Source organism: Martes martes, assembly GCF_963455335.1.
Source record: "Martes martes genome assembly, chromosome: 1".
NCBI classification, from domain to species: Eukaryota; Metazoa; Chordata; class Mammalia; order Carnivora; family Mustelidae; genus Martes; species Martes martes.
Window position 1 is genome coordinate 130,794,718 of NC_137888.1, and position 60,948 is coordinate 130,855,665.

At 48.0% G+C, this 60,948-nt stretch overlaps 1 protein-coding gene across 2 annotated transcripts; it reads right to left on the minus strand.

The window, feature by feature from the left end:
* Window positions 1-3,532: 3,532 nt before the first annotated feature.
* Window positions 3,533-60,108, minus strand: COLQ (collagen like tail subunit of asymmetric acetylcholinesterase; the record flags this gene model as incomplete). Of its 2 annotated transcripts, none has more annotated exons than XM_080810305.1 (17): window positions 3,533-5,149; window positions 7,062-7,164; window positions 8,523-8,643; window positions 9,066-9,185; window positions 10,270-10,409; window positions 15,894-15,999; window positions 20,887-20,967; window positions 23,913-23,948; window positions 24,125-24,169; window positions 24,810-24,836; window positions 25,327-25,389; window positions 26,997-27,059; window positions 28,888-28,914; window positions 29,247-29,291; window positions 32,868-32,969; window positions 34,128-34,240; window positions 60,003-60,108. In XM_080810305.1, 17 exons carry the CDS (start codon window positions 60,106-60,108, stop codon window positions 5,080-5,082), a joined length of 1,368 nt encoding a protein of 455 aa, XP_080666431.1. In that variant the 3' UTR covers window positions 3,533-5,079. The 2 variants fall into 2 exon arrangements, with proteins under 2 accessions (XP_080666431.1, XP_080666430.1); XM_080810304.1 differs by lacking the exon at window positions 60,003-60,108 and adding an exon at window positions 39,908-40,008.
* Between the last annotated feature and the right edge of the window lie 840 nt (window positions 60,109-60,948).

Below are 60,948 nucleotides of genomic sequence, written 5' to 3' on the forward strand. Positions count from 1 at the left end.
TGTCCAATGATGCTTAGAAAATTTGTTCTACCATCTTCCCAAGCTCTGCTTCCTAAGTACTAATAACCAAAGTTCCTCTAAAGACCTTACTTTGCTCACAAATTTGTCACTCATATAGCTTTGCAGGTGGATAAAGACTTCTGGGGCCAAAGCCCATCCCCACACTTCCCTGGTTATGTTAGGAGCTTGTGGGGGTGGCCTAGAGAAGCCTAGCCACAGGCTGGATTGACAGGGATCAGTTGAGCAGAGCCTGGGCCTCCATTACCAGTGAAAGGGTAAGAAACCAGTCCAGGCTGAGAGAGGAAAAGTCAGCCCTATTCTCTGTCACTCATCAGACTGCCAGAGCAGACACCGATAAAGCTGCAAAGTTAATAGGAAGCCATCCTCCCAAGGTCACCGCTGCAGCCTACAGTATCATAATCACTCATGCCTTTGAGTGACTGCTGCTTTCTTTTCAGTGACAGCCCCAGCTTTGCATTTTACTCCTGCCACCTGAACCAAAATCACTGTCAGCCTTTGTGACTAAAATCTTGGGCTGCCAGAATTTTGCAGTCTGCAATCCTATCAGTAAGAAAGAAACTTTCCACTCTTGCCTGGAAAACCTGAGCCGCATGAGTCACTCTGACACAGAGAAGCAGCTGCAGCTTCTACCCTAGATTCAGAAATCCTGATAGGGATTTTCAGGCCCAACAGTCCATGCTTTTCCTTAACTTTGCAGTTCAAGGGATCAGGACCTGACTCTACTTCCCAGTCTGGGCTTGATCTTGACCCCTTTATACACAGCCTGCTTTGCTTTGAGCCTGTTCCCATGATGCTTCTTTCATATTCTACCTACACTTCCACCCCTCCCCAAGTCCTCCCATAATCTTGTCTTTCTTGGTTTGATGAGATGCCCCTCATCAAACCATTGTTCCTCTAGTGTTTGGTCTCCCTGCTGCAAGACAGTAAACCTAATCTTGTTGGTCTACAAAACTTGTTGATTCATCCCCAGAGCTATTCATCAAATGGGCTAATGTGCTGCGGAGTTTGAGAACCTCTGCTCTTTTTCACTGATTCGTAGTAGAGGCTGTGGTCCAAACTGCTGTCGAAAGTGAGTTCTTGTAACCAGCCTCAAAGGGGGAAGAAGAAAACCCCAGCTCCCAAAGAGGTGAGTGATTTGGCCTGATTTGTCATCAAATAATAATGACAGATAAAACCCAGCCCTCCCTAAAGAGTTTCTAGGTGTCAGAAATTTTAACCATATTATCACTAAAATTCAACACAACCCTGAAACAACCCAGTATAAAGATAAGAAAAACAGACTCAGAAAAGTTAAGCAAATTATGCAGGATAATTAAACAGGAGTTGGTGACAGTCAGGCTTCAAACCCAGATAGGTGAACCCAATCCTCTCCTTTTGTCACAAAAGCAAACTACACCACCTCTTTCACAACATATGGCTCCCTAGGAAAGTCAGCTTCTTTTGAGTAGATCTCTTGGAATCAGCCAAGAGCTTTCTAGGTGTGAAGAGTCTTCCCAAACGTTTGCCCCAAAGGCTCAGCACATATTCCTGCCAAAAGGAAAAGCAAAAGCAGAGACAGCCACTGTGGTAGACACTGTGTGTACCCAGCACCCATTCACCCCTTACCTGCTCCCCATGATATAGTCCAATAGCCACCCCTTCCTTACACAGCAGATGTGCTTCTGGAGAATCGCCAGGGATGGGCAAGGAGTCATCTTTTGCCTCCATGGTTTCAGAAGCCCAGCTATAATCCAATTAGCAGGTGGCATTCTCCTGACAATAACAAATGATTGGGCATGTGACTCCAAATAGACAATGATGTTCGAGGTAAGACTTGGGGGGAGCTTCTGGAAAAAAAATTTGAGATGTTATCTCAAATAGAATAGAATAGATGTTATCTCTTCCTCTGGATATTATAGGGTACAGACAAAAGCCTGAAACTGCAATAGTCAGCTTGTGACTACCCAAGGATCAAACTAACAGGAGATAGGACAGCTCAAGAGAGAAATGGAGTGGGAACTGCCACTGGAATTCTTAAGTTATATAAGCCAATAAATTCCACCCTGTGGTTTATATTATATTTAAGTTGGATTTTCTACTGCCTACCAACAAAAGCATCTAAACTGACATACCCTTTTTTGGTGAACTGAGCTGCAGCTCTGAAGACCCTGAGATAGTCTCAGCCACTCCACGTGACAGCCTCAGGAGCCGGTGAGGATATCCATCACACTCCTAGGCATCCCCTGTCACCACTGGAGGACAGAGTTCCCACCCACAAGCTCTTAGGGCTGGTAGAAAATTCAGTCCTTATGTACAGTTTCTTCCAGGTAAGGAGATGGAGTCTGTGCGAAGTGACAAACCGATTCAGAGTCCTAGTGACAGGACTCCCAGTACAGTGCTCTTCCCTCCCCACTGTGGCACCTCACCTCTCCACAGAGCCAACAAATGCTCTCAGGAGACATTTGGCTACCTGTTCTGTGGCCACCTGGCCTGCTTACAGGTACCCCTGTAAGGGCAGCATGTGGTGTCATGAGTGCTGGGTGTTATATAAGACTGACGAATCACTGACCTCTACCTCTGAAACCAATAATACACTATATATAAATGAACTGAATTAAAGTTAAAAAAAAATCACAGTGCCACAGGGGGAGGATTACTATTATTACATATATACTTTGAAGATGTGGCTTTAAATCCTTTCATTTTCAGAGCCGTTCAGAAACCCCTTGCAATAGAGACAGGCCCACCTCTAATATTGTGGGATCTGGTTACAAGATACCACATATCGAAGTACTTACGTTAGAATCTAACAAACTATTACCAAATATGTCTCTCTGCTTGCTTGACAGTCACACTTTCATAAGACCTGGAAAGCTGGGTTTGATTCTGGAATATTTAGATTCCTCCAAGCTCCGTGGTGGCACAAGGAGAGCAAGGACCAGCCCACACAGAGCGGGGCTTCATGTGTGTCTGTGTGGAAACCCCAGCCCGCGTATCCAAGCCCCATCTATAACCCCTAAACACAGCTTGTCCCTGGCCACCCAGGTGTGTGCAGGTCACACTCAGACATGCGGAAGAGGGCTGCTCAGGCTCAGGACCACCTGGCTGGGAGCTGTGGTCTCCCGGGTACCTGGATCATGGTCTGGGAGAGGGGTGCACAAGCTCCAGTGGGCGGGTCACCTTGGCCTCATAGACTTCCTGCCCTGTGGGGAGGGTCATGGCCAGAGGAGGGCCAGATTGGTGCCCTTCAAGGCAAAGGACCCAGGACAGGGCCTCTTGTGGCCAGGTCCAACTAAGGGCAGTGTTGGAGCTCCATCCGGTTTTAAATGTGGTCCTAAAATAAGGCTGGAGTGGTGCTGGGTTATCAAGACCAGGCTTTGCAGCCTTAGGTAAGTCCCTCTGTAACTCTCAACATCTGTTTCCTCCCTTGTCCCTAAGGGGGTAGTATTGCTCCACATCCTGGAACCCTTTGCAAAGCCTGGGAGGCAGTGAATTCAGACCCCTCATTCCAAACAGAAGAGAGAGCCACACTGGGGAAACGAACTGCTTGTATTTCTTGATTTCCCATCCAGAGATCCCAGCATGAAGGTGTAGCTTTACATGGGGGCAACATCACCCAAGGTGTGTAGTAGAGGCTGAGGGAACCAGGTTGACCAGTGTGCCCACCTCTAAAGACGTCACCCTGGGGCTGATCCCATCTACTGCAGACCACTAGTGACAGCCTGTGGGGCCAGAAGCCCCTGCCTACTGAGTCCCCGGGACTCAGGCGCACTAAATAGCTTCGTACAAAAGCCCCGAGGTTTCCCTCCATCTAGTAACAAATAGACAAGTCCCATTTCAGGTCTGCTGTGGGGGAGACATCTTTCCAAAACAAAGCTAAGCCCCACTCAGGAAAGTTGGTCGTACAAGGCAGCTCACCAAAAGCCTGGTGAATGAGCCTGCAGAATCGTGGGGGGCTCAGGCACACAGACACGAGGGCAAGACTATGCACTACAGAGACACAAAGGGAAGGTCCCAGGATGCACACAGGAGTCAGCAGGCAGCCAGGAGCTGGAGCTCAGGACAGAAATGATCTCTGCCTGGGACAGGCACTCCGTCGTACGTAGGCTCTCCCATGGGGGAAACCCAGAGGCGTGCTTTCCTAAGGACTGGAAACACCAAAAGCCAGGTATAGACTTCAGCGGTCACCCTCTGGTAGTCAATCTCCTGAACAAGAAACGGACATAAGGGGCATTCACAGGACAGAGGTCAAGGGCGCAGAGAGCCACGAGGTCAATATGGCGCTGGGGATGGTGAAACCACAAGAGCTACCCCTTTGGGAGACACTGAGAAGCAGAAGGCCACTGCTCCACTATTGTTCATGTGCTGAGCACCCCAGCTGGGCCTCCACCCTCTCCCAGGGCCAGAGCACCGTTTTGGTGACTTTCTCAGGACTTTTTCACAGTTGGGTCTCTTCTTGGGGAAGCTGCATCCACACGAGGCTGTGCTGGGCTGTAGCCAGTTGAGGGGTTCCTCAGTAGGTCTGAGCCGGGAGCCATTCTGAGAAAACAGGCCAACCTCCCCACTTCGTGGCTCACAGGCCTGGAGACACCTGACGGCCGGCTGCCCTTGGTGAGAAGGCCCATGTTTCCAGAGGTCAGAGGAGCACAGAGGCCTGTATACCAGATGCCCCTAGTGGGATAAGAACAAATTCAAAAGGCCCGGCAGGTCTAGGCAGGGCTAACAGTTCTAAGCCAAGTCCATGGTCTGGGTCAGTAACATTCCAGAAGAGAAAGGGCACTGTAGGTTTGGCTATTGGTCAGGATGGTAGCAATGGGGAATAGTTCCCAGGTTGGGCACGTGGAAGGTTTTCCGGGACTTTGGATTAAGACAGGATGCAGTAGTCCTAAGTTCTTCCAGTTGGACTGAGTTACAAGCATGTCTTATCATCAAGAGTTTGTCCTTGTTTTTGTCGCACAAAGGTGGTGGAAACTGGACCGGGATGGCGTGAAGTCAGTTTGCCCAGGCGGGAGGAGCTGCTGCCGGTGATGTAGGACACAGCCCTCCTCCTCCTCCTCCTCCTCCTCCTCCTCCAGGCCCTCAGGTGAAGTAGCGGCAAGATGTGGAGTCGATGTAGCAGTACGGGGTGCACTGCAGGTCTCCATACGACCTGAGGGGGGCAGACAGGGGTCAGGGCGCACATGCGCCAGTGGGCAGGAGAGCTCCTGCCCAGCCCTCACGAGCATGCCAGGTTCTGAAAGGCCACCTCTGGTGACTTTTGGTCAAAGCTCATCAGACAGCAGCCACAGCTGCTACCTTTTCTAAGGGTTCCAGAGAGACTGTTCTCATTCTCGTTTAGGGTGAGAGGCTTGGGGCAGTCGAGTCCAAGCCTCGGGGGCTTTTGCCCTGGAGCCCAGCTGAGGGATCTGGGTGGAAAGAGTTGGCAACCTTGTTCTTAACACAGCATCTCTGAGAGAATCACTCCCTTCTCAAGACCTGGAAGGTTTCCAGTGCTGTCCATTAGATCATACTGTAGTGATGCAAATGTTCCATTTCTGTGCAGTTCAATACGGCAGCAACTAGCCATATGTGGCTATCGAGCTCTTAAAATAAGACTGGTGTGACTGAATAATTAGATTTTTAATTTTATTTAATTTTAATTAATTTAAATTTAAATAGCAACATGTGGCTGGGGGCCGCCATATTGGACAGTAGTTTATACTTCCGTTAGCCCAACTGCTAACCTTGAGACCGTGTGTTATACACTATACCATATTCACAAGCGTTCTCTGAGGCTTCTAGAAATTAGATGAGTAATCACAGCGAGCCAGTGGGTAAGCCCTGGGCTCTATACTATCCTGTACTCCATGTCCAAATGTCTATATTGAGTTGTCTCCATGAAGCCATCAACCAACCAGCTCAAACCTTCCAACGCTCTGGCAGGTAAGGAGTCCTTCATACTTTGGAGATGTATGTTAGGAGCCCTCCATACTTTGGAGATAGGGAAGTACATAAGATATAGAGGGGTCCTGGCCAAGCCTAAAGTGTTTGTTTGGGGTGACTATAGGTCTGTAGTTCTCCCAGCCTGGTTTGATATGTTAGTGTGTGTTTCGGGGGCGGACATTGAGGAGACCTCCTTGGAAGAGAGAGCAGAGAGAAGGTGACAGAACAACAGTCCTCGTGTCTGTTTCCCAGCTCTTGGCCTGGGTCCAAGGAACAGGGCTGAAAAGGAATGCTAAAGAGACTGGACTCCTGAGGGGGACTTAGGAGGTGTGAGGGGCCAGTGATCCACTCTGGAGCCAAGGGAGAAGCAGGAACTGAGGGAGGAACAGCCTTCCCATTTCCCCTAGAATGCTATACAATTCTGGTGTTGTAAGGATTAAGGGGAATGTGGTACCGTTTTTCATTTCTTAGGAGCAGTGGCCAATGACCCTCAGTTGACTTCGGAGACATAAACATGGAGGTCAAGACACTAGAATACTTGTTCCGAGCAATGCGAACACCCACTGGAGAGTCCCAGATATCACTAGAGAGGTCCTTGAAGGAGACTCTAAGTTCCTGGGGTTTTCCTGGAGAAGCCAAGAGCCAGCAAAATTAGATATTAATGCTGGTGTGATCTCATTTGCACCCGCAGCCTTGGGGGTCAGGGGTTGTCCCAGAGAATTCAGGTTATACAGATGCTTAGATTCTTGGGAATGGCCTGGTCTCTCCAGCCTCCACTAGGCTTCCTCCAGACCCACTCTCCAGAAGACTAATGTGGTCATGGTAGCCACTGGGGATGGGAGCTTTTTTCCTGGGGGCAACTGCTGAAATAGGGGGTCCCCAGGGGCCCAGGACAGAGCTGGTCACTGTCTCAGCTCAGCTGTGGTGGCACTCAGGCACACTGGGAAGACACGTGGTGGTTATATGTTTATGGCCTGTCTCCCCTAAGTGAGCAGGGACCATGTGTTAGCTGTCACCATACCTCAGTGTTTAGAAAGTACAAGGAACATAAGCACTAAAAAAATCTTTGTGAAGGAAAGAAGAGGAGGCAGGCAGAGAGGGAGACAGGGTGTCATAATAGCACGTGAGGCGATCCCTACCCAGGAAGATAGGTCTCGCACGTCAGGTAGCCAAAGTCAGAGCCGTCACAGTCCTCCACGCCCTTGTGCTGGTGACCATCTCCACAGTAGGCCCGGTGACAGCCTGAGGGACACAAGGAAGTAGCCCTGAGAGGGGCCAGGGTGGGATAGGCTTACCTCAACCTGTAAAGGACTATGTGGCTTGAAGGGTCCATGCAGAGTACATGCCCTCTTGAATGGACTTCCATAAAGCTTCAGATGCATCCACGTACTGCCCCTCACACCCCCAAATCCCACACCAGAGAATAAGGAGACCCAGGCTCCAGCCCACTCCAGTGACTCGTTAGTCAATGGACCAAGAACAGGCCACTGGGCTTCTCTGAGCCTCCATATCCCTACCTTAAGCCTGCGGTGAGGACACAACCTCCTTCAATAGGGTCTCTGTTCTCACGCAAGAGAAGCATCTTGGAGTCCAAGCCCCACTCCCATTTTACAGGGCTTTGAGACCCCATCAGTTCCTTCTTGCTGTGTGATCTATCGGACAGTATCTGCGCCAGGGGCAGAAGGGACTCCAGGCAAAGCCGGCATGCCGGGGAGGACCATCTCGGCGACCGTCACGGGAAGTACAGCTCCACTGAGAGGGCGCCAGCCACCTCTCCGCCCCACATCCATCCCTGTGCACACCATCCTCACTACGCCACCCCGTCAGCCTTCCCTGAGCAAGGAAGGAGACTTTGCATTTACACATCCCCAGCCCTGAGCGGGGGCCTGGCTCCGCATAGCAGGGGCTGGAAAATAATTCAATGGAGGGATGTTGAACCCTTACTCTACCTGGATGATCCAGTGCACATTAGCACACTGAATCTCTGAAAACTTGAGCAGTCATACCCATTTTTCGGTTGAGGAAAGTGACACCTGGAGCTGTGAACCACCTTCTATGCCCCCTGCCCACTGAGTAGCCTCCTGACTGAGCATCCCAACTCTGTTCTGTCTCGCTGTAAATCTGCTTTCTATCTCCCCTCCTGCTTTTGTTGCATGACTGGAAATAGAAGAAAAGCAAACCCTCCAGGGCTATGCCGCCCACCTGTCCTGGTAGCATCCTATCAGCCTGAAGGCAGCTGCCCTGAAAAGGGGCTTTGCCACTACAGCTCCATCTGGTAACACAGTCCCGATTCAAATTCTTGGCTTCTCCCCTGAGTCCTTCACTCTGCATCACCTTTATCTTTTGATAAACAACGTGGACTGGAATGTGGGTTTTGTCCAGAAGTAGGATTCAGGAAAAGGGGCAAGGTCCTTGACACTAACCCCCACTGACATGCTTGGGCAGTGGAAGTCCACATGTGGCCTGAATGGAGGGGATTGTCCCCACAGCAGCCCAGGTGTTCCCTCTCTGGCTCTAGAACTGTCCAGGGGCTCGCTCTCAGCCTCGCCCTACCCCGTGGCACTCTGCTCTTCAGAACCCCCCAGCTGGGCCCCACTCACTGATGCAGTCATCGTCCACATTGTTGTTCCCGTCATCACACTCCTCCCCAGGTTGTAGGACCCCGTCCCCACAGGAGCCGTGGTGGTCTACAGTGTAGTCCACAGGGTAGAAAGGGGTCACCTGGCCAAAGAAACACATGACAGTGACCAGGGATGGCATGGTGACAGCCGCAGGCAGGACAGGTCATTGGTACTGGGGCCAGAGGCTCTGGGTCTGTGGGGGCCTCCTCCTGGGGTGGGAAGAGGCACTCCTCTCCTGCTGCCCAGAGCTCTGCAGCTGACAGGAAAGTGGGACAGATCAAGGCAGCAGCCCAGCAGTTGGGGATCGAGACCATCTGGAACCCTGGCTCAGAGAGGAGGTTCCATGTGGGGAGCAGGGGCACAGAGAACTGCTCAGAGGCAGAGCAGGGGAGGTTGCCCAGTCCTTCCATGGGAACAGACTGCAGAAAGCTCTGTGCCAGGCCCAACTGTTGGCCATTCTTTCCTCTAATGCTGTGTGCCCTTCTGGGGTGGGCTGTGTCCAGATTGCCTGCCTCAGGGTACCTGGATGGGGAGCCAGCCAAGGCTGTCCTTGAAGTACAGAGATCTCTGGTCTTTGCGGAAGGCAATGGCGTTTTGGGTATTCAGCCTTTCAAGCTCCTCCTGGTTGTTGACTACAAAAATCTGCCAGAGAACACATTGGTGAGGATTCCAGAAAACACTTCTATAGGGGGCAGGGGGAAAGCTGGAGGAGGAAACAGAATCTCTATCCTTGGGCTGGTTAACAGTGGGAGGGGTTCTACATATTACACTCCTGAAATAGGGAGGAAGGTCTTGATTCCCACATCTTCTCAATCCAGTTCCAGCTCCCTGAGTTTGCAATAAGACTATCCATGATTTGGGGCACGTGGGTGGCTCAGTGGGTTAAGCATCTGTCTTCAGCTCGGGTCATGATCTCTGGGTGCTGGGATCAAGCCTCGCATCAGGCTCCCTGCTCAGTGGGGAACCTGCTTCTCTTTCTCTCCTTCTGACCCCCACCCCCCACTGTCCATTCTCTCTCTCTCAAATAAATAATATCTTTAAAAAAAAAAAAGGACTATCCATGACTTAAATTTTTAAACTTAAATACTTAAAATGCTTGTAAGACTTAAATAAAAAGGTGGTATCATCTAATTAACTAATTCAACATCTGGAAATGATTCTTAATGAATTGTTATACTCGAAGGTGTTCGTTACGGTTTTATTTACATTACTGAAAAGCTTGGGAGAGCCCTATAAGTACCCAAAAATAGGACGCTGGTTAAATAAATCACAGCACAGCTGCGTGTTGGATGCATGTTTATGCGTCCACTCAAATGATAAACTGATGTCCAGGGTTATCTCAAGATAACCCAAGGGAGGGTGGGCAGCAGTGAGTGGGTGTAAAGAGGAAACAGGAGTTGCCAGGAGTTGATAAATGTTGAGTTTGGGTGAAGGGTACATAGAGGTTTATTACACTATTTGTTCCGCTTTTGTATTTACTTGAAATTTTAAATAATTTTTTTGTTCCTAAAAAAAGACAAAGAAAATACTCCAAAATGTACCTACAACCAAATGGACAATTTGGTTTCCTACTTTTGATTTTCCTTTATTTCCCAATCTCCTATAATGAGTATCTGTCAGGTATAATGGGGAAATCATTCTTATTAAAAGCTCTTAAAAATCTCTGAGAGGATCAGGTGAGAGGTCCTGAAGGATAACCAGCCCAGATTTGTCCCAGGAGACTTACCACAGGAACGTGAGGCGAACTGGGCCCCAAAACAGATTCCCTGTAGGAAGGGTTATTCACATTTGTAGGGGTTCCACAAAGACAGCTTCCTGGAGGCCCGGGAAATCCTCGGTCCCCTTTGGGTCCCATCACAAGTTGTCCTAGGAAGTAACAGATTGCTGAGTCACTTGAGTGAAGGAAGAGAAAACCAGATAGCCCAGGGAGACTTGAACAAACTTCCCAACAGAAAGAAGGTCAAAGTCCACAGTATTTTAGGGTAGGCCTGGGGGGAGAGGTTCAAAGAGACTCTTGTTCCAAGGTGTGGAGGAGGTGATGCTCTCTGTGGGTCCCTTAACCATGCTGGGTGTTGCAGCACCTTTCCCAACCATCCCTCCCTTCACTTTCTCTATACTTCAGAAACAGATAAGACATTCTACTTCCCTGACTACCTTGCATTCAAGGTCTGCGATGGGAGAAGGGTAGGCATCTGGGAAAGTCTATCCTGATACAGGAAAAACATTGCTGGTAAGAGGCATAATTTCCTCCTCCTTCCTGTCTAGAAGACAGACAAGATGTCTGGTGCTGCAGCAGCCATTTTGCAACCATGAAGTAACAAGTCTGAGAAGAGAAACCAACACACAGAAAAGACCAGAGGCTCATGGGACATGGGGCCCTAACAGTGACCCTTAGAGGCTGAATGGACGCTAGCCATTTTCCACTTCTGGACTTCCTTGTTATGTGAGAAAAACAATCCCCTTTTTGTTTAGACTATTATTAAAAGGGACTTCTTGCTGATGAACACATTGCTAATTGATAGCTCTTATTATTATTTTTATTCATTTTATTCTGTTCTTATATGTAAGATCTTTATAAAGGAATTTCTGAAGGTGGGTTTCTTTGATTTCCTATGGAAGAAAATGGCATGTTTGAAAAGGCTCCACCCACTCATTGTCCCCTGATACTGAGAAGAAAGTCCTAAACATATATGATCAGAAAATTTACTCCCTGCAGTGTGGGTGGCCTGCTAGGGTAGTAATTTTCACCCTGACTTTCAAAGGCTCTAATGCCCAGGCCAGAGCCTAGACCGATTCCATCAAGAATGCTGAGAATAGAATCCAGGCATCTGTGCTTTTAAAAGCTCTCAAGCTGATACCAACATACACTGAGGTTGAGAACTGCTGGTCTAAGGAAACAGTCTTTGCACAAGCCATTCCCCCACTAGATTTTTCTCTCTTCACCCTCTATGCTCCCCACTCCAGGTGCCTCCTAACTTGCTCCTGACCTGGGTTCCAACATCACTTCCTCAGGGAAGGCTTCCGAATGCTCACACTCAGGCACGTTCACCTTGGATACAATTTCATAGCTCCCCATGCCACTTCTTCACAGCACTTCTGTTTGTGATTTTTGTACCTTGTGAGGTTATGTGATGAAGGGCAATCTCCCCCAATAGATTATAAGATCCACAAGGGCAAGGTTGGTGTCCGTGTTCATTTACCACGACTAGACATGCAGGAGGGGGAGGATACATGTTTGATGACTGCCTCAATAATGAGTGAATGTAGACTAACTGGTCTTCAGAAAAGGCTAAAAATCACCGTCAGGTTGGCTGGAAAGATCTAGAGCAAGAGCCATCCAACAGGAAGAGAGGAAAGAGAGGGAACCCCTGGAAATGGAGAAAGGAAGTATGTCTCCTCCTGGGAAAGTAAGGGGGAGTCTGGAGACCAGGCAGTCATTGCTTTCAAGTTGTATAACTTCCAGGCCAGCCAACAACAGGTGACACGTTGACAAATCCCGGAAGGGCAGAAAATAAAATGACCCCAGGGGAGAGGTCCGGTCAAGGCTCCAAGGAAGCACCTTAAGCTAGAGGAAGAGACCCCAATGGGAATACTCTCCCCACAACCCTGAGCGTTCCAGAACAGATAGGTCCAAGACAGAATAATGCCAGCAAGGGGGGAAGGGAGGCTTGCCAATATTTTATCCCGGGTTGTGGTAGTTTGTTTGAAAAAGAAACATGCATCCAATGCTCAGGAGGAGTTAAGCACAGCAGAGAGACAGAGACCCCACCGGCCCAGGAATACTCTGCGTAGTCATCACGTGGGGAAACCAAAGTGGGGATTTCTAGAACACGGAGGGTGTGAGAGTGGCACTGGAGCAGGCTCTGGGACCCCAACCGCTCCTCCAGATCCGTGGCCTCAAAGCGATTCAGGAGTTCGTCCCATTATCCAGCTCGTAAGTGGGGACGCTGAAATGTGAATTCATGTTCGACTTAACGATATGCCATTCAAGAGACAAGCGTCCAAGAATATCAATGCCTGCAGGAAGCTGGCGATTCCCAGGTACCACAATGATTTACTTAGACCCTGTCTGGGTGCTGGAAGGACTCAGCCAAATTTGTAACTCAGTTATTGCAAATTATACCCTAGACACATTTTGTGTCTAAATTTCCTCCCCTGCCTCCCAGCATCTCTTTCTCTATAACTTGGGTACTAAAGAGCTCCCGCCCTCTCCACCAGCCCCAGCACCAGCCTGCCCCCCAGCACTGGGCACCAGAACCAGAGCCAGCCTCCCAACGGGACAACAGGATGGGGCAGGGTGCCTGCTTCCTGCCCCCGCTGCAGTTTTCCTGCAGCTTCCTTTCAGCTGTTGGAGGGCATCTGTCACCCCTGCCTGCTGGTTTCCTGCCAGGAGGCACTGAAGGGCATGGCGACTCAAGCTTCCCCAGCCTGGCCTCTCAGAGTGGGCTGAGTGGGCCTGGCTGATCCATCATCCCTTGCGGCCGGAGGCCCCAGCTCTCCATCATTGCCCTGAGAGCCTCCCATCGCCACGGGCTGTGCAGTGGGAGTGGGCCTGAGATGGGAAATCTGGGGGAAAGAGGAGGCACCACAGAAACATCTCCACATCACCCCCAGCTCCCACTCTGCCTCTGCAGAGGCCGCAAGGCTGAATGGAAAGGTTTCAGGCCCGGGAGCCACAGACTGACTCTAGGCCACCAGTCAGCTCTGTGACCTTGAGAAAGTCCCTCTTCTCCGAGGTGCAAAGTTTTTTTCTAGAAAGGGAAGGTTGGCTAAGACCAGGGTTGTTTGACCTATGGTCGACAGAGACAAACATATCCCAAGATGGATTTGGGGCACGGGTTCTAGAACTCTGTGAAGCAATGTACAGAATCTTGGATGTAGATAGACAGATTTTTCTCCTGAGTGGGCTTGGGACTTTTATCAGCCTTCAAAGGTAGTCTCAGGAATCACTTTTGCGGCCTGCACCCATTCTTGATAATAATCCAACTGGCTCCACGCTTAGGAAAGTTCTCTTTTAAATTCCTCCCTCCTGAAGAGGGAGGGAAGAGCAGGATTATTGCCCCATTTTCTTCAGTCCCTTCACTGAGAGGATCCCCAGAAAGGAAGTGACTCAAAAGAAGGCACAGGAAGGGGACATGAGTCAGAAATGGACTGCATCCGGCTTGACTGCCATGCAGTAATGTGGGGAGACAGACTGAGAACCCAAGTGGCCCGTGTCTGTAGGCTGTCCATCCCACCTGCCCGGGACTGTGGTGATGCAAAGCTGCCTCGGCCACAGAAGTGGCCTCAAGGACCTGCCATCCAGCAGGAAGATGAAACTCCTCAGTTTTGTGAGCTGCTCAATACCCCAAGGGCCAAGAGAGTCCCTTCAAAAGACAAAACTCAGTCCTCACACCACATTCGCAGTCCCTGGGCCTGGCAGCTCATGATCACGGGGTTTGAGGAGAACATGGCATGTGCCAGAACTGAGGAGGATGAGGACAGTAATGGACACTTGAACAACATGGGCTTGAACTGCACAGGTCCGCTTACACGCAGAGTTTTTATAGTACAGTCCCGTGGTTGTATTTTCTCTTCCTCATGATTTTCCTCCTAACATTTTTTCCCTCCAGCTTACTTTCTTTAAGAATACAGTACATGACATATAGAACAGACAAAGTACGTGTTAACTAACTCTTTGATATCCATAAGGCTCCCAGTCAACAGCAGACTATTAGTCGTTAAGTTTTGGGGGAGTCACACGTTATACGTGGATTTTTGACTGACTGGGATCAGCGCCCCTAAACTCCATGTTATTCAAGGGTCAACTGTAGTTGGAAGGACCCCCATAAGGATCGTCCAGTCAATTCACGGAAACAGATTATGTGGCATGGACACATGGGCCGGGTGGCATCGCCACCTATTTCCCCTAAGGGAATAGAAACAGGTGTGATAAGATACCTTATTGTTATACGAATTGATGTTTGTTTTCCCACTACTTTTTCCTCTCCTGATTTCAAAGAGGTAGCAAGACTGTGCTTTCTTGTCTTTGGTGAAAACAGATATGATGTGAAGACTGTGCCTTTCTGCCCTCTGTTCTCAGAAGAGAAAATCTCCTAAATGGGGTAGCAGTATAGGAGGAGTGTGACAAGCGAGGGGGCTGGAGGGTGGAAGAGGGGAGATCACCCCAGACATGGAGTGACAGGGACCCCAGACATGGAGTGACGGGGACCCCCTGCATCCTGGAGAAGAGGTAAGTTCTCAGAAGGAACGGCTGTGGGACCAGTCTTGGAAATGTTCTGACACCCAAGCATGGCATGAAGATGGCAGCCACCAGGCCCCCTTGGACCACGTGCCCTTGGAGAGCAGGCATTTCAGAGGTGAACAAGGCGGATCAAAGGCTGGAGGGAACACCTCTGAGGTTTTTTCTGCCAGAATCCCCAGACTCTTTGCCCAACTCTTTTTTTGGCAGCTGAAGGAGTGTAGAGAACCCAATAATGCCTGAGATTGCATTTTCCTGGCAACCCGGCAGGTTAGAATCTCAGAGCCAGCTTTAATTTGGTTTAAAGGATCTAACAAGTTATGACATTTCTTGACCATCCCATGACAGGGCTGTGAATATATTCCTATAAACACAGGAAGGAAAAGTGAAATGTAGAATTTTAAAATGCCTTTGTTTTCTTAAGAAAAAAAAAAAGGTAATAAAAATTGCTTGGATTCCTTTCATACAACAGAGGACAAAGGACCCTATGGAGTGAACAGTCTTCTCAGGCCCAGTGATGCTGTGTTTATACAGACAATGTGCCATGAAAGGTCGTATGTGGAGCTGATGAAGGCACAAACTAAATAAAGGGTTTAGCTCATCAAATTAAACAAGGCAAACAAGGTAGCAGTGCTTCGATGCCCTCTTCAATGGTAGACTTTGATTTCTGTGTTCAGAATAAACTAACAAGTACTCTTTGATAAAACTACATAAGATAGAAGCTCTGCCACACCACTTTACTTCTAGGTTTAAGAGAACTGCTTGGAGTTGTGAAAGGTTCTTCTAGAAAAAGGAATTAGTTGACGAAATATGTGCCGGTTATTTTTCACATGAAGTATAAATGACATCACCAGTGTAATCATGGTTCCCTCTGCTTTCTCCTCTATTAGTTCTCTAAAATCCTACAACAGAATCAGGATGGTATTTACCTCTCTTGTGTTGAAGTAGAAAGAGTCAAACTGGAGAAATTTTGAATATATTAAAGTACCTCTAGTAGTTTCTAATTCAAAACACTAGACAGACCTCTGCAGGCATCTCCTTGTGCCCTCTCTGGGGAGGCTGGCCAGGAGGGCGACACTGTAGATCACATGAAGCAGAGTAGCTCTTACCTGCGGATGGGGGGCCCGGTGGGCCTGGGGGACCTGGACGGCCAGGTTGACCAGAAGGCCCAGGCTTGCCTGGTGGGCCCATTACTCCACTATCTCCCTTCTGCCCCTGACAGAGAGAAAGGCAGAGCCTGTTATGATAACAAGACATGGCAAACTTCCTTCCCCATTTATGCCTAAATCAGGGACCACCTTGCACTTTGGAGCAGGAGCCCAGGGCAGGATGCTCCTGAGGCCTTGACCATCAAACTCCTAAAAAGCTCAGGGCAGGGGCACTTGACTGACTCAGTCAGTGGAGTATGGGACTCTTGATCTCAGGGTCATGAGTTCAAAGCCCTATGCACGTTGGCCGTGGAGCCTATTTAAAAAAAAAAAAAAAAAAAAGAGCTCAGGGCAAGAGATTATGATGGTTACAAGTTTATAGACATTACTTCTTGCTATCTCCGGGAAACACATGGCACATGACTGCTGAAAGGAACCAATCCAACCCTCTCCCCTCACCAGACAGAGGAGGCAACAGAGGCTCAGGAAAGAGCAGAGATTCACACAAGGCACCTAGCACTGAGGCAACAGACTTGTTGCCTAGGACTCAGGCCTCTGCTTCCTCGTCAAGACCCTTTCTATTTTACCACAAGAGCCGTTTCCATCAAATGAGTGGCTCCCACTTGCTCTCAGGATAAAGACCCAGATCCTTATTTCAGCCTACAAAGTGCTACATGGCTGGCCTTTCCAGTCTTCTGGTGTTTTGGGTCTTCAAGAGTACAACGCCTTTTACTTTGCTCCTCCCTGCCCAAACTCCCTTTCCACGCCTCTGCCTGGTTAACTCCCTCCCAGCCATTAGCTCTCAGGTAAAGTGTCACTGAAGCACAGCCTTCTGGACCTTGCTAGACTCTGCCAGACCAAGTGAGTTCTCCTTGTCACAGGCTCTCAGAACTTGGCCCCCTTCCTCCCTGGCCTTTACCCAAATCAGAAAGACACCATTATGTGTGCGGTCCTTTCATCGATGTCTGTCTGAGACATAGGCTCCCTGTGGGCCAGAATTTGTCTTGTTCCCCAGACTAAATGGAGGAGGAGGAAGATGCTGACAACACAGAGGGGAAGAAGTTCTGCTGAGCTGGAAGTCAGGAGACCTGGGTTTTCACGTTGCCCATGAGACCCTGGGTCATGCAAGTCATTGTTTTGTGCCTCAGTTTTCTCATCTATAAAATAGGGCCATTACATTAAACACACACATTTGTTGTGAGAGTAATAAAGCTCCTAGAGGTGAAAAAGTAGTTTGTGCAGAAGCAAGGGCTGGGGGTGGGTGTCAAACTATGATTGATAGCAACTGGCTTGGTTTCTTCTTTTTCACGTGGTTGGAAAAGATCTGATATCTTAAAGAGAGCCACACCTGGAGCTGTAGCCATTCCACACAGGATGTCTACCTTACTGCCTATTCTGAGAGGCTCAAGAGCAAAGCTTTCCTCCTTAGGGCTGCTCTGAGGAATGACCCCAGAAACCAAGGTCTGTAGGTTCTTCCTCCAGACGATTTGCTAATTATCTGCTCTTGCTCTGGGCCTAAACAGGACAGCGATTAATGCACGACATCTTTGACCCGGATCCCCTTTCGACACTTGTGCCTTGGCAGGCCTGCCCATGTAATGAAACATAATCTTCCCCAAGTCTGGGAAGCAGGGGGGCAGGGCACTCCTTTCCAATCACAACAGTGACACATGACCTGCCGCTTTGTCAACATGCTCTGTGGTCTCTCCTGGCAATGTCCAAGGGGTTCTGAAATTCTTATGTATGTATGTATGTATGTATTTATTTATTTATTTTTAGGAGTTCTAAAATTTTTAATATGGGACCTGTGACATCAGAATTTATTTCCAATTCCATCCTGATGGAGGGAGCTCATGGTAACTAAGATGGGTCCCAGAATAGCAAAGGAGGTCACATCATCTTAATATAGCCACAGTTAAGTCTTGTTTTTCTAAAAACCACATCAGCTGACTAGAGCACAGGAAATGCCCCAGCTTGAAGGAGCTGGAAGCACTCCTTGATTCTGACACCAAACAATGATGGAATATTCTGTGTATCAGAATAAGCCATGTCCCTATGAGCAGGACTCCCTGAGCAGTGCTTTCCAGGAAAGGCATTCTTCTTTATTCCTTTACTACCACAAAGCTTGGTGATGCCTCTCAAGGAAGTTATTCTTATGAATATTACTATAAATCTTCACTGAAGATTTATAATAAGAGTGGAGAGCCATTTTCCCAAGCCGGTTGAAGGCAAGTACTGAAGCATGAAGGTGAGGAGAGGTATGTGGGGAAAAGCAGTTCTCAGCGCTCCAAGTTCGAATACTGCCTTTGAAGCTTGCTTGTCTGAGGGGGTCACTCTACTGCCCTGACCTCAGTTTCCTCACAGCTAGACTGAGGGAAGTGGATGAGATGGTCTCTAAAATCCTTCTGGATCTGAAATTCTAATCTCCCGAAGTCCCTGCTGGATCTCTGATTCCAGGAGTTGGATCAACTTATGATAACCTCCAGAAACTCTTAGTACCACTGGCCCAGCAACATTCCATGTAAAAGACTCTGTGGTAGGAAACTAATTCACAATTTAAAAAATAAAGGACCATGGTGGTCTCCCAAGGCTAACAGCTAAAGTCTCTGCTGACTAGACAGCAGGGAGGGTTTGGAGCACGCTCAGCTTATTTATAACATCCTGTAGGAAGGAGGAACCCATTTCTCTCAGCTCCCACCCATGGTCCTGGGGTAGTTTTAAGATTGTTCCAATTGAATTATTCTCAATAGTGTCAGGAAATAGCCTTCTTGGCTCAAGCCCTCACCAGGAAAAGACAAACTCTGTCCAAGAAAAGCTCCAGAAGGATGGACACCAGCAGGCTTCTTGAACCCCAAGCTGTGAAATCAGCAGTAGGGAAGAACAAGATTTTCTCCTTTTTTCTCCTTTCCCTGAGCCAAGATTTTAGGGAACTGTGGCATCACTGTGAAGTTATGGACATGCCGTCCATTTAAAACTTTGAAAAACTGACTACTGCGACTCCAGAAGTTATAGTGGAATTTGTATTATCCAGGTTGGAGCCTGTGTAATTCTCAAGTTCACTTGGAAAAGACCAGAATTTGTTTCATACTGTTACCATTGTTTTGGACCCTACATATTAGAATTCTCCATATTCTCCATATTCTCCATATTCTACATATTAGAATCACGTGGAGGGGGTGCCTGGGTGGCTCAGTCAGTTAAATGTCTGCCTTCAGCTCAGGTCATGATTCGAGGGTCCTAGGATCGAGCCCCACGTTAGGCTCCTTGCTCAGTGGGGAGTCTGCTTCTCCTTCTGCCTCTGCCCCTCCTCCAGTTCACACTCACTCTCTCTCTTTCTCTCTCTCAAATAAATAAATAAAATCTTAAAAAAAAAACAACCCAAAAAGAATCATGTGGAGAGCTTTAAAAAACAGCCAGCCATGCTGAAGCCCCATGCCAGGTCAATTATATCAGATGCTCTGGGAAGTAGGGCCTAGGCACTGGGGATGATGAGAGGCAAACTTGGAACTACAACCATTGCACCCAAGGTAGAAGACCTATCTAATCTGTACCCAGCTTATTCTTCTAGATGCTTAAGTTTGAGAACCACCGATCTAGCCTAAGGAAAGAATGAAAACATAAGAATGGAGAAAGGTTTGCACCCCAAAGATGTTCACCTCTCAGCATTACATATAATTTGGTTAGGGCTCTCTTGTCCAAGCAATCTACTGCTTACTCATTTACAAAATGTGATGCAGACATTTAAAACAGATGTTTAAAAATGCTTAATGAGGGGTGCCTGGGTGGCTCAGTTGGTTGAGTGTCTGACTCTTGGTTTTGGCTTGGGTCTTGGTCTCACGATTACGGGATTGAGCCCTGTATCAGGCTCTGGGCTCAGCGGGGAGTCTGCTGGGGATTCTCTTCCTCTCTCACCCCCTTTGCCCCTCTCCCTGCTCGTGTGTGTGTGCTCTCTCTGTCTGTCTCTCTCTATCAAATAAAAAAATGAATCGTTAAAAAAACTCTTAATGAGTCTGTGCAGTAATGAGCAAATGTGTGTATGCTGTGACTTTAAGTTACAGTTTTAGGATATAACAGTTATGTATTGGATATAAAAGACACAAACAACTAGAAAGTTCACAAAGAAATAACACTGGAAGGAAGTACACCAAAATGGTTATGTCTGGTGTTAGGCCTTTAGATGACTTCCCTCCTATTTTCCGAATTTTTCAAGTTTTCTGTGCTGATCATATATTACATTTATAATAGGAAAAGAAGTAAAAAGTTTACAAACTGAACCAAAAAAGTAAAGGAGTGCCTGTCCATGAGAGAAAAGATGAGAAGTTTCTCTGAGGCACTCAATGCAACTGGAAAGCCAGCTAAGCCAAATGTACCTTCATCTTTCCTCTCCTTATCACGTCACATGGTTTGACTCCAATGCCTGCTGACAGGGGGAGTTCAGAATGAACAACTCCCCTAAGCCCTTAATAGCGCCCATAAAAAGAGTGGAGTCACTTCCAAATTGGGGGTCTGATTCGGGAAAAACCACTGTATTGCTGAGACCCAGAAAACCCTTCAACAGCAAGGAGATATTTAGGCTGTTCTCCAAAACTCCATTTGTGTCTGGGACATTGAGGCAAAAAGCAAGTTTTCTGGATGAACAAGCAGATCTGGCTTCTACTCCCAGTTGCTTTGGTTAAGACAGACCCATTCTTACGAACCAAGGATCCACTCTTGCTTCTGGCCTTGGACACAGTTTGAATGGGGTGTTTGCTTCCAGCTGCTTCAACCCTCGGTTAGCCTAGAGAAACAGGAGCTCCTGGAAGTGGTGTTCTTTCTGCCCACCAGTCTCGAGGACGCTGGGGACGGTGGCTATGGAATATTTATGATGGGCTCCACCTGTCTGTCTCTCTATACCACCCGCCTACCTGTCAGGAGGGTCTGACTTCAGGGGTGTGGTAAGCACTAGGATCCTTACCGGCTTTCCTCGTTTTCCTGGTCTTCCCCTGGGTCCTCTGGGTCCTGTAATCCCAGGCTCACCCTTTGGACCCATTTCACCCTGGAAAGAAGAAAGAGAAGCAAGAGAGGAATTAGGGCATGGGGGCAGGCAAATCTCTGCAGGTCCATCTAATCATCGGTCATGAGGGCAGCGCACTTGATCATTCTAGACCTCTTCCAACTGGCCAATGTGGGAGACTGGGAAAGTGATGAGGTCATGTGAAAGGTAGATAGGTTTTTCAAGGAAGTAGAAGGAAAGGAGGAGGTTACCCTGGGTGGGTTATTTATTATCTGTGAGAGACAGCTCTTGGGTAGCACACATTTGAGTGTGCCAAGTCACCATCCTAAACGGCCAAAGTAGGACATTGCTGCATGTCAGCAACATGTGTGCCTGTGACGTGGCACACTGCCAGGGAAAAATGCTTTCTCTTTTAGTGGAAATTGTGTGTTGTGTTTTGTTTCATTTATTGCACGAATTCCAATCAATGAGTTTTTGAATGGCTGGACACAGTTTTGACAACTATCATCTTTGGAAATTTTCTGCTCAGGTAATGACCTTTATTTAGGGTTATAAATTTCCCTACTCTTCTGTAGAAGCTGGTTTGGTTCCAGCTCACTTTCATTTGAGTTAGATGAAAACTGTGGGGAAAAATGTTCCAGACATATATTCACATGCTCAATGTAATGATTATAAAAGGCAGGAAAAGCAATGTCAACAGTACTCTTAGTTGAAAAGCCCTACTCTGAGCTATCAGAACCAAAAGCACCAATTGCAGAATTACATAGTTTCAGGCCAACTTTTGTCAAACCCATTTCCCCATCATAGTTTCTCTCCTTCCCCGTGTTCTTTTAGGATTCCAGGGCCACCTGCTGGTTTTGGGTCAGGGACCCCACAGAGCATCATTCCTGCCTCCAGTTATCCCTCTAGAGTCCAGAATGCACCACCAGCAAGTTAAGTTTAGCAAGAGCAACCATGAGAGTTTCTGTTAGTCAGCAGCTAGTGTCCATGAAAAGCTACCCCAGGCACTCAGAGAGAACAATAAACACCCAGCAGGCTCTCCACGTGGAAGTCAGAGGAAGTATAATATAGTGCACACTAATACAGAGTAAGGATGAAGCATAAACTCTGAAATTATGTCACTTGGCCAATGTAACAAATTTGTCTCTACCCAAGTCACTAACTTCTTACCACACCAAGAACTGTTCTTAAACCTGTGGTTTCTTTCCAGCCTGTCATGTCCTCCATCATCTGGGCAGTGAGAGAGTGGGGGAGGATAACATGGATTCTATGTTGTACAATTTTCCTCGGCTGTTTAGAGGGGGGTCATGGGGTATTTTGTCTGGCTTGGAGAAAACAGCCGCATAAACGGTATAAGTGGTTTTCTTTTCTTTTCTTTTCTTTTCTTTTAAAGATTTTATTTATTTATTTGACAGACAGAGATCACAAGTAGGCAGAGAGAGAGAAGGAAGGAAGCAGGCTCCCCGCTGAGCAGAGAGCCCGATGCGGGGCTTGATCCCAGGACCCTGAGATCATGACCTGAGCCGAAGGCAGAGGCTTTAACCCCCTGAGCCACCCAGACGCCCCTCATTTTTTGTTTCTTTTTAAAGATTGGCAGAAGGAAGTGTGGCCCCTCTCTTCATCAACTGGAAGCAGCCAGTAAGTTCTTGATCTAATTTCTAAGACCTAATTATCGTTATCATATCATCTTTGTCTTAAAACAGCCTGCCGTGAAAGGGAAAGAGAACTCTAGATGGCAAATCTAGTAAATGGTGCAGAGCCCAAAGATGCTGTCATCCTTAATTCCACAGTAATTTATTATTCTTTGATGTTCACTCTTGCACTGAATGAAAACCTAGCCCAAATATTTTTAAATCAAATTATTTTTTTCCCTTTTAATGTTTCCTTTAACTTGCTTATGCAATTATTTATTTTTAACCCAACATTCCAGCTAGGGAATAATGGGAACAGAGTTTTTGACAGCATAAGACAGTGACAAATAGTAATAAGAGATGACTGAAATTATTTAAATATGCTCTCTGGCTGGAGGTCAGATAAAAATTGTTTATTTGAGTTTGGAAAAGAAAACTTTAAGGTAAACTTAAAAAAACCATTAGGATTCTAAGAAAGCATGCATTTGCATGTTTGAAGAATACTGTGCTCTGAGGCTTAGGAAAAATGACATCCACCCAGGTCAATGGCTTTCAGCGTGAGGAACCACCATTACCACGTTAGATAGAGGAGTTTTCAGTGGCCAGTTAGGTATGCTCTCACGCTCTCTCTTTATCCCGACACCTCCTCTCACCAACCCCCCATTCTTCCCCAGGCCCTAACCCTACATAGAAGCTTCCAGAAATCTGCCAGTCCATTGCCACTTTCATAATTTTTGTCATATCGGGACACCATTCTATTGTTAGTTGCTAGATATTTTTTCTTTAAGTCAACTGAATGTACTCCATTTTTAGCAAGCCTTGTTCCCAGCAAGATATCCATGAAATTCCACTAAATACTTAACTGTTTAAATAAAAAGATTAACCATCAAATGAAAAAACTTTTGCTGTCACCCAGCTAAAATAACTCTGTGTACTGCCCTCAAAGAAGGTCTGAGTTGACTGTCACCAGCAATGGCCATAGGCCAAAGATGCCTGTGCCTCACCGTGGGGCCCTTGACCGTGGCAGCTCAGATCTGATCCCTCTGTCATGATGCCTTCTGCTTCTGAACATTACCATGGCCCTCCGACAGTCAGGAAAGGCATAGAAAGCCCTCTCTACCCGGATGGCGGGTCTTCTCCATCCCACTGAACTGGACAGAGGTCTCAGACCATACTGGCACTCTCTCTCATCAATGTGCTCGGCAACTTGCTCCTCTTCCAAACCAGAACCTTCCATGGCAAAACCCACTTTCTCTCTGGACAGAGAGGCAGAGCTCTTTGTGTAGTGTGTAGAAAGTCTGATTTTTTTTTTTTTTTTTTTTTTACCAAGGCCTATTTTTACTTGTAAGTACTTACTTTCTGCCCCAGCATTCCAGGAAATCCTGGGAAACCCTGTGAAGAGAGCAACACACAGAGTGACTATCTCTGAGAGAGGGCCCGAGAGAGCTGTGGAAGAGTGTGGTTGGCCATTTTCAAGATAAGAGCCCAGCCAGCCAGCCAGTAAGCTGGACAGCCCACAAGGGGCTACGACTTCTTTGTAGTTTATCATTCCGTGCAAAGGCCATTACCTTTTCTCCTTTGGGACCCAAGTCACCCCTTTCACCTCTGGATCCCTAGGAGGAAACCACAGAGAGTCAGAGTTAATGCCTGGGAGGGAAAATTGGAGCATTTCACAATGAAAGCTCCCTAAGCCAACACCCTCATTTTACAGGCCAAGAAGTAGCAGGCTCAGAGTTTAGGTGACTTGCCCAAGGAAGGAACGCTTTGTGATCTACCTTTTATTTGGACCACAAAGATCTTTTGCTTTAATAAAAGACAACTCACAGAAAATTCTGTGTCCCAGATCCTCTCTCATCCTGTAGGAAATTGGTCCCCAGGTTCTGGCTGGGTTTTTTATTTGGTTTGGTTTGGTTTTTGGCAGATGAGAAGGTTGTGTGATGGAAGCTTAAAGACACATGTCAGCCATCATCCTCCAGTATCCCCCAAGCAAGCAATGTTCCCTCTCCACCAGGCACAACCTTCAACTGCTCGTCTGCCCTACTTCCACTGGAGCTCCTCCCTTGCCCACACGCCCTGCCACAGGAGACGCCTCCCTGCTTTCTCAGCCCAATGACAAAGGCTGTGGGAATATCTAGGAATCGTCACTATAGTCACTAACTTAAGAGAAACCTGGGCCTGTCCTCTGCTCATCATTGGCCCTAGAGCCAATAGCCCAGGCCAGGTTCTGGGAAGCCATCAGAGACAAACACTAACCTTTTCCCCTCTGGATCCAGGGTAGCCCTAAAAGAAAGCAAAAGGTACATTTAGGATCATCCCCATAGGACCTTTGGGTTTGATGCAAGAGTAGAAGGAATCCCTGAATGTGATGGTGACGTGTGTCCCCACCTCATGCTGCACGTTTTAGTGGAGGTTCTAACAGTAAACACAAAGATGTCCTGAGGGTTATGTTTCTCCCAGGCCTAAAAAGAACACTGTTTTTCTTACTCACAAAAGCCTGAACAAGGTTTCCATCTGCTTTGTTGTTTCAGGAGCTTGACTCTCCCTGCCCAGGAGAACAGCAGGAAAGACATCTCTATGCCTCGTGTTCCAGGGATGCTGTCCCCTAAAGGGCTGGTAAAGGCAAGCACTCTGGCGCTGGGCTTTCCAATATCTCTAATGTTCCCCACATCTGGGACAGCAGCCCCACCCAGTCCCCATCTTTGTGGAGAGCAGCTGTTCCAGAACCTTAGAGAGAAGACCTGGGAATGTCCACCCGGACCAACACACTGACCTTGGAGCCCATTGGTCCTCTTGACCCTGGCAAGCCCATCATACCCAGGTCACCTTTTTCACCCTGTGAAGAAGAAGGGAAAAAGGACCTACAGTGACTTTTACTAGAGAATCATGGGCAGGATTAGGATGGAACAGGGGCCATCAGGGCTGGTTGGTGAATCTGAGGACCCCACATCCTCCCTTGTTCACTCCCAGGGGTTCAAGGCTGCGCTTCATCCTGGTATTTGAGATTAAACATAAAATGAAATTGCCCCAGGGAGAGCAGATCTCCAAACTAAATGCTAAAATGCTATAAATGCTCCCTCTGTTCTGAGTGGCTTGTGAGAGGGTGGGGAGAGAGCTTGGGGGCACTGGGGCCTCATAGCACTAAGTGTCAGCACCCCCGAAAACTTCACCGGCTTTGTTCTTTGAATAGGGAGGGCCTTTCAGGCATTTCCATATACTTTCACTCTAGGTTTGCAGCCAAATAGAGAGAACATCAGCCTCTGAACTTGCATTACTCAGACAGGGGACTAAGACTCATGGATAGGCTCTGAACCGTCTGTGCTAAAAATTCCGTACCAGGGCTAAAAAGTAGAAATATAAGATACTTAGACTTAATTTAGAATTTTTTAAAAAGTCACATTAAAACAGGTGAAATTAACTTTAATAACATTTTGTTTAATCTGATTGTCATTTCAAGCATATAATCACTATAAAATTAACAAGGTATTTTACATTCTGTTTTTCATAATAAATATTTGAAATCTGTTGTGTATTTTACATTTAAATCACATCTCAATTCAGGCATTAAATTTTCATCCAAAATACTTGATCTTTATTAAGATTTCATAAAATTTAGAGTTGAAAAAGCAGATTCACACATTTGAACTGCTCCAAACATGCTTAAAGATTTTCAAATAACTAAAGTGAGTAAAGGTCTTTAAATTCAATAAATAAAAAATTCCATTCCTCAATTGTACCAGCCACATTTTAAGGACGCATATGGCTAGCTGCTCTATACAGTGGATTTTTAAAGGAATATCCTTGGGACTTTTCCTAAGAGGGCTGGGAACACAGTTTTCTATTCCCATAATAAATATAGCTAATAAGTGAATCAGAGCCTATAGACATCCACCTGCCCATCCCTGATTTCTACAGGTCAAGTCTGCACCCAACAGTCTGTGACCAAAGTGAGAAGAATATAAACAAAGGCACGGATGTGGATGTGTCAGCTTCCCATAATCTGTCTGAAGAATGGGATTTCATGGGCATTAGGCAATCCCTGTCTAAATGTAGGACTCCAGTTTTTCCAGCAGGTCAGTGCCCATCCCTTAACCCCCAGTCTCCTGCCAACAGCTTTCCAGACACAAGCCCCTCTTGGGAACATCTCAGGGAAACCAAAGAACTGCATGCTAACTCTGAGGACAAAAGAGAACCAGGGCCCCTGTGAGAGAGTGGAGCAGCCCCTCATTTCCGCCCCCAACAGGCACAGAGCTATTGGATAGACCAAGATCTTGTAGGCCAAGTGAAGGAGAAAGTATTTGGGGACCCCTGGGCAGTGCTCATCTTCTATTCTCCTTCCTCCACAGGAAATGAGTTTCACTATGTGCTAAAGGCCAAGAAGGCTGAGATTTTCTTCCCTCGTGTTCTGATACCACATGAGCCCCAAGACTGTACCAAACTTACCCTGGGTCCTTCAGGGCCGACTGGCCCAGGCATGCCAGGAACACCCGGGGAGCCGGGTCTACCCTTCAAAAGTGAACAACAAAAGTCAGGACGACTGGGTTTGTTTCCCTCCTTCCAGGAAATGAGATTTGTTTGGTGGGCTCAAAGGGAACTGTGGGGTCCCTAAACATGGCCTCATGGCCTCTGGGTTCCTCATCCCCACCCTCCAAAGACTGGTAGCCTCGGAAGTTGTGTCACATAGATGTAAGTTCAAGTCCTCGGTATCACATTATGTCAACGCAGAAGATCTTATTCTATCCAAGAAATGGAAGGTGGGGGGATAAAAGGAAGGTGGTAGAGAAGGGATTCTAAACTTCTTGGCTTTTTGATCTTTATCACTTCCACCCTCCCAAACGTTCCTTGCATTGCAATAGGTTATTCCCAAGGATACAGTGTAGAATGGGATAGGATTTTGTTTGGGCTGCACTGGCAGATGCTGTTGGTACTTCCCCAAAAACTTTTCCCCTTGCTCACTGTGTCCGTTCCCCAGGGACTCTCTGCCTTGCTGCCGCAAGTCATGCCTGCAACCTGCAACTGCGGAATTTGCCCATGGGCAATTTGGGATCCCCAGCAGTTTATGGACCTGTTCTCCCTGCAGCCAAAAGCCCAACTCCCTTACCTCAAGGCAGGACAAGCTCTGTGGTGCACTTCACACTCCAGAGTTGCCCTAGGAATTAGGCTGAAGGTGGACTTCATGTGACACTGTGCCCAGGCTGGGCTTCTTCCCCTGCACCATCCAACTGCCCCTCCCCTCAGGATCCACCTGAGAGAGCGCCCATAAGTCATTCACTCGCACACGTGACCTCCACCTCTGCTTCTAGGGAAACCAGCCTCAGTCAGAAGCTATGGAAGAGCTAGCCTTACAAGAGAAAGAGGGAGCAGGGACTTGGGGTCCATCTCAACCTCTGCACTCATTGGCTGATTTCACAGCTAGCCTAGCCAGACACGTGGAAGACGCAACCCCTAAACCAGAGATCACAAATGCTGGCATGTGTACTGGTTTCTCCTCTCGCCGTCCATGTTCATGGCAGACGTCACTGATCTATCGGGGTCTTCGTTAGTTCTAAGCGTGGAGACCAGCCTAGAATCCTTTGCAGCCCAGCACTTCAGATATCCACTGTGCCTACCCTGGAGCTATGAGTTGAGCCCTGGGGGAATGAAATTTTGCTTTGCAAAGGTCTGTTTGAGGCTTTTGTTGATAGTGAAACCATTTGAGTAAAACGTTCAACCAGAAAAATGGTAATTTATGTTTAGAATTATAAGCATCTTTTTTGGCCAAAGTCTTGCCCCTCCTGTTATCTCCGAGACCCACAGGTTCGGTGCCAACATCCACTGACCACAGGGAATGGCTGCTGGTTTACTCTTTCCTGACATGAATGAGAATCTTGATGACATGTGTTTGCTTCACTCAGAGTGCCTGTGACCTTAAGTGACTCCCATTTATTTCAGCTGGGCTGAAAGGCCAAAGACATTTGTTTCTGTTTTGCACTTTGTTCCAGTATAACTAAATAGACAGTGAGAGTCATTTTGTACCACTGCTTGGGGTGGAGGGTTTCTCTAATGGGTGGCAGGATGAGATGGTCTGAGGTTGGGGGAAATTTGGCCAGACTTGGCAGCCCCTGGGAGAAGTCCAAATGTCTGGTAGTAGCAGGCTCGAGCTCTTAGCAAAAGAACAGGCAGAAAGACCCCGCTGTCATCCTCAGAATGGCAGTGTGATCATTGTCCGCCTGGGTACTGGGGCCCAAGAAAGTGCATTGCTGGTCCCCCCGCCCCTAGACGTGCATACACCCCACCCCCCAACCCACAAAGCACAGTTGCCCATATAATGCTGACAGAACAGCATGGACCATACCTTCCTTCCTGGTAGGCCAAGCTCCCCCTGTGGATGGAGAAGACAGGTAAGCAGAGGCTGCTTTGGAAGAGAAGTTCTGGAAGCATAGAGCTTAGTAGGGCTGATGGCTGGGCTGACCATGTGGCTTGGTTGCTTGGCCGCTCCCAGCACCCCTGCCATGTCAGTGGGCCAAGCTGAAACACACCGGTGGGATCTCACACCTGTAGCAGCGGCCCCATCATTATGGAGCCCATCCTCATGCACTCAGGCAGAATTAGCACATGCTTTGAAATCTCAACCAGAAAATTCTGAGTGGCATCCCCAGGACAGAGGCTGGAATTGCCAAGGAGAGGTGGACTGAAGAAAACAGCGGCTCATACCTTTTCTCCCTTTGGTCCTATCTTGCCAGGAAGTCCCGGTGGACCCTATACCATCAAGACAAGAAATGAAAGAAATAAATAAGGACAGGGGGTGAGGGAGGCAGGGCTGGGAGGGAGGCCCTTAGTGCACTGGAATCCTCCAGCAGTTTGGTTCCCTGGGCAGACTCAGGGCTCCAAGGACCCCATGAAGGATCCTCCTGTGTCCTCCAACCCAGTCTCCCTGTCATCTTCTAGCTTTCTCTGAGCTATGTTTCCAGTGGTGCCATGGTTACAACTAAAGAAATACAACTAAAGAAACTAAAGAAAGGAAGAGGCTTCACCGCCTCTCTTATCTTTTCAGCTGCTTTCACCAACTTTCCCTGGGGCCCTGATAAAAAGGGGGACATTCTGCTTGGCACACAGGAGCAGCCAACTTAGAAATTCCTGTGCTGGCTCTATGGGCACCAGGTGCAGCGAAAGCCTTCCTTGAGATGTTAAGAACGTGGGCAGTGGTGCATTTTTGTCCCACTGCCCAGCCACGGGAGTGGGGCTGACTCCAGCTCAGGGATTCTAGCACCCACTATACTAAGCTTGGCACACCCACCAGAATGCAACTACTTTGTGCTCACACGGTCTATGAAATGCTCAGCTGGCTAACTGCTTTCCAAATTCCGTAGTAGAGCAGAGAGGACATCCATCAACCCCCAGCTGGCCACTACTTCATCCCCAAGATCTGCAGGTGGACACGCCTAACGCAAAGCCTGTTTGAAATCTGATTCCTATGAGACTTGTGCAAATACCAAACAGCCCCCTCAACAGCTCCCACACCTATCACATGAGACTCCCTGAGGATCTTTTGAAAATCCCACAGGCCAGGGCACACCCCAGATCAATTCTATCACAATCACAAGGAGAGGGGAGCAGACATCAGGGATTTTTGAGGCTCCCAGGGGATTCGAATGAATAGATAAGTTTGGGAACCACCATCCTGGTTCATTCTCCTGTCTGGGGGAAGGGAGGGAAGCAGGGAGAGTTATTTCCTTTACTTTCTTACTCTTCCCCTTCTCTCCCTCCCCTCCCCCATCTCACCACTTCTTTCAACCTCCCTCTCGACCTTTCCCTCCTCCCTCCTTCTCTCTCTCCCCACTCGTCTTGGTCTGGGCATCCTTGTGTGGAAAGATGGCTTCCTGGGAGGGTGATCTCACCACCCTCCCTCCCCAGCCCCCCAACCCAGGGACCCACTGGGGACTGCACCGGCCCCCCCATCTGCCCCTAGGTGCTGCACCCCTTCACTTCAGAGCTGTGTGGGCTAGCCTGGGTGGATAGTGCAAGGTGCAGGGTATACAAATCCTCAAGGATCACAGCCTGGGGGGCACCAATGTTTCCAGAAAGTGTGACTCAGCTGGGCAGAGGTTCCCTGCTCCTCCAAAGCCCGGGAGCCCAGGGTGACAGAGGGCCCCAGGACCGTGCCCATGCCAGGCAGGATGAGTAAATACTCTTCCATTCCCTCATTTCTTATTATCAAGCCATTGTGCTCTAGCTCAGGGCTTCTCAAGCTGTGATGTGCAGGAAATTCAATAGGGGGTCTTGTTAAAATGCAGATTCTGATAGTAGGGGTGTGTGTGTGAAACTCCCAGATGATGCCAATGCATCTGGTCCACAGATCTCACTTTACTTGGGAACAGCATTTTATGCTGTATTCTAAGGCAACAGAGGGGGCTACAAATCCAGCCCCCGCCGCCCCAGCTGGGCAGCGCATTCTCCGCAGGACCCAAAGGGATTGCGCGAGGGTCCAGATGTGCAAACAGGGCTGGAGAGCTCCTGGTGTGAAGTGAGCAAAGAATCCCCCTTCCGTTCCCATCCCCTGTGGTCCTCACTGCACTGAGATGGGTGGAGTTTGCCAGAGGAAGGAAGATGGAGACCCACGGCCGAGGTGCCTCTCAGGGCGCCCATCCTGCCTTTCTGCAAACTTCCCAGCCCCTCTGTGGCAGCCTCTGGCCAATACTGGGTCCAAAGTCCTGTTTATATTGCATTTGACAAATGTTTATGGCAAGCTTATGACAACCGTGCCCTGGTGTGAGCTGGGCACCACGTGTGAACAAGACAGGTGATGTCCTTGCTCTCAAGACCGGGGGTGGGCCAACCGTCTCTGTTAAGAGGCAGATAACGAATTTCGTAGACTCTGCCTCGGACATGGTATCTTTGTCACAACCACTTACCTCTGCCCTGGCGGCACAAAGGCAGCCCGAAACGGTACAACTTTGATTACAAAAACAGACGGCCACCAGACCTGTAGGCCACAGTTGGTCAGTCCTTGCCAGAGAGCTTGTATTTTAGAAAGGAAAGACCAAAGAGGCCAAGGACAATAACAAAACCAATAAGAACACGATAACAAGATGAGAAAATGATGCAGAGAATTACAACAAGCCATCGGGACGGACAGGGATGGCGACGTCTACTCCAGACTGGGTGGTTGAGGAAGGCATCTCTAAGGTAAAAATCAGAAGGAAGAACATTCCACACAGCCAGAGCCACAAGTGCAAAGATGCTAAGGCTGGAACGAGCTCAACATGCATCCGGACCCAGGAGATGCGCGTCAGTTGGGTAATGTTGGTGGTCTGAGCTGATGCAAGAGATACAGGCAGGATCGTCCCGGGGGCGGGAGGCTCTGGGATCCAGGGTGAGGAGTTTGGTGCTTAGTCTCCTGTGATGGGAAGCCACAGGAAGGAAGGAAGGGGTGACAGAATTCGGAAGGCACCTGGGCAACTGACTGCTCCTTGCCCCCTCTTTCCCCATCCCATGGCAGGCCCTAAGCCCCAGCCAAGGGGTGCTCCTTCTTGATGGACCCCTGCTCCCAGGTAGGCCAGAGGAGCCAGGGTCTGTGAGACAGGGTCTCTGGAGGGTACTCTTATTTGCCTAGAAAATCCTTTCTCTAACATTGTGCCTGTTCCTCACACTTCCCTTTAGCTTCAGTGGGGAGTGGTGGGCTGCCTGGCTGTCAGATCTGGGGGCCAAATGAAGCTCAGGGTAACAAGTTCCCCATCACCTCCACTTTCCCGCACCAAATGCAGGCACGTCTCAGGCTACTGGCAAGGGTCAATGGTCACAGAAGGGACAACCCAGTGTCACCAAGTGTTTGATGGTAATCACAGTAACCATCGTATCCATGTAGGCAGCAGCTCACTTGGACCCTTACCACCACCAAAATCCAGTACTGCAGGGGTACAGGGGTAATTGTTATCCCCATTGCAGAGAGGAGGCAATCGAGGCTGTGAGGCCAGAATTCACCCAGAGAGGAAAAATCAGTGTGCTATCCACATGGCCCTGGACTGGAGGGGAGCTAGAGAAGGAAAAACAGGGGCGTCTGGGTGGCTCAGTCGGTTAAGCGTCTGCCTTCGCCTCAGGTCATGATCCCAGGGTCCTGCTGAACAGTGAGCCCTTTTCTCCCTCTGCCTGCTGCTCCCCCTGCTTGTGTTCTCTCTCTCTGACAAATAAATAAATAAAATCTTCTAAAAGAGAGAGAGAGAAGGAAAAACAGTGCCCATGTCACTTTAAAAGTGGCAGCGCCAAGAGACTCTTTGCAGTGGGCTTCCCTGCTCTGAACAGAAGACAGCAGGAGAGGATCTGGTGGAATGCACCAACCTGGGGGCCAGGTGGCCCAGGGGAGCCGAGCGATCCTTGCGCACATGAGGAAGGCGTAGTCTCCAGTTCCAGGATAAGATTCTTCATGTCTGGGGAGAGAAGCTTCCGTGCAAAGCAACACATGGTGATAGGTCAGACTTGGGGGACAGAAGAAGGGTAACCACCCTGGACACAGACCTGCTCCCCAGTCCAGTCCTTAAGGCTGGTGGTTCCCTGACACCCCAAAGGGTGTCCCAAGAAGAAGACCTTCCGGGCCCCAAGTTCCTGTTCTCTCTTGAGACATACCTGGCTTGAATGGATTATAGAGATAGAATAGCCACTTTGGATGGAGTTAGAAGCTCATTTTCAGGGGCCTTTACCAATGTCTAGGACAGCACTGTCCGACAGAAATATAAGGCAAGCCACCAATGCAAGCCACATATGTAGTTTTAAATTTTCTGGTAGCCACATAAAAAAGGTAAAAAGAAAGAAGTGAAATTAATTTCAATAATATATTTAACCCAGTATGCCCCAAATATTATCATTTCAACATACATTCGATATTTAAAAATTACTAATGAGTCATTTTACATTCTTTTTTCATACTAAGTCTTCAAAATTCAGTGTGTACTATATACGGATAGCACATCCCAACTGGAACGAAATGCATTAAAAGTGTTTAAGTCACGTATGGCTAGTGGCTCCAGCACTGGGCAGTACAGATCTTAGAATTTCTGGAAAAATTTGAGAATCCCAAGTCCTTAGGATATCGTGACCCGTTGTCTTCTAGCTCAGCTTCCCAAATCCTGCTCTTTCCCTCTTCCCAAATTCTGTTCCCTCTCACACCTCAGTATGGCTATTGAGGGACCATTTCCCACGTCCCCTCACAGAAAAAGCCCACATTCAATATGGGCGGTGGAAGGGAATTTCATAAGCACTTGGGAAGAAATGAGAAATTCCATATCTGAGCAGCTGAAAGGAGCCTCAAAAGTTCTAAATTTACCTCATTGCTCTCAGGAAGACAGGACACTATGCCAAATCCAATTACCTGCTGAGAAGAATCTCCCTCCATAACTTATTTAAGACAGTGGGAGAAGGGACCCACACCAGAAACTGCAAAATGCCCATCCTAGGGGTCAGCCTGCTGCCTAAGAGTGAAGGGCTGGATCCCTCAAGAATTCTCTGGAGGCCGCTCACCTCAAGTGGGGGGACAGGAGGGGCTGTGCAGCGGGCACTAGGGAGCCTGCATTTCTGTTTTCTCGCGAGTCCTAAGGTACTCACCAGACTTCGGCCCCCTCTGAAGAAAGGTGGTGGGAAGAGTGGGGGGGGAGGGGGCGTCAGGAGGCAGCATGCTCTGTGGCCACCACGCTTCTTCTGATCCAGGCCGGGAAGAGCTGCGCAGAGAAAACTGCTGCTCATTAGCGTGGGGGCACTGCTGGGGCCTCCGTCATGCCCACGGGACCCTGGGGAGACCCAGGTGGACACGCCAGATTTCTGAATCTGATTTCTAACCCGCTAGCTGTGAGCACACCTTCTGTTTGCTACTTGATGGAACCCTCCCCAGCCTTCGCTGAGTGGGGGTGGTTAATGAACAAGCAGATGGTATGGCCCCTGTGACCATTAGAAGCCTGTTTCTCCCTCTTCAGGGACAGACTTGTCATTTTGTAGATGTGACAAGGAAGGCAAAGTTCAGACTTATGATGCACTTCTAACAGCTGAGGAGAAGGAAGTGCTTGGTAATTATCTCGACAGTGGGCTCAGAGGGAATTGGTCAGGGAGCCGGCTGCCGGGGCTCGAGGTGCCGTTGATTGTAAGAGACCCGGAGCCCTGACTTAAAACATCTATTTGACTCTAGATACACACAGTTGGTGTCACATGCGGACTACAGAGTTTACAGTCTAGTGACTCAATACGTGAGTGTGAGGAGATGAAAGGAGGGTCCTGGACCCTGAGAGCTTTATGGAACGGGGGGTCTTGCCCTTGTTCAACGCTAGTGTCTGCTCAGTGTGGAAGCATACCTTACAGAAAGGATGCAGGCTATGAGTCTACGGCCCAACAGACTCCTGCAAAGGAACACAGCCTGGAAATACATCCCCAGATTAAAACACACAAATCACACAATCACTCCCCAGCATCCACAAGCCCCATCAGCTCCTGCCTGATCTCTGCGCTCCTCCCTCTTCAGCATCCTGACTTCTAACCCCAGGGAGTCACTGTATCTACTCTGGAACTTTTTATAAAGGGAATCAGACAATATGAACTCCTGTGTTTGCTTTCTTTTGCTCAACATAGCATTTGCGGGGGTCATTGGTTTGCTGCTTGTGGCTGTTGATGCAGACTAGAGTTCCATCGTGTGACTACACCACAATCTACTTATCTAGTCCACAGCTGCCGAACATCGGGTTGGTAGCTGCTACATACCCCACCAGAATGGCTAAACTGAAAATGACAGAAAATAACAAATGTTGGCAAGACCATGCAACAAACAGAACTCATACATTGGCCAAGGGGAATGTAAGTTGGTTCGACCTCCTTGGAAAACTGCTTGGTATTGTCTCCTGGATACAGGCATCCCCGACAGCCCAGCAATGTCACTCCTAGGTATTTACCAACAGACAAGTGGGTATATGTTCACTAAAACACATGTACTAGAATATTCACAGCAGTAATGCCCATAATCGCCACCAGCTGTCACCTTACAGTTCCCAGTTTGGGTCTCATGATGGTACCCTCACCTCTACCCCTTCATCGAATCTCTGGTCTCACAGAAACAGGCAGGTCACTTTACCACATTCCTCTCGGCCCTGAACCCAGTTTCAGTCTTATCTCTTTGGGGCCCACGCTTGCCTCCTGTTTTCACCCTGGGCTCCAGGACCTGGCTATGGACATTAGGCAGCTGGTGGGTTCTCCTCAGGAATGGCTGCTCCGTGCGCCAACCCCCCACTCACTCCCCAGTGGAGGAGCATTCCACAAGCCTGTGCCAGTGGTCCTCGGCCCTCCCCACCCCAGTGCCTCCTTTTGTAAGAAATATTTGGTGAAGACCCTTTCATTATCCTAAAATGAATTTCATAAAAAAATATAACAAACACACACAATTTAAACAATCAATACAGTCTTGCAGCAGCCAGAGGTGGGGGTGGCGTGGCAGGGTCAGGGAAGCAGTGAGGACAAAAAGGGACGGATGCAAACATTACTGAGGAGGAAGAAACAGAAGGCAGGGCAGTGTGTCACAGGAGCACAAGAGGAGGGAGAGTCAAGGATGGTTTCGAGGTTGCAGGGACCTGGGACCACAGTGATCAGAGTAGGAGATGGAAAAGTCAGAGGAGGCACTGTTTTGTGGGGAAAGCTGTCAAATTTGGTGTTAGACATTTGTTCATTGAAGCACATGCTTTGCCAGGCCTGGACCAGGCTGTGGTGGGCGGAGGGGGGTGGGTGGGTGCAGAAAGATGCCTGACTGGTGCTCCTGACCCGAAGACAGCAAGGCCTGTGGAGCTGGAATGGCTGCCAAGGCCCTTCTGCTCATATCCCACTCGTCCCCTGCTCCCAGACCTAGCCTGATCCTGGAGACTCTTACTCATCCATCAAGAACTGTCAGGTGCTGCCTCCACCAGGAAGCTTTCCTTGACTTCCCAGGCCAAGGTTGAGAGTTCTGCCATGCTTTTCTCTGGGTTTACCCCCATGTTCACTCTTACCTGTGGGATGAAACAGTTCCTTGTCTCTCCCTCACTACAGTGCTTTCTGGGAGGATGGGAGCCAGTTTTTAATCCCCAGGTTCTAGCACAGTACCTGACATACACTAGATATTCCACAAATGCTTGCTGAATTCATAATAATAACTTTTCAAAAACCTAAATATTTACTACACACTTGCTTAGGCACCACTGAAGTAAGTGCTTCACACACTTACCTCAGTGCAAATTCACAGCAACCCTGAGAGTTAATGCTATTGTCATCATCCCCACTTTACAGATCAGTTAACTGAGGCCAGGAGGTGAAGCAACTTGCCCAAGGTCATATAACTGGCAGCCTGTTTCTAGGGTTCTTCCTCTTGATCTCCACACTCTTCCACATGTGGGTGGAAATACAAGTCAGGAGCTTGGAAGAAGGCAAGGGACTCCCGTAACAACTACCTGAAATATATAGTATCGAGGGCTTCCAACCCAACACCATCAGGAGGACATGTGTAGTTGCACAAAACTGGCCCTACTGACTCATTGTGAGGGAGGACGCACCCCAGGGGACTGTGCGGCATCTCATAAGAAGGCATTAGAAAGGATTTGTCCTGGGAGTTGGGCATTCACTAGGTGATGCTGGGAGAGACTCTCGAGGAAGCCAAGTCTGGCTTCGCTCTGGACTGGATGCAGTTGGGAAGCGAGAGTTAGTATGTAACTACCTTGATTCTTATCCAGAAAAAGAGAAGAGCACAGGGAGACCAAAGCTGTGGGTAGTAAAGCCACAGTATTCACTCATATTAGCAAGGACGAAGGGATGGCTGGACATTTTTCTGGCTGGTTGGTAGTCTTTTGTGTCTGATACGGTGACACAGTGGCCTTGTTTTTAACTTGGGTCATCACCGTCCCAGACTGGCCTTTGTCTGATGCTGTTCTATGAAACAGCTTTCATTCAACCAAACACCATGGCCTAGTGGTGAGTGGCAGACCCATTCTATCTGTCACGGGCAGCTTTCTCTCTCTTAGGGGGAAAAAATACAACAGCTACATTGTTATAAAGCTTGACATCAATGCCAATCACACTCCTCTTCAAATTCCCTCAAGTGTCTTTCCTGGAGTGTTGAGTACGCTGCGACGGGCAGCTTTCATTGCGCATCCCTGCCCTGGGCGGGTGGTGAAGGTGGCCAGAACCCTCTCAATGGCCCCCAGCAGCACTTTCTCCTTTGCTGCTCTTTGGCCTCAGCAGACAGCTAAGAGCTGAGGCTGCGGTTCTCTGCAAAGCCTCTGCCTGCCAGGAGCACCTGGGAGGCTGGCATTCACATGGCTAATGTGCACCATTGATCTTTCCAGACCATATATGGCCTCCCTTTACCCCACATTCTCTGTGGTCTTCCACGGATGAGAGACCCTGAATCATTTAAAGCCATTCTCTTCTTTCTTCCTGGAAACTGGAGAACTCTTTGGTGAACACAAATTATCAGTTGCTTTTCCAGCCGAGGTATCTGCATTGGTCACCTCTCCCCATCCCTCCTCGCCCTGTCCCCCTTGACCTTGACTTCACTTTCAGCAGGTGAAGAGCATCTATTTCTGCCCACCACCCCCCACCCCGACTCCCTGGAGATGTTTGTTTTTAGCACAGTCTAGTTTATTTACGGCTCATTCCAGCTCAGAGTATTTCCATCAGGTGGATGTGTTCGGGAACAGCTCCCGTCAACTAAGCCAGGACTTCACATGTCTATTTTGGTGTCATCCAAGTGGCCTGCAGGTCTCACTCAGGACTAGGCTGCCTCCATGAAATCATGTCTAAGCCCAGGGTCCAGCTTGGAAAAGCCCCAGTGGGCTCTGTGGTAATGGAAACAACCACATATGCGTGAACACGGGGCCGGCAGGAGCCTGGGTGTGCCGCGTGGCTCAGGCCCAGGCAGCTGCCTTGGAAATGCCAACTCCCAAGGAATTTCAGGACCACTTGCCCTCACTTAAAGACACTGAAGTCATACTGTATGTGACCGCTGCAGCGCCCATTCCTGGGGAGAAATAAGGCTGGGTCTAATGCAGACTTGTGGCAAATATTGGATTTTTGTTTTCGTTTCTGTTTTGTCTGCCATTGCAGATGCTGCCTTTGCCCTTTGCCCTCAATACCCACTTGACTCTGGGGCACTTGGAAAGTGTGGTTCACTTGAACTTACTTCTGGAGATACAGGGACTTGGATCAAAGAGTGTGAGTCTGGGGACAAGTGACCCTCTGACCAGTCACGACTCATTTCTGAGACACAGGTTCCTTACCTACACCCCAAGGAGTTTGGCCCAATCTCCACATTCTGTTTTCGTGCATACAGCACCAGGATCACCACTCTGTCTGCCTGCACCTCCCACTCACGAGACCAGCACCCCCATAGTGTATGAGAGACAGCCTTTCTGCTTCTGCCTCCTGTTTTTGCATTACCCACACCCTGCCCAATCAAGCAAATGTGTGTCAAGAAGCCACCAAAATCACCTAAGCCTCTTGCCTTTTCAGGGGAGGGAAATTCTAGGTGTGGCCATATGCTAACTATTCTGCACTTTCTCCCAAAGTTGGGGGAGTGCCCGACTTCTTCCTTCTGCCTCCTTCCGCTCTGGGGCCTTTCCCTCCCTATTGGAACTTGCACCAGAAGGATGAGAGGAGAGAAGTCGTGAAGGGCACGTGCTCCAAGTGGCACCGAGTGTCCTGACCATGAGCCGGTTGTCTCAGCTGCAGTGAAGTTCTCAAGATAACTGGCTTTAGTTTGCCCGAAGTTTTTCCCGACTCACTGATTCCAGAGAAGGCTACACCCTACCAAGGCTTTCCTCCAACCCCACTCACGTATCCCACACACCTTGAAAAGCAAATTTCTGATCCTAAAAGTTGAAGGTACTTGAACGTCTCTGAAAGACCACGGTAAGCATTTGCCCTCTTGCAAGTGGGCCCTGTGTGGGCATGGGGAACAGGTGAAGGCACAGCCTGCAGAGGAGATGATCTGGCAGTTTGGTGGCTACTGTCTCTGGAGCAGTAGCCACATGACCCAAGACATCAGCCTGGAGAATAATGGACAATGTCTCAGCCACCCAATACCGTGGCTGGCCCAGACCACAGTATGTGATGTTACTTCAAAGCCAAAGAAGCAGCAGCTGCAGCCTCAAGGTTAAGGTCACAAGAGGGGCACACACAAATGCACACACATGGGTGTGTTTATCAAGGTCCCCACCAACTCCACCATCAAACCCCTTTATGAGCAATTCCAGCAGTGGTCGAGAAGTTTAAGACTTTAAGAAGGCTAAAAGCACCCAGAGCAAGCCTGCTTCTCAAGCCTTTTTTCTAAAACCATGCACACATCACATATGCAGGCATACAACACACACACACACACAACTCACCCGAGCAGCAAGCTGAGGAAAGGAGCAGTCCTGAGACGGTGAGCAGGTGAGTGAGGCTGAGTGATAGACCGGTCATTGTGGGCAAGGCCCAAGGAGGGACTGGCCAGGGAACACACGCTGGCGACAGGCTGAGATTTGTCACGCCTCCGAGCACTCCCAGCTGGGCATTTGGGGTGGGAGTCAGCCAATCCCTGCTTTGGTGTTGCTTCTGGCCCAGATGCCAGGGGTCCAGAGGCCAGTCCTCGGCTCCCGGGAGCAGGAACAGGTAGGCAGGGCTCTGGCTTCACAAGAGGGTGCACTGGTGGTGTGGGGGAGGGGGGACCCTAGGGGGAGGAAGAGTGCCCCTGTCCCAGGGAAGGAGGTGAGGTTGGAAGCCCAGAATCCTGATCACCCCTGCCAGCCAAGAGGAAATGGGAGTGTCATCCATCTAAAAGGCTGCTTTTCATTTAGCCAGAAACTGCCCCCGTCAATACTGTTCTGGCAAGCCTCAAAGTCCACCCCCACTGCGACTGCTCTGGGGGAATCTGCCCTCCTCTACTTCAGGGAAGACCTCTGATATCAGGGTCTTGGCTCGCATCATGTCTGTGCCAAGGTGTTGCCAGCAAGCTAAACTTAACTTTTAAAATTATACAAATTTCAAATACATATATTTGAAATTTGTATTTCATATAAACTATATATATTATATTATATACATAAATATATTATTATATTAATGATATGATTATTTTTAATGTATAATTAATATATAAATATATAAATAATATAATTCTATTTACTATATAATCAATATATATTTATATGTGTATATTATTTATATATATGTATATATATATAATTTCAAAAGGGCTGGTGGAGCAAACTTTTTTAGATGAAGCCGGTGTGTAAAATAATAAAGTGGCATGTACCAAATACGTGTGGAATCTGTCTGATAACTTTATAGGCATACCCAGTGCACAAGCAATGCACGTGCACACACACACACACACACACACACAATTCTAGTAAAAATCATAAGCTTCTGCAGGAGTCAAAAGACTTTTTCTGGAAAGGGCCAGGTAGCAAATATTTTAGGCTCTGTGGGCTGCATGGTCTCTGATACAACATAACTCTACTATTATATATGAAAGCAACCAAAGACAATAAAGGAATGTGGTTGTGTCTTCTAAATTTGTACTTACAAAAACAGGAAGCAGGCTGTATTTGGCCTGCGGGCTGTAGGTGGCAAGCCCCTGAGCTATAGCCTTCAGAAGAAAGGATATTCCTTGTGTGCATTCATTCATTTACTGCTTCATTTATTCAGAAGCACACATTGAACGCCAGATATATGCAAGACTCAATGACTAGACAGCTCCTGTCGTTCCGTGTCATGGAAAGAATATAGGCCCCTGGAGTCAGACAAATCCAGGCTGGAGCTACCCAGGCTACCACTTACTAGGTCCATAAACTTGAGGAAGTTTTTCACACTCTCTCAGCCTCAATTTTCTTTTTCTTTTTTTTTTAATTTTATTTACTTATTTGAGAGAGAGAATGAGGGAGAGAGAGCACAGGTTGGGAGCAAGGGGAAGGGACAGAGGCAGACAGAGAAGCAGGCTCCCCATTGAGCAGGGACCCTGACATGGGGCTCAATCCCAGGACCCCAGGATCATGACCTGAGCAGAAGGCAGATGCCTAACTGACTGAGACACCGAGGCGCCCATCAGTCTTCTTATCTGTAAAATGGTAAAGCAAAACCCACCTTGGTAGTTTATTGTGAGGATGAGAGCTAAGGATTTCAGAGTTCCTGGAATAGAATAGGGGCTCTTTAATTAGCATTTTCAGAGATAACTACTTTGCATTAAAAAGCAAAAAGAGAAGTGGCTAACAGGGGGCTGGGGATGTCTGGAGGGATTTAGAGCAGGAAGTGATGTGTACCAATTAGAGGAGGGATATAAGTGAGAAATCAGAGAAAGCTTCCTGGAAGAAGTGAGCTGAATTTTGAAAGCAGAGAAGATTTGTTGGTACCAAGATGAAAAGAGTAAGGGAGGAAAGGGTTTAGGCTCTGTTCCTTCTCTGGAACATTTCCCTCTGTTCTCAGAAACACAGAGCCCAAGACATCAGAGAAAGCATGGAGGGCATGGAGTGTTCAGTCCTAAATCCCAGACTGTTGTGGAAATATCAGTGGCACCACATATACCCAAATGCCCCTGTGCTGGGTCATATTCCCACAGTGCTTCATTTTTCAAATCCCATTCAAAAACCCTTGGAGATGGAAGTTTTGCCACTTTTTAGAATCAAAGGCATTTCCTTTTTACCATTCAATGTCAAACTGTTCCTAAAATGGTTTACACATGTAAACCACTCAGCTGCACTTTGATTATTGTAAAAACGAAGGAGACTGGCCTAGATGGTCCTTGAGGTCCTGTCCAGTCTGCTGCTGTTCGAATCTCTATTTTGAACCTGACTACTCAGGCCCACGAATGTCTCTTTTTGTCTCTTCCATGTTGCTCTCCTCCTACAACTTCTCCTTGCTGTCTCATTCTTTCTCTCTATGTCTCTGACTCCGTCTCATTCTTTGTCTTTATGTCTCTGACTCTGTCTCATTCTCCGTCTCTGTCTCTCCAAGCACTAAGAGCTGAATCTCCTAGAATCAAATGCCTAGATGTACGCTCGACTACTGTTAACTGATCTGCAGCCAAGCACGCCAGCCTAGGATTTGGAATCCTGGCCTCCAACCCTGGTGTGGCTAGTAACTTGCTGTGTGACCTTAGACAACTCATTTCCCCTCCGGGCCTTTGTTTCCCCAAATATAAAATAAGAGCAATTGGTCCAGATGAGCTCTAAGCCCTTTCCAGCCAGTCTCGGAAGGGCTATGATTTCTGAGACTTAAATGGTCCTTCATAGGGCCCTGGACAGGAATGGAAAATCATTCTTTCCCCTTCTCCCCCAGTGAGCCATCCCGTGCCCTCGAGGCAGCCGGCCTGCCAAGTTCCCTCTGGTTCCTTGGCCCAGGCACCAGCTCACCCCAGCAGAATGGCCTGCAAAATCTAATTCATAAAAAAGGTTTCCGGGGCCTTCCTGTAGCTGCCAGCAGGTGTCATATTCACAGTATTTTGTCTTAATTGCAGCTCTGGTATTTATCAACCAGGCCAGAAGTCCACTTCTGGAATGCTGCCTCCCTGGGCGCTGATCCAGAAGTTCTTGTCCCCCTGCTGCCACATGCAGGCCTGTTCCCTGCTGTCCTGGACCAGAGCAGAGTCCTCTGTGTGTCTTCCCCACCGCCCCGTGTCTCTCACCCCTGCTGCACAGAGAGATCCTGAAGCCTGGATAACTCAGCATCCTGTGTGAGAGTCCCCTGTGTGAGGCAAAAACTCCTGAATGTTAAAAGGCACAGCCTGAGATCCCACCAGCCCCAGGGCAGCTCAAGTCTGCTGTCCCATCCCCACACCCGGGTAGGCAGAGAAGTAGACTGGACAATATGGGTTCTACCTTTCCATGGACACTCTCTCCTTGACCAAACTTTGTTCAGGTTCTTAACAAGGCCTTGAACTTGGGTTTCTGTGTCTGTCCTTAAAGAGTTCAGTTTTAGCAAGAATCCAGCAAAGCCCACTGAGAATGAATCCCTACCCTTGATATCTGATCAAGTTCCTCAATCCGCCTACCCTTGATATCTTAGCACCCTGGCCTCCCTTCAGCAAGAATTATCTTAACTGGGTTTAGCAAGAATCCCCCTAGCCCTGATGTTTCCTCTTAGGAATGTTCTATCCACCAACCCTCTCCCCCCAAATAGCTCCTTGGCTATAAATCCCCACTTGTTCCTACTGCATTCAGAATTGAGTCCAATATCTTTCCCATCAAAGGGAAGAGAAGGGAGACTGGCTCTCCATCTGGGGCAACAGTCTTGAACAGAGTCTTCCTTACCATCTCAACAAGTAAATACCTCCAAGAGAGCCCTAGAACACATTCTGCTCCATTTGTCGAACACTTCCTATGTGCCAAGTCCTTGCTATGGATATAGCAATGGATATATTGCTATGGATATAGAAATGAATATAGATAATGGATATAAAAATGAATAAGCCCAAGGTCTAGCCTCTGGAGGTCAGAGTTTTCAACTCGTCTGCTAATGGGAACTGATCGGTAGAGATTTCCTGGAACACTGTGTTAAGAAGGACTCTGAGGAAAGAGGGTCATGACTTAACAGTGTTAAGTCCTGAGATCAGAGGAAGGCATGGCACCTGTGCTAAATACTTGTAGACCCTGGTTTAGCAACATCCTCATCATAAAACAAGGACAACCTTGTTCCTCCCACACACTCCTGCATTTAATCCTCGAAGCAGCACTATCCTCATTTTATAGAGGAGAAAAGAACTCTTGGACCGTCCCTTGGCCCAGGCCATACAGAGCGTACAGAACTGGAGTCCGAGTTCAAAAGGGATCTTGCACACAGCCCTGTGAGAAGGTGCCCTCTTGTTGGCCAACTTCCCCAGTCCTTGAGGGATGGCTCTCCATGCAGATGCCTCCTGCCCCACTTGCTTCTCTCACTGCTCCCGTGGTAGAGCAGGGCAGTTTCCCTCCGACCTGGCCTACCCTGGCTAGCAGGCTCACTTGGCTCCTAACTCCCCACCACTGACTTTACATGTAGGACCTCCTCAGAGTTGGGGCTGTGCAGAGAAGGCTCGCACTTTCCCAGATGTGGGTTCCTCCTTCCAGAGGCCAGAGCTGTCCCTGAGAGGTGGCTGTACTTCCCAGCCCCCTGGAGTGTGAAGAGCTGGGGGCACAGGACGGTGACCGTGCTTACAAATGGTTCTGCCTGAGCGCAGAGGACTCAAATCTTAGAGGACGGTGGAGGCATACATGGAAGGCACCGGCATCCCCGAATGCCAGCATGGAGGTGAGCTGCCCCCAACCAGGCACACTGGACTGTTAGGTGAGCATAAAATAAATTTTGATTAGACGAAGTCACCACAATGCTGGTGCTTGTTCATTACAGCAGATAACATTACACCAACAATGGGAACCATTCTGTGAGCATTCACTATCCTTCTTTGATTCCCATATCAACCGTACAAAATAGTATTATCATCCTCATTTAAGGATGCACCTATGGTCATACACAGCCAGTAGGTAGTAGGCCAGGCCTGAATCCAGATGTCTGACACTGGAGACTTCCGGAGATTTTGTTACCAGCGCAAAGTGGTGACCTCTCTCCCCAGCTACCAGCCAGACAGAACGAGCAGGGAAGCTCAGAAAAAAATGGCAGGTGTTGTCTCAGACAGCTGGGCTTTACCGATACCCTGTTCCATGCCTTTCTAATCAAACCTTCCCATTTGGGCCCTAGTTTCCTGGTTTGTAGACTCACATGAATAGACAATCCTAGTTGCCCCCCATCATGGCCACAGAAGCTTCAATGGTGTGTGCTAGTAGGCTTCAGTCAAACATCAACCTTTTCTGTTGAATAGTTTAATCTTCAAAGTGAGCAATGAATCTGCAACTCATTTGAAATCCATCGAGAAGAAGGAGAAGAAGGAGGAGGAGGAGGAAGGGAAGAAGAAGAAGGGGAGACAAAGGGATATGTGATAGAGTAAATACAGCAAAATGATAATAATGGCAGAATCTATTTGGTGGGTGTATTTGTTTGCTAAGGCTGCCATAACAAAGTACTGGGATGACTTAGCCAACAGAAATTTTTTTTCTTAGTTCTGGAAGCTAGAAGTCCAAGATTAAGGTGTTGGGAAGTTTGGTTCCTTTGGAAGCCTCTCTCCTTGGCTGGCAGATGGCCACCTCCTTCTAGCTATGTCCTCACATGGCCTGTCTTCTGTCTGAGCATCCCTGGTGTCTCTAGGTATCCAAATCTCCTCTTAAGGACACCAGTCAGATCAGATTAGGGCCCACCCTTATGGCCTCATTTAACCTTAGTCACCTCATTTAAAGGCCCAAACTCCAAATACAGTCACATTCTGAGGTCCTGGAGGTTAGGGCTTCAACATATGAATCTGGGGGGGTACAAAATTCAGCCCCAAATGTGGGCATTTTGGCATTTCCTGGACACTTTTCCCCACTCATTTCAGTGTTTGAAATTTTTCATAATAAAAAAGAATAAAATAAAAAATTTTAAGTAGGAAATGAAGAACCAGAAGATACCTCCACAAGGGTTAGGACTGGGGGTGGGTCAGAGCTAGGGCACCAGCATTGCCTGGAGAAGCCTGCAGCCACTCATTAGGAGACTTTGAGCAGGGAACCGAATCCCCGTGAAGGACACGTTCTTTTCTGCCCCCTCCTCTGCCAGTAAGGACACCTCAAGGAGGAAGGTCTGCCCTAGTTAGGTGGATGCAAGAAAATCTTCTCATATTTGGCATTATTTTATAGTAAGTCATATATCAAAGGTGACTCCTTGGATTGTGCATAGATTCAAGAGACAACCCAGCCCCCTTTCCTCCCACAAGGGAATTTTTCGACCTTATCTGAAGGAAGGCATCTGTTTTTTTGAGTTCAAATTCTAATTTGACAAAATGGCATGTGGTAAACAGAATGGAAGGAGGAGACAATGTTATTAGGAGCCAAGGGAACATCAAGAAACCTCCCCAAGACTGGCTGCGCCTTGGCTCTGAATTTGATTATAGTGTCCAGCATGAAGCAGCGAGCACTATTAAATCTTCTGCTACAGCCTGACAGGGAAGGCCAAGTTTGTAGAGTTATTCAGGAGATCTGACCATAGATCAGAGACAAAACTCCCCAGCTACATTGGCCCAACGAGTGGGTTATTTCCAACACCCACTGACAACGGGGTCCAAGTGGAAAGACCCTGTGTTTCTAGCCACTATGTTCCCACACATTCATTTTTCCATGGTGACATTCTAGCTCTGTTGACACTTGTGATTCAAAACCACCTGGCTTACTTAGCCCTTTCCCTAGACAGCCCCCCCATCCCTGCCCCCACCGACTTCGGTATTTGTTGTCTGAGCTTCCACAGCAAGTGAGGAGGAGGGAAGAGAGTCGCTCAGAGCCCCCGGCTCCCCCCGGCACAAGAATTTCTACTTCCTGGTCTCGCTGAATCACTCAAACCCCTGGATTCCAGAAAGTGGGGGAATCTTGGGCTGACCCATTTGGACTCAACTGAGCAACAGGGTTTCTCAGACAAGCTGGGAAGATGAGCCTTAGGCTCTCTGCAGCACTGTAACTGTGTGATTGCCATTCTGAGATCTCAATTTCTATTGCCACTTCGGGTCTAAAAGACTTTTCAAGACAGAAAAATCCCGTCCTATGTGCTCCAGGTAAGAGGTTCTGTTTTGTGTGCATAAGTGGAATTTTGTTTAATTGTTTAGAATATGTAATACATTCACGTGATTCAAAATTCCGAAATGAGAGTAAAGTGAACATACACGAAAACTCCCCTGCTTCTGTACCCGTTTCAATTATCTTTTTTAAGATTTTTATTTATTTATTTGTCAGAGAGAGACAGATAGCACAAGCAGGGAGAGCAGCAGGCAGAGGGAGAAGCAGGTTCCCTGCTGAACAAGGAGTCTGATGTAGGACTCGATCCCTGATGTAGGACTCGACCCTGGGATCATGACCTGAGCCGAAGGCAGACACTTAACCAACCGAGCCACCCGGGCATCCCTGATTTCTATTATTTATTATTGTTTAGTTTCCTGTGTGTTCTTTCAGGAATATTTTATGCATAGACAAATAGGTAGGTATAATATATTCCCCTTCTTCCTCAAAGGGTTACTTAATTATACAATTATACATATGCTACTCCTTCCTGGTTTCTTCACAGTATTTCTAAGAGATTATTCTCTATAACTACATAAAATGTATCTACATTCCTGTCTATGGCTGCATAATATTCCTTCATTTGGAAGACATTTTACCCGAAGCAGAAAGGGAGAACATTCTTTAAACCACCTTTACATAGCCTGAAAAATCAATGATCAACATACTCAGTAACATGCACAGAATACCGACTATATGCTAAGCACTAGCCCACAATTACCTTAAGTATTATTAATATTTTCTCCCTTTGACAGATAAGTAAACTGAGGCTCACAGAAGTGCCCAGGTAAGTGACAGAGTCACAATTTGAACCCAGCTCAGTCATCTCCTTGTCTTAGTTGCTTCTGCTCTCACACAAATTCCAGCTGTTTGTGTAGCCTGAGACACCACTCCTTACTCATTTTATTTGTGTTATTTTAACGTCATAGACAGACTATGGGCTCCTAGAGTTAATCCTATGAATCTTCTTCTTCACTATAATAGTCTGGTACATAGTAGGAGGTGCAGTAAATATTGGCCCTTCTGTTTATGGGAAGTATATCAAAAATTGTATATCTCAAGTAATTGTCATAATTAATTTAGAGATGGAGGCAGATTTAAACATACTACTATTAATAATACAGAGAATCTGAATCAATTCAAGTGGATTTTATTGCCCCATTTGGAAAAATAAAACTGAACAAAATGCAAAGTGGTGGTAGATGGGTATGTGGTCAGAAAACTGAACATCTTGGAACGCCTGGGTGGCTCAGTTAAGCATCTACCTTAGGCTCAGGCCATGATCCCAGGATCCTGGGACCAAGTCCCTTATCGGGCTCTCTGCTCAGCGGGGAGTCTGCTTCTTCCTCTCCCTCTGCCTCTGCTTGTGCGCATGCTCGCTCCCTCTCTAATAAGTAAATAAAATCTTAAAAAAGAAAGAAAGAAAGAAAATAGAGCATCTTGTCAAATCAGCCACCATTTGCTGGCCTTCTATTTGAAAATTTCATACTTAATAACCTTCCTCTCACTGCCTGGGAGGGCCCACACTGGCAGGCCTCGTGACTTGGCATCCACGGTCCATTTTGAAAGGGGCAAGACTGTCACTCCACATAAGGCAGATGTCACAAAGACGGAGGGTCCCTTCCCCTGACGGGGATGAATTGGATACAGGAAGTGGCTTGTCTTACCAGCTAGGTTCCGCACAGGATTGCACAATTTCCAGAGGGTGGACACTCTCAGTACTGCAGTGACCTGCAGGGGTTCCCAGGAAGCTCACATCCATCTGGGGAGGGAGGGCGCCTGTGGCGGACTCTGCCCATCGGCAGGCCTTTCTGCTGAGAAGCCAGTATGCTGAGACACTGTCCTCAGGTGTGAGCCTGTGTCCCCCACGTCTAGCAGGTCTAGTGTCGCCCCTTGAGGCATGACAGTGCCTGAGTACATACTCCACCAGCTTAGAGCCCGGCCCTCCCATGCTTTCTCCTTTGATTCTCCAACAGCCCCTCAAATTACCTTCCAGTGCACCCCCGTTTACAGGTGAGAAAAACTGGCTCTGACATTCAAGGTCTCCTGGAGCAGGGCTTCTGAGCCCAGACTTCCAATTCCAAAGCCATGCCATGCACTGAGATGTCCCCTCCTCATCCTCTGGCTTTAGATGGGAACTGAGAATTCTGAAACAAACTCTTCAGCTCCATGAGCAATTCTCCCCAGCCTCAATAAAAGCAGATGGGATTATAGTAGAGATGAGGCCTCCCAGGATGGGGCAAGCGTCCTGGATTTCAACCCTCTTACCACCATTTGGAATAATGGTTGCGACCACTAACTGAGCTTAGCCATGTTCCAGGTGCAAAGCTCTGTACCTATTAGCTCATTTAGTCCTCACTGCCAGCTAATAAGGTAGGTACTCTCATTATCCCCATTTTACAGAGGTGGAAACAGAGGAGTTGAGATATCAAACCAACACCATTCAGCTAATGGGTCACAAAGATGTCACTCAAGGCCAGAGCTGTCTGAGAGCGAACCCCATGCCCTTTATGCCCACACCATGGATTCTCAGGGGCCAGGGCTCCCAAGAGTGACCGTGCCAAAATCCCTTCACTGTGTAGGTAATTCCATAAATTAGCAAGCAACTCACTAGCCACAAAGTCAGAGAATGTCTCCAGCATTGAAATCTGGTCTACCTCTTCCTTTTATAGAGGAGGAAATGGAGTCTTACAGACAGTAGACAGCTTGTCCAACCCTACCCATGTGTCCTAGGAGTTAGTGGCAGGTCCAGAGAAATAACCTGCTTCTTGAATTCTACCTCAGGGCCTCAGCACTGTGCTGCAAGCTCTCTCTAAGAACATCAGTAAATAGGCAAGTTACCGAAGCCGCTGACTAAACGTGCCTGTACCACCTTCTTCAGAGAATCTTAGAAGCAGTCATCTCATGGTGCATTCCCTCAGGGCTTCCCAGTGGAGAAAGTGCAGGCCAGAGCACCTGACTCTGGTAATTTTTCTGAAGAAAATTAAAAAATCCCATTTATCCTCACATACTTTGGGGAATTTCTAACACCCAAACTGTCCAGACAGCCATCTCAGCCTCCCACTCCTCACTTTCTGTGGGCAGACATGGAGCATGAAGGAGAGGGCCGCCCAAAAGGACACCGCTCCCTCTGGGTCCTCGTGCTCCCTGGACACAGAGGATTCTCTTCCTCTGTTCACTTTCCCTACCACAACCTTGCTGATGTGCCAGGAGGGGGAAAGGGCCGTTGCTCTTGCTCGGAGCCCCCCAAATCCTGAACGCTAATCTCAATGGGTCAGAATTTGGTTTCTGGATGACTATAGAGAATTGGGAAGCCTTTTGGGAGCTAGTCTGTGAGGTCCACCCCAGTATGGATGACCTCAGAAACTAAACCAGTTCTGTTTGGGTACAAAAGGGCAGCCCAGTTTTAACTTTCAACAGTGATTCACCTCACAGAAACTTCCTACTGGGGACAAGTTGAAACATTCGAACAAACCCCCAGTCACAGGAATGTAAGAAAGCCCCAGGCAGATGGACAGGTCTCTATAGGTAGGATGGCCATCCTCACCGCATCCCACACCCTCCTGGGTCCCTGAGAAGCCCCATGCTAGGTCTGAGACCTCCGGAAGGTCCCTCCTGGAGCATGTGTCCCCAGAGTGAACTAGCAGCTGTAACAGGAAAGCTCCTGGGGTTTTCTCCAGACTTCTCAGAAAGATACCAAAAAAGGCCAGGTGATCAGCAGGGTGGGATGGTTGGGGAAAGGAGTAGGGAGGCCTGGGAGGGAAGGAGACTGTCCAACTCACATTCATGTGTCCTTCTTTGCTTTCCTCTCTTTTTTCAGCCCCCAGCTGGTTTAGAGTGCAAAGCCCTCAGCAGCCCTGAGGCCTCTCCTTCAGCTGTTGCCAGCTCCCAACACACGCCTCATGCTTGTGCTTATGTTGGTTGCTGTGGAAACATAAGTGTGGGCTTGAATGGAGCTAAATGCTCCTGGGCTGGGAGATGGACTCGGGCCAGGTGTATTTTTAAAGCCATCTGGGGAAGCCGGCCACCACGAGAAGAGCCTTCTTCTCTGGTCAATGTGTTCCTGCTTTAGGGACTGGTTCACAAATGCAAAACAGAAAATAGCTCTGCCCCTCTTTTTGCCTTAACTCACTGGAGAGTTTAAGCAATAAGTTATCGTGTGGGTTGTATTTAAACTTTTGCCTTTAACACAAATGCATCTTAGGGGAAATCATGACGTGTCGGCATGTGCACAGACACTGTGAGGTTCTGGAAATAATGACAGAAATAATGACACCTTACATATCAGGCACTATTGTAAGTACCTTACATTTGTCATTAACCCACTTCATCTCCATAGCTCCCCTCTGAGTTAAACCCTGCTTTTAGCCCCATTTTATCTATGAGGAAACCGAGGCACAGAAAGGGCCATTTGCTTGCTCAACATCACAAAGCTAAAGAAAACACAAGGTTTGGACCCTGGCAGCATGGCACCACAGGCCCTACCCCTAATCACCAGAATATTCTAACTCTATAGTGGTTTGGGGATCAGTAAGTTCTGATTTGGAATTTTGACCTTGGCACGGTGTGACCTCAGCCAAGTGACCACACCTCCCTGAATGTTAGTTTCCTCTTTGGTAAAATGGGGGTACTACTGGCTTGTGAAATTGCTGTGAAGATTAGAAGTCATATATGTAAAGAGCCTAGCAAAGGGAAGGTGCTCAGTGCAAGAGAGCCGTATTAGTACAGCTCTCTTAAGGGAGCAATGGTGGATACAGTTGCTTCCCTGCCAGATCCCATAGCATCCATCAGGCCTTATGGGCTTCTGGCTTGTACCACATATACCTGTGACTATGCCAGAAGGCTTCACCAGCCATGCAAGTTGCTTGGGGCAAGGATGTCCCTAGGAGTTGGTGGGTAAATACCCCAGTTCTCCGTCTCCCTGTCTCAGGAGAACTGAACCCCAGAGGCCCAGAGCACCAATCTGCTCCTGATCTCCCTCCATGCTGACTACCTTCCCTTCTTTGTCTCACCTCCCCTTGCCCTACTGGGATCACTGCCTAGATACCCAAATCCTTGTCTCAGGGTCTGCTTTCGGGAGGAATCCAAATGAAGACAGTATAGACGCCTGCGTCTTTGATTCTGATGCCACTTAAAGAATACTCATAGAAAAAAAAAAAAAAGAATACTCATAGGACACTTTATCCAGTGAAAAGGTAACTGTGGGAGACTGAATAAGCCCCCAGAGAGGTCCAGACTGATCCCTAGAACTTATACATGTTACTTTCTATGGCAAAAGGAACTCTGCAGATGTGATTAAATTCAGAAGTTTACGATGGAGTGATCAACTCAGTGGGCCTTAAATGTGATCACAAGTGGTCCTTTTTTTTTTTTTAAAGATTTTATTTTATTTATTAGTCAGAGAGAGAGAGAGAGAGAGCGAGCACAGGCAAACAGAGTGGCAGGCAGAGGCAGAGGGCAAAGCAGGCTCCCCGCCGAGCAAGGAGCCCGATGTGGGACTCCATCTCAGGACACTGGGATCATGACCTGAGCCGAAGGCAGCTGCTTAACCAACTGAGCCACCCAGGTGTCCCCACAAGTGGTCCTTTAAGAGAGAGGCAGAAGGGGGTGTCTGGGTGGCTCAGTTGGGTAAGCATCCTGCTCTTAATTACGGCCCAGGTCAAGATCTCAGGGTCATGATCTCAGGGTCGTGATCTCAGGGTCGTGATCTCAGGGTTGTGAGATCAAGCCCTGCATCCGGCTCTGCGCTGGGCGTGGAGCCTGCTTAAGATTCTGTCTTTCCCTTTCCCTCTGGCCTTCCCTCTGCTTACACACTCTCTCTCTGTCTCTTGCTCTCTAAATAAATAAATAAAATCTTTTAAAAAGAGAGAGAGAGAGAGAGAGAGACAGAAGAAGACTTGATACAGAGAAGGCAATATGACCACTGAAGTTAAGATGCCATGCTACCGGTTTTGAAGATGGAAAAAGGGGCCAGGAACCAAAGATTGCAACAACCATAGCTTAAAACTAGAAAAGACAAGACATTTTGCCAGAGAGCCCATGGAGGAAGCAAAGCCTTGCCAGCACCTTGAGTTCTGCCAGGTGAAATGATTTCAAATTCTGACCTCCAGAACTGTAAGAGAATAAATGTTTAAGGCACTATCTTTGGGATGATTCATTCCAGTGGTCACAGGAAACTAATATAGTAGCTCCAAGACAAACTTGGGCAATGATTCTCAAAGTGTGGTCCCTGGGCCCGTAGCATCAGCAGTGCCTGGGATCTTATTAGAAATGCAACTCTTGGGCCCGACCCAGAGCTACTGACTCCGAAATTCCAGAGGTGCGTCCAGCGGTCTTACTAAGCCCTCTAGGTGATGCCTGCTGGCTAGAGTTCAGTGGTCAACGATGGCTAGCCATTGTACCACCTGGAGAGCTTTAAACAGTATCAATGCCTGAGCACGTGTCCCAGAGAGTGATTTAATTGGTTTGTTCAGCCTGGGTTTCTGTCAAACATCCCAAATGATTCTTAGATCTAGCCAGGGCTGAGAACCAGCGCTATAGTTTGAGAATCGCTGATCTGGAACATCGACTTTCAAATTGAACTCCGCAGAGCTTGAGAATTGTGGAAAAATAACCTGAGACTTCTAAAGAAGGAGGAGGCGGAGTCCAAGCCAGCAGGGGTTCTGGTCCCAAAGGCCAAGAAGTCACATGCCCTGAGGGGGTTAGACAGGTAAATGGAATAAGGAAAGCAGACCAGGCGTAAGACAAGGGGGTGCAGCGGGGATCTGCGGAGCTGGGGCTGAGCAGCCAGCCGGCACCGCGTTCCAAACAATCCTTGTCACATCAGAATATGGTTGGTGGGTCAGGACTGCCAGGTCGTTGGATTTCTCAGGGGTTGTTGTTGTTGTTGTCTTTTATTAAGAGACATCTGAAACTTTTTTTTTTTTAATGTTAAATCACTCCATTTTAAATGTTAGCAAACAAGGCAATGAAAAAATTCCTCTTTTTTAAAGCACGACAACATCTACCACATGAAGCGTGAACATGGCTGAGCATGGAGCTTGGCTTCGGCCCTTGGGCTGTCTCTGAGCTCCATCTGTGCCATGGGTGTCTTTCATTCCCCTCTGGGACCCAGAGGGCCAACCTGGCCAAGTTCTTTTCAGGGTGATCACAGAGCTCCATGGGGAACAATAGGCTTGGTTGCTCACTGCTGCATCCCAGGTCCTGTTACACAGTTAGCACTTAGTGTTTGTTGAATGAATACTTCTAGCCAAAGTCTGTGAGACAGACTTTGACACCCATTGACAGATGAGGAAATTGAAGCTCACTGCAGTGAAGTGATCTCCCCGCAATCACTAGCTCATGACCAGCTCGATCAGCATTCAAACCCAGGACCCTTCCCAGTAAGGACTACTGTGAAGAGCCAATACAAATGCACCTGTGAAACTGGTTTGCAAAACGAGAGGTTTGGGGCTAATTCATACCAATGAAAGAGTAACACGAGTCGGTACTTACAATGTGAACTACATTTCAAGAAGATGGGACGCCAGCTTATCTGGTGACTCACTGAAGCTGGAGGGGCTTTCTAGTCATTCCAGAGCTATGTTGTTTTTGTGTGGTTGTGAATCTGGGGAAAGTAGGCATGAGTGTGGCAGGTGGTGATGTAGAGGCCCAGCCCCAGATAGCAGAAGGGACAACCTCCCATCTCACACCCAGCTCTCTATGTGAGCTGCAGCTGAACCCATGGCTTTATTCAAAGGCTTGGGAGGAGGCGAAAGCAGGACACCAGCACCCACAGAGAGTCCTCTAATTTAAGAGTCCTCTCTGATTGGATTATGCAGAGGAAATAGGAAAAGCTAAATCAGAGGAGATGGCTGGAAGTGCATTATGGAACATTAAACAGTGGCTGATCAGCATCAGACACAAATAAATGGCTATAATCTACTGTCCAGAACATGAATGGTTCCCAAGTGGTAACCTGGCTGGCTTCCAGGCAGCGGAGTACAGAACTGGACATCAGGTCTTTTCAGCTACAAAACCCCTGCTCTGGGTCATATCCCAGCAGCCAACAGAAGATTCCGGTGTCCAGACAGTATTCACATCTTTCCACATGATCTCACTCTATCAGACTACATTTGAGTCTTCTCAGCATCTGGTCTGTTTGGGTCTGTAGACTCAAACATCATCTGGGGAGCTCCTGCCTAGCTGGGAAACCCTGTATTAGAAAAGGGAAGCCACATGTCCCTGTGGGGGGCCTAGAGTAGGTTGGCTCAGAGTGTCTGAAGAGAATGTCTGTGTAGTGGTAGTCCCCTGGTTACAGGAGGTCTCCTCCCTGAAAATACCTTGGTTGAAGCTCTTTTATTAGAGCATCCTTTAGTTTAAGTCCCCCATTAAGATGCAAATACCTTCAAAAGAGGGATAAAGTTGTACCCTGGCTGGTCCTACACACTTTAGTATAGGGTAATCTTTTTTTTTTTTTTAAAGATTTTATTTATTTATTTGACAGACAGAGATCACAAGTAGGGAGAGAGGCAAGCAGAGAGAGAGAGGAGGAAGCAGGCTCCCTGCTGAGCAGAGAGCCCGACCGGGGCTTGATCCCAGGACCCTGGGATCATGACTTGAGCTGAAGGCAGAGGCTTAACCCACTGAGCCACCCAGGCACCCCTAGGGTAATCTTTAACCATTTGCTAAGAGCTTTGGGTGTTGAAATGCTGAGGAGAAGGTTGGAGGGAATGGAGAATAAAGAATCTAGAGGAGAGTTTCTGAAGGATAGGAAGATCGTCTGTAGGACATGAAAAGCTAGTGTCACTATTTGTCCATGGATATTGGTTTACCTTAGTAAAAGCCCTGGACTTAAAGGGTGGGCTTCCAGTCTCCAGCTCTCCCCATCTTATGTTAGCTCTGTGATCTTGAGTAAGTCACTTAGCCTCTCTGAGCCTTCATGTCCTCAGCTGAAAAGTGGAAGTCATGCCACACCCATCCCAGAGGTGCTGTGAGAATTACATAAATCGAAGTGTGTGGAAGGTCTGCCCTTCTATAAATATTGTCCTTGGGTCTGTGCCACCACATTCTAGAAATTGTACAACTACTGAGCTACATCTGTGAATGGATCTTGGAGCTGAGTCAATCCACAGACCCATGGTGAGCCCAGCCAGGGCCTGCCAAACCCAGGCTAGATCAGCTGACCTTAGCTGGCCCACAAACACATGAACTTCAATGATAAATGATTGTTGTTTAAGCCACTGAGTGTTAGGATGGTTCATTACTCAGCAATAGTTAAAACAGTATACCAAAGTACAGCTCCAGACATTTTAAACATTAGGCCCATATTCAATAGAAATCATTCTAAAATATATCTGACCCTTATCTGCCTTCTTAAGCAAAATTAAGTGCACACAATTCAGTCTTCACTGGGTCGACCATTCACACTCACAGAGGGAAAAACAATTACTGTGATGTAAGTCAGGGCTGTTACCTACAGAACATGGGCTCTAGAAATAATTCCAAAATAATTCCAGTCTACTATTCTTTTTGATCTCAGAACTAGTTCCTGCTCATTGGTCATTTCTCTTATAATCAGCTTTGTCAGCTGTCTTTTTTTGTTGTTGTCCTGGTGTCCATTGTAAGCAGGAACTCACCCTTCCTAGTCTAATGCCCCACACCTAATTTACCAACCTTCTAGAAACCTGCTCTGCAAGTCTGCTACAATGCTGTCTAAAGAAACAGTTAGTAGATTGGAGTAAGGGCCTGAGCTAGTTTCCTGTGTATCAAATGCATGTGCTTTTAGTCCTAGGATTTCTATCATCACTTTTGGCCTCTTTGAGGCTTTTTGCTCCCTTCTATGGTTCTCCTGTGGGACCCGGCAGTGGAGGTTGTCAGGTAATGAACTTCTGATCTAGACAGCTGGTGCTGTGTCTGGAGTTGTGAGAATCCAGTCCTTCCTGAAGAGAGTGAAGGACGGGCTCAGCTATGAAGGAAAGTACTGCCCTCCAAGCCTATAAGAGCTCTTCCTCTATCATGGCCTCCCTGGGCCTGTTAGCACATGCTGCCTGTGTTTTAGCAGCGGATGCCCACTGATTCCCCAGGGCAGAGGCAGGATCCGACTTGTCTCTGTGTCCTCTGTAGCCTTAGAACAGTGCCCGGCACACAGTAGGCACGCGCAAGGGTATGGCGGGTCGCCCTGGTTTCTATGAGCACGGGGCTTGTCTTCTTCAGCAGAGTAAGAATTTACAAGCTTCTGAATATAGAACATTTCACGTCAAATTATTGGAAAATATTTTCGAAGGATTCAAGTTGTCCTGTGTCACAGAACAGTTGCCATTTTGGGTCATAAGTTTATTTCTGAACCATGCTATGAAGAAGCCATGGCAACCAAGTGTGGGAACAAAGCCAAGAGACTCTACAGGTGAAAGCAGGTATTTTTTTGCTCTGTTGAGCTGCTACCTTAGTGATTCCCCCTAAGTCTATCCCCATTGTTTTACCAAATGTCTAAAGACCACATTCACAAGCAGAAGGCCTGGATTTAGAAGTTCCTCATGAAGTGCCGATGGCTGTGTGGGTTAGCGATTCCACATTCCCACCGCTCCCCCTCACTCTGCACCCCAGAAGCTGACTCCCACAGACTGCATCCAGAGGTTCCCCTGCCCTCCAGCTCTGGGCTGGGTTTGGCTAATGGAAGGCAATGCCGAGAGGTAGATGGACTGAAGGAGAGAGGTTGGGGTATTTCTTCTCTCCTTTCTGCCTTCTTTGGGTCCCTCTGTGGTCATAGATCTACCTCAGGTGGCCCCTCCTCTAAGGTTCCACATCTTCTTGGCATCGGTTTCCCCATTTATTCCTCTTACCTTTTCAAGCACAAGGGTGGTAAAGACTCACCAAGGTTGCTAATACCTCGACTTTCCTTGTCAGTTCCCTTAACCCCACTCACACCTCTGAAAGGGGTCCCTTCGTTTAAGTCTTTTCATCTGAAGTACTTCTTTTTCCTGCTGTTACTCTGACTGCTACAATCTATAAAGTCCTATCTAAGAGATGTCTAAGCTGCACCAGGGGTCTCTCTAGGGCAAGGAGTTCAGAAAAAAATTAGAGGTTCTTTTCTCTCTAGCTTTCAGAACTTAGTAGCCATTTGGCTCTATCTAAATTACGTGATACAAAATGAAGGCAAGCCCCAATCTACAGATGAGAAGAGAAAAGTTACTATTCCTTCATTCACTCATTCATTCATCAAACATTTACAGAGCACCTATCATGTGCCAGGCACTATTCAGACCCTGGGGAAACAGGGATGATGTACAGGACAGTCCCTGCCCGCACAGCACTACAGTCTAACACTGACTGTCTCCCAGAAGCCAGAGCCCACCAGAGGCAGAGCTAGAACCAGAACATGGAGTACTGAGCCTTCAGCAGATTCTCAAAGGACTCTGTAGCCCAAATGAGGTTAAGAGCCCACTGAATTAGACCAAATTAACTACCAGCTTCCCCATCAAGCCGAAGAAAAATGACCCACAAGCTTCCAGAGGAAGTGTGGTGCTCCAGTGAAATTTGTGGGGGCACACTGTCACACACCCATGGTGACACAACCATTCACCTTTTCTGCCGACTCCTCACTCCCCAGATCTCCCCAGGTCCCGCCACCACCACCCTGCCCCGGCCCCTCTCCTTCAGCTCCTCACACCCTCATAATCAGCCCCGTGCTCTTCTCCGAGTCACTCACTCAGGGCCCACAGATGCTGGTGGCACTGGGAGCATAGCCTGTTGCTGAACTGTACTGAGGAACAGAGAGAGGTTGGGGACTGGATTCAGAGATATGTCCTCTCCGAAAACCTGCGTTTTCAGCAAAGGCCATGAGAGTGAAATTTCTGCCTCCGTGAAAGTATGTATGAGACTCAAGTTAGAGGGCATGACTGAAACTGCTTTTGCTGGGGGCGGGGGGAAGCCAGGGGTGGCGGAGGTGAATGGACGTGGGCTATGCAGGGCCAGGCAGCAAGCTTGCCTCTCTCAAGCCCTCCAGAAATATTTGAGTTTCCTCAGAAAGGCTTAAATAGGCCCTGCCAGTAACACAATACTTCCCCTGCTCTGGGTCAGACGGGACAAGGGCAACCTGGTGCCCGACACCCTCAGAGAAGTTTGGCAGGCTGGCATAAAAAGCCCCCTGCCCCAATCACCCAGCCCTACACCAGACACAGCCTACTCCAGGCCAAGCTGTCACTCTGGAACCCTCCACCTCTCCCCAGAAAGCTCCCATCTCCCAGGACCTCCAGCCGCCTTATTTGGATAGAAGGCTCTCGGTGGGAAGAAAGCACAACAGGAAAGCAGGCAGGGCTGGAGGGTCAGTGATTCTTGCTAGGTCCCTCCCAAGGACCCCTGGCCCGCAGAAAAATCACTGGACTCCCCCTTCCTCTGGTGGGCTGGTCCTGGAGGTAAACATTGCCCGAGCTCGGAAGAGGGGTGTTTGCTCCACAACGTGCCCCTTCTGTCAAGCCCCCTTTGGAAGGGGTCAGGGATGTATTCATAGAAGCGTCTGGGACTCCTTTCTCTCACTTGTACTCCTCTGTGCCTCTTTTAAGCTCACTTCAATTCCCAGTCAAAATGAAATCACGCAGCTAATGGGGAGAAGTGGGAGAGGCGGAAGTCATTTTTAAAAGGGTCTCTGGCTTTGAGCAGCTGGGTGGGGGCTGTTTGGAACAAGGATAGAGGGAGCTGCGGAGACAGCTCGGGTGACAGGAAGTTGCAGGGGTGGCTGTCTCCCTCCAGCCTCCCTTCTCCAAGAGCAGAATGGGGAAAATACCAGGACACACTGCAAAACAATCTTCCTTCCTCCCCCTGCCCCCGCCAGATGGAAGAGAGGAAAGTTGTGGTCATCATTTACCTGCTGAAATGGGGAGGACGCTGTTGATGAAAGTAGGCTGAGACATGATAAAGCGGAAGGAAAGCTGAAGATAAATTCCCAAAGTCACTGGATTCAGGACAACCATGCTGGCTGGGGTCTGGCAAGTGTCAAGTTCTCAGGCAAGGCTGCCGTGAAGCCTCGCTTATCTCTGCCTTTGTCTTACTCACTGCTGTTTGCGCCTCTCTCTCTCTCTCCCCCTCCCTCTCCCCCTCTCCCTCTCTCCTGTCTCTCTCTCCTTTCCCCATGCCTTTACCAAGAAAGAATGCCAACCATTTCCCATTAAACCTTCTCCGTACTCCACAGGGTTATATTTATCTCAAGCACTGGATCAAATGCCCACATTAAAATTAATATGTCAGAATTTTCTCTTTTGGACACTGAGGTAAGTGGCTACTGAGGAGCTGATGAAAAGGCAGCCAAGCCTCAAATGTTCGCTAGAAGCAGACCTCAAAGGGCAGACGGATTTCCTCATTATCCACCAGCAGCTACCTGCTTGGAACTGAGATGTCCTACAGCATCACAGAATCAGCTCTCCTGATTCAAACTGAATTTCCAGAGACCAATCCCTGTGCTGTCGGCCTGTGACTTTTTTACCCACTGGGCGACAAACATAAAGTGGACCTTGGATTATTTTTCTTTAATCCTCCAGTAAAAATGGGGGAGGCATATTTTCCAAAATACTCCTTTTCTCTAGGGAAAAATGTTTATTCTCTCTCCAGAAGCAGCAACCTTTTATCTCATCCAAAGCAAAATAAGTGAAAAGACAGAAAGTGAATGATTATCAAACTATACTTGGAGAAATGGCATCAATGACTTGATCTGTGGCTAGACAAAATTCGAGTAAAAACTACTGCATCCTTAAATGAATACCTCTTATGAGCTTATAAACCCTGTTATAGAGACCCTTAGATTTTTATTTATTTTT